Source organism: Zea mays, chromosome 2, assembly GCF_902167145.1.
Source record: "Zea mays cultivar B73 chromosome 2, Zm-B73-REFERENCE-NAM-5.0, whole genome shotgun sequence".
NCBI classification, from domain to species: domain Eukaryota; kingdom Viridiplantae; phylum Streptophyta; class Magnoliopsida; order Poales; family Poaceae; genus Zea; species Zea mays.
The window spans coordinates 172,731,951-172,803,545 of NC_050097.1; the positions used below are offsets into that span (position 1 = coordinate 172,731,951).

Genomic DNA, 71,595 nt, shown 5'->3' on the forward strand with positions numbered 1-71,595 from the left:
CATACTCTTTTCCCCTCTGTTTCCGATGCTCCTCTGCTTTCTGCTCCCTTGCAAGCCGCTCTTCCTCTTTTGTCTTCTCTTTTGCTGCCTGGATTAGATACAAGTACCATAAGTGCTCAATAAATTAAATCATTATTCACGGTTCTAGTGAAGTGATAATTCACCTTGTATTCTGCCAGGAAATCCCTAACCATGCCATAACCAATGTGTTGTTTCCCAGTCACATGGGACTGCGTTCTCTCAAGAGCATCATCAGCAACTAAGAATGATCCACATGTTTCACAAAGTTCCATCTTCTTCTCAAGCATAGCTACTTTGTTGTCTGCTTCGTTAGCTAAAGCTGTCTTCTCAGCGTTTAAAATGTCAACCTGCAAACCAAAAATTAAGCGAGATTTCACAAATTGATGAAGTAATGTTCACACATGATAAATAAACATGGATGTTGCATTTCAGTACCCTTCTCATAAGTGCCTCAGCTTCATCCACTTTACCAGCCTCACCAAGCTCCTCAATTTGCTCCAGCAGCTTCTTCACCTGTTCTTTTCGCACTGAAAGCAGCTCAGCTAATTTTCCAGGGATTGGCATTGGCACAGCAGAATCGTGAGCCAGCCTTTCTCGACCACGCCTTATCTTTCTATCTAAGTCCATTACCTGCAACAGAATAAACAAAGGTAAATGTACTACTTAGAAATTTTTACAAGAGCAAGTGGTGACTCACCAATTTCTCACATTGTTGTGCAAGCTCTGCCTCAAACCTTTGCATATAAGTATCGTGCCTAGGAGACTTCTCAAAGCTGCACATACCCAAAAAAACCATGTGAAATATATATAGATAGTTGAATATCTACCCTATATAGCTAAACATATAATCATATGGAGGTGAATTATTGGTTCAAAGCAATATATACGGATGAAACTGAAGTCGCAACACCAAGCCAGTAAAGTACAACCGCCAAATTTAACCCCCACCCCACCTCACTGGCTGAAGGTAAAAAAATATTAATTTCTTGTCCTGAGTAATTAAAGGATTCAATCTGCACCAATAGCTATTACCTTAGTGATTCTGTTGCGAGCTAACATTTATTCAAAATATTCAATGTTAATAACTTGGTTGGCTTGTTTCACAGGAGCATTAAATGTTGGTAACATGGTATAATTGTTTTAGAATTATTCGCTAGATGGAACTGTCAAACTTGCATGAGATCACAAAAAAAAGAACTTACAAACAGTCAGAACCCTTTAAAATATCCCAAACTGCCAAACAATAGCATGAAATTCTGCATGGCTAAATGAACAACACATATGACATGTTCATCTATATTCTTCTGGATTAAAGAAAACTCCTGCTAGTTCAAGCCAAAGGTCACTATCATTTCACGAGAATATAACATGGCTAGGGAAAATTGGGAATAAAGATGCTAATTAATTCCTATTTTCCAACTACTAAATTTTGATCTAGTGCAACTCTCACTTAATTCACCTAAGGATTTTAATGTACATAAAATGTAACATTTAGAATACCTAGGCACATTTCCGAACCCTTTGTTAATTATCCATCCTTGCTTCCTCACCAGATAGCATCAAACTTCTCTAAATATTGTGCTGAGCAACTTATTTGATGTCTTAATATAAAACTGAGAGAACATTGTTGTTGTAGGATGCGTAATTTATCTCATTTCACAGTTCTAATGTGCTGTCTAATTTCACACAAAAGATGTGCCAATCAAACTAAAACTTGTGGCCTAACAAGAACATAAGACGGCTTAATCCTCACAACGAAAAACTAGCTGGACACTACCATTCTAGCAATTCATATAACATGATCATCTACTTTGGTATCATGCCATATGGCTCCCAATAGCAAGGCCTCTCTATACCTAGTTGCAGTCTATCCAATACCCTATTTTGCTTCCTAAACGTAACACATTGCTAAGAGATAACATAAACAAAATCGTACTGTATTTTATACAAAAAGCGTGTTGATTTTTATTTCTTTATTACATGCCAATCAATTAAGGTTCACAGATATCACCTTTCCTTGAGCTTCGGATCGTGGATCCTCGAGCACGGCCCTGCAAACACCCCAACCGAACTTATCATGAGTAAAAAAAATCACTGCAAAACGCATTAAAAAAAGAAACGATGGAATGGCCGTACCGATATTGCTCTTGGTGTTGACGAAAAGGTCGTGAGGACAGAACCGAACCATGTAAGGGCCGCACACGTCCGGATCGTCCCACTTCAGCTCTTTGTGCCCCTTCTTCTCCTCCTCCGTTAGGTTGCGAGCTGCAAACGACAGTACTTGCGGCGCGATTAGGGGAAGGTTAGGGTATGGGGCGGCGCCGTTCGGGCGAGGGCTAATCTGGTGGGTACTTACCTGTGCCCATGAGCTCGTCAAGGAGGGCTCGCTGTGCGTCCATGGCGGAGAGGGCAAGGAGCCGTCGAGAAACCCTGAGCCGGACGGCCCCTTTCGATTTGGGGATTTGGGGTCGTCCCAGTAGAACAGTGAACAGACAAAGAGAGAACCCTCGGTGTAAACGGTATGGTCCGTAACTCCGTATGAATATTATTCGAGTATCATATCGTGTGAGAACAATTATCTGGTCGGAAAATTTTTTTATATATGTGTAGCACGACAACATAACCGGATTTCAGATTCGATCTAGATACAATAATTTGAATATCAAATATGTATATAGCATAATTAATATTCATCGGATTTCAGATATCCGAATATCTTCTAAATATATCTTTTCGATATTCAGATATCTTTTTTGATAGACGTGTGCATTTTTATAATTTTTTAAAAAATAATAATAATACATAAATAGCCTCAAAAATTTAGACATGAAGTATGTTCATATATATAATACTAAAAAATATTTAGTCCAAAAAAATCAAAAGATGTCATAGTTTCTTTTTTTCACTTTCATTTATTGTGTTACAAGTAAAATCACTCTAAGTATTTAAATTTCAACATAATTAATACTTCACTTTGTTATTTTCATATAAAGCTTCAGGCTATATTATTTTAGAATGGTAACTTAGAGGCCATCCAGAATTACTATGCACATACGATTAGTCATCGACGTCTTGTGTTTATTAGTCTTGGTAACCTATTTGTTGGTCTTGGTTGACACTAGACTATTTTATGAATTTAATTGTATTTTGATGATTTTCTACAGAAAGAAAATAATAATACACAAATAGCCTAGAAAATCATGAAATTTATGGAGGCACAACATGTATCTACATATAATCCTAAAAATGTTTGGACCATAAAATGTACAAGATGTGAGTGTTTATTTTATTTCACTTCCACTTATTGTGTGGATTACACATGAATTCACTCTGAGTATCCAGGTTTTAACATAATCAATATTTCACTTTATTATTTTCATATGGGAATTTAAGGTTTTATTCTTATAGAATGTTTATTAGTCTTGATAACTTATTTGTAATTTTCGATCGACACTAGAATATTTTATGAATTTAATTGTATTATGATGATTTTTAGAAAGAAAAAAATTAATAATACATAAATAGTCTTAAAAATCATGAAATTTCATAAAGGTGCAACATATGTCCATATATAATCCTAAAAATGGTTGGACCATAAAATGCATAATATGTCAGCATTTATATCATTTCACTTCCACTTGTTGTATGAGTTACACGAATCCACTCTAATTATCCAAGTTTTAACGTAATCAGTACTTCACTTCATCATTTTCACATGGGGACTTGAGGTATTATTCACCATAAATTAACTATTGGGGCTCTAAAATAAGTTATTATGACCTGTAGAATATGACACTTCCGCACAATAAAGTGCAGAACCTTTGCGCCATGAAACATCCATGTAAATTCACGAAACATCCAGAGCCTAGAAAATAGCATAAGTCACATCATGAAAATGACATAACTTTTTACTCTGAACTCTATTTTTTGGCGAACTTATATTTTTTTCAAAAAGTTTGTTTGAAGGGATTTCCAACCCGACCAAGAACAAGCTCCAAGATCAACAGGTGCAAATGTTGTGCCATTGTATTTATCTCATGTTAACACTTGGTTCAATTAATTTGAACACTTTAGACTTTGTCTACGATTTGTGTTGCATCCCCTTTTATAGTAGCATACCTATACTCAAGATAAAAAATAGTAAGTATCAGAAAAAGGACTCCTTCTCGAAAGAGATAGGTAGTCATCGCATTATCTACTTGATTATGATATTTATTTTCTATGTCATTTCTTCTAAATATTGCTTTATAAGGGGTTGCGATCATTTTAGTCTCATTTCTTTGATCATTTTAGTTTTTAGAAAGGATGGATGTATTATTACCATCATTTTCTCGTAAATTGGGAAGAATCTCATGTAGCTATTAGCTAGTTATCTTTACTATATTAAAGCATCAGTTTCAACGGGCGTCTCGCGTCATTATTTAAAAAAAACATCTATATTTTTTTAGAATCAACCCGCACTCCTATAATCTCTTATCTATTACTATAATAGGAGAGCTTATGTAAAAAATAAGGTGAAATTATGTATAAGTGAATGTTTAAACCTTGGTTGTTGGCTCCATATTAACACCCACCTAACCAATAGAAAACAAATATTTTATGCTTTATTAAAACAAAATTTATTCTATGTTATATACAAACTGTAGCAATGCACGGACATATGACTAGTTAGAAATTAAGGGGGTGTTTGGTTTGAGGAATCACTCCATCCAAAATGTGGTGGTGCATCATGGGTCCATTCCTCAAATTTGGTGGGATGACCCCATTCCTCATATTAGTACTAACTAACTAACTATAAGGAATGAGGTGATGATGGATCAACTCATTCCATTACACAAACCAAACAAAAAAAGTGAGGAGTGAGAAGATGATAGACTAGCTCATTCCTCAAACCAAACAGTCTATAATAGATCGGGCGCGCGCCAACTATGCTACCATTGTTGCACACGCGGCGCACGACTGTAGCAATGCAATAGCACGTAGGTAAGAGCATGAATTGGCCACGCAGATGCACATATGCATGCGAGGAGCAAGAATCCCATGCCCATCCACAGCATTGACAACAAAGCTAAGTGCAAGGATGCAGATGAAAACCATGCATGCATGGGCTGTTCTGCCTGTTCAATCCAACGACCCGTTGCAGAATCCCAAACTCTTCTCGTCGCAACTTTCCTTCAGTTCCCCTGCAGGCCAGCATGTCATGTGATTGTTGTGAGCCCATATGCATTCACCTCCTCAGATTCTCGTCGTCCTTTGGTCGGCGCGCGCACGCATGCCTTTTTCACCCCCAAAATCGATCGTCATGATCTACTAGCTAATATTGGCACCGAGAGCAGCATGATCGATTTCTAGCCCAACAAGTGCATTGTATTTGTTACAGTATTATATATAGCGGTTGCGCATTAATTTTTGCATTGCTTTGTCCAGCGTCGTGACCACTTTTGTGGACGGGATTCAACCAGCGGCACGAATTGAATAGACAGAGCACTGCCCAACCTTTACTGTGTCGTCATTAGCTAGTGTACTACTAGTAAATAAGCTTTTCTTTTCATTGCCTTTTTGTTTGCTATACTCTATACTCTGTCTGTGGTGGTGACCTAATCCATTCATTAATTATTTATATGTCATCAGGAGGAGGCTGCAGGGTGAGGCAGCCCTGGCCACAGGACGATGAGCCGAAATGGCATCGGTGGTGGGCCCAGGCGATATATGAGCAACCAAACCATCCTTTATTATTATTTTTTTGTTTGTCCTGGTCCTTTTTATTAGGACTGAGCCAGCTGATCGATCAATTCAATTATATAGGAACCACTAATTGCCTCTTTGTCTGTTTATTATTTACTTTTATTTATTTTTTGTCCAGGATACCGTAACCTTATCCCACCACTATATGAAAAGCTCAACTTCAGATCGAGAAAGGCATGTAACATATGGAAATTCTTCAATAATACGACCACCTATATAGATTACATTAAGTACAAATTATGCTAGCTGGGTCTTCCTGCAAAAAAAAAGTATAAAAGGAGTACATATATAGCTGCCGGGCCATAGTTATCATAAAAAAATTAAGTGCTGTATTTCTATTGGTTACTGTATGTATTTAAATAGGTTACGAAGCCCCATGCTAACTGAAGTTGACCGAGATGCAACAATTGAAGTAGGGCAAAAACGAGAAAAAAACGTGAGTTTAAGTTATATTGAGACAGAATTGAACACACGTGTGTTATCGAGGTTAATATCATAACATGTATATATATACTAGAAAAGGGGGCGCGCTTCGCGGCGCCCTACATCCATTAGTCAAATGCATTAACAAACTTTATTTAGTACGATTCAAAGTAGACAACAGTACGCGCCATAAAATAGACTAGTTCGGTATGTCAAAGCTCTTTTAAAAAAATTCAGAGTACAATGCAAAGGAATGCTAAATTTTACCATTGAAAATTCAAGTATGTAATGACACAAAAAGCTGCCAACTAAGACAAGCATAGTAATTTTGAAACTGAAGCCAATTTTTATTCTTGCAACATAAGTTGGAGAATTGTGTAATGATAATTATCACAGTAAAATATGTCATGATACTTTCAAGTCAAATAGAGCTTCCCTCTCGGCAAGGTGATAAGCCGATAACCATACAACATAATGTACCGTGAGAGGACAAGAGATATGACACACACCCTGACACGCTCAAACTGGGTCTTAGAACTATCACTTGCATGCTGGTAAATTCAGGTCACACCAAAAGCTTCAGACAATGTTCAGCATAGGGCAAGAAGGCTGGCATATGCCTCGCGACAGCGCTAACCCACGAGGGGCGGCAGTAGCAGCGTCGGGCCGAGGAGGGAGACAACAGGGTGGGAGAGAGGCACCAACTGTGACTGCGCGAGGAGGACGACCCCGGGATGGGGTGGCAACACGAGGATGAAGACGAGGCGCGGACAGGAAGACGATGGAGTGGCGCGCAGATCGAGAGGGCGGCGACTCCATGGGGGGCCGCAATCAGCGGCGAGACGGCGGGCATGGCGGCGAGACGCGGGCGTGAGGAAAAGGCAGGGCACGGTGGGAGGGAGGCGGCGAGGTCGAGAGGATGAGAGGGAAGTGGGCAGCGGGCAAGAGAGGAGACACTCAGAGCTTGATTGAAGAAAAATTCGGGTCTGGTGTACGTGTCACACGCGAACAGGTGTTTGAGCAAGGACCATGAGTTAAATCACGAAAAGACGGAGGGCCTTTATACAAAAATGCGACCGCGGAACACGGGGAGGCTTCCAAACCGCGTCAGGTTTTAATACTTTAGATTATTACTACGAAGTACATGCTAGCTGCGTCTCATATATATAGTGTTATACCCCTGAATATATCTTTCTTTAGGGATTTGATGAAATAATATGTTAATTAAACGAAATAAGCTAGTTGGGAAATTTGGGTTCTACATCTTAATCACCAAATTGGTTCGATGTGACCAAACATGGTCTTCTCACTACAATACCGATGTACATAAATAAATGTTACGAATCAAATAACGATGCCTCTAAAACAGTTCTTATATGGAAACTAAAAGTGACTCGGTCCTATAAGGTCATATTTGGAACCCTATAACTAATAGTTACGGTTTAATAAATTATTGGTTAAGTTGAACTAGCTAATAAACTAATTATTAACAGTTAGATAACGATTAGCTGTGTATCTAATTTCAGCAGTAATTATCAACTATAGATGTTCAAAACACGGCCTAATATATATCTATTTGTTTCTTCACTAATGGTGTGATTTTAATGAGGCGAAATTTGTTGGTTCTTCCGTGACAAAGAAACTATACGACATTTATTATTTGGTTGCCAGGTTTCTATACTAATTTGGGGAACAATTCAAGGTCCATTTGGTTTTATTTGATATTAATTTTGTTGTTTAGCTACCACAAAGTTCCTAGTGCCCTCCTCGCTTACATCAATGTCAGTTAGACACTCTTCTCCTGTTCATGACACTCCAGCAACATGAGTCAAACTTCAACATCCAGTTAGCTAACAAGTTCGAATGTAGGTCGCCAACGAAAAAACAAACAGACGAACTCAAACGAATTCACAAGTTACAATAAACAACGACCAATAAAACAAAGGTCTAACCCCTGAACCTCAGCAAAGTGCAGATAATATAAAAGGTCTGCTGCACCTGCACCGAAGTTCATAGTACACCTGGGAAGAAGAAGTAAAAGAAAGAGAAATGTTGGTGGTGTAGGCTACAACGCTTCTCACGGTAAAGGGTGCCCATGACCCGAGTCTCCTTCCTCCATGTATGGTTCAGCAGTGCCTCCGGGAGGGAGGAGCAACCCAATCTTGCTCATTGCTCAAAGATGCACGATGTTGGAACTTGCTCTCTGTTGCAAGGGGAGCCAACGGGGGTGAATAGTGACGTTAACAGGGTTCTCGCGCAAGATGGCAATAGCTCTGTTAATCTAGCCTCTCAAGGGCACTGTGCGGGGGTATTTATAGGTATCTGAGTGCCCAGCGTCTTGTGTTAAGGACGCATGTGCCCTCAGACACCTAGGTTATCCCCAGAATATTCCCATAAAGCGGGGTTACAGACTGTAATTACAAGGATGCCTTTACAAATTAGGCCTGTAACACGCAGCGGCCACGCAGGGCCCGTTACAATGGGCCGGATCACACGTGGGCCTCCATGCTGGACGAGGCCGCACGGTGGGATGACCTCGTCACAGGTCTTCGTCCGATGTCGTATGGGGCGAAGGGTGTCCCTGCCCGTTGTCTTGTCTCCGTTGGACCAACGACTACAGCGACGGCCTCGAGCGAAGGGTGGCGTCTTCGCCTTCGCCCCAACATTTGCCCTCCGAGGGACCAGTTCGACTAAGTCATCTGGTGCCGAAGACGTCGCTAGATGGCGGAGACGCTGCCCTCGCTCGAAGTGGTTCCGCGGGGGTTTTTGACATGACCATTGATTGACACCGTACTGTTGGACTGCGGGTTTCCCGAAGCGCCGCGCCCTGTGTATAAAAGGGGGCGGGGGGCGGCACGTTTTGAACTTTATCTTTCCGCGCTCCGTGAAAACCCTAGCCACCTTTTCCACCGTCTTGCTGCTCGTCTGCCCTCCTTGCTCTTGTTCGCCGGAGATCTGGCTCGAGTGAAGCAGACCGCCCGCTGCCGCCGACGGTACGTAGCGATGCCGACCTCTTCTTCTTCTGCTGCCGCTACGCCGCCGGCCGATGCGTCGTCTGAGGAAACGCTGAGTACTGTGGCGGTGGAGGAGTTGCGCGCCGACGATACGGTGGATTTTGGTGTGTCGCGGATGTAGGAAACGGGTGACGCCTAAGAGGGGGGGGTGAATTAGGACTTCTAAAACTTTTACTAAACTAGGCCACAATTAAATCCCTAGAGCAAAACCTATGCAAATAATCAAAACTAGAATGTGCAAACTAGGTTTTGTCTAAGTGTTGCTATCTCTACCGCAAAGGCTAAGTTTCAATCTACACTAAATAAGTATGGCAATAAGATTGAAACTTAAATGCTTAATATAAATGCGGAATGTAAAGAGCTAAGTAGAGAAGCAAACTCTCGTGGATGACGCCGGTATTTTTACCGAGGTATCCGGAACCACGCAAGGTCCCGACTAATCCTCGTTGGTGCCCCTACGCAAAGGGAAGCCCACGCGAGGGCCAAGCACCACGGTCGAGTAACTCCGTAGAGAGCCACGGGCCTTCTCCACGCGCAAGTGGTGCTCCGCTTCCGGCTCCTCTCGGACGCTCCCCGCCGTCTCCACTATCGAGCTTCCGGCCAAAACGCCGCGGGCCTCGTTCCCTCCGGTACACGGTGGCGGCCGTGACACAAACGCGGTTGTCACGGTCTCGCAAGACTCTCGCCCCACTCGGTACGATTACAACGGCTCGCGCAAGAGCCGAGGGGTTGTGTGGTTTTACAAAACTCACTCAACTAACTAGGGTTCACCTAGAGCAAGCGCTAAAGCGGTCTAACTAACCTAAGCACTTCGCAAAGCACCTACGCTAATCACCGAGTGATTCTATTAAGCACTTGGGTGTTTGAGCTCTTGGAAATATGCACTATGTGTCTTGGTATGTTGCTTGGGCTCCCACACTGGAGAATGGCCGGTTGGGGTGGTATTTATAGCCTCCACACCCCCAACTAGTCGTTGGACAGAAAGCAGCAGCTTTCTGTCGACGGGTGCACCGGACAGTCCGGTGCACCACCGGACACTGAACAGTAGATGTCCGGTGCACGCCACGTCAGCCGACCGTTGGCGCCTGTAGCAGTCGACCGTTGGATCCGACCGTTGCCTTTCTGCCCGTTGGCACACCGGACAGTCCGGTGCACACCGGACAGTCCGGTGCTACAGCCAGAGAGCGCCTTTCTGCGGCCTCTCTGCGCAGACTGTCCGGTGCCTCACCGGACAGTCCGGTGCACACCGGACACCGATGTCCGGTGCGCCACCTGGCGCTGGCTGACAGCCCTTTCTTGGATTTCTTCGCTGATTTCTTCGGGCTTCTTTGTTCTTGAGTTTTGGACTTCTATGCATCTTTTTATGTCTTCTTTTGAGGTGTTGCATCCTCATTGCCTTGGTCCAATTCTCTTCGCATCCTGTGAACTACAAACACAAACACTAGAAAACTTATTAGTTCACGGATTGTGTTGTTCATCAAACACCAAAACTTAATTAGCCAAAAGGCCCGGGGTCCAGTTTCCTTACAATCTCCCCCTTTTTGGTGATTGATGACAACACAACCAAAGCAAGCAAATAATACAAGTATTTGAATGAAAATGTGTAATCTACTTGCTAAGATGCATGATTGTCCCTTAATGTGATATTATGGACTTAAGCCTCCTCCTAACTCCATAATTCACTTACTTCCTATTTTTGGACCAAACAACCAAAACCACTTGAAAAACCATTTGTAGATATAAAATTTTAAATTGGTGGTGTTTGGTGTTTGATATAGTTTTCATTGCTTTGGTCCCTAAACTTCTCCCCCTTTGGCATCAACCACCGAAAAGGAAGACATTAAAAGCATGTAGGAAGTAAAAGCTTGCCCTCAACAAATGATATCACTTGAAGGATATTAAATTAAGCCATGAAAGATACCACTTGGAGATCATGAAAGATACCATGAGTAGGAGTTTCTCAAAAAATTACTCCCCCTAAATGAGTATTCTCCTTTGGAAAGAGTTTTTCCCCCTTTTAGAGATGAAGAAATACTCCCCCTGACAGAGATCCTCTACTTAGGAAAAAACATGTGAAAATTAGAGGTGCAAGACATGATTTGAAAAGACTAACTTCCCTTATGCATAGGTAACAGAATATGAGTTAACCACTTATGCATTTTTTTTTGGCAACAGGGAAGCATATGATATGAAATATAGTCTAATCAACTATTGGAGAAGACATGTAAATGATATTAAATGTAGTCTCAAAAGATACCAATTGAAGACCAATTGTAGGTCGATGGCGAACTTGAGAGACATGAGAGTTCTTGGAGATTTTGCAGTGGAAGATTTTTGTCTTTCTCCGGGGACTTCTTTTTCCTTACAATGAGACTATCACATGAAATAGACTTGAAAAGGTGTTAGTCTCAAGGTGTTAGATTATAGAGTAACCTCCCCCTAAAGGTGTGCATACAAGTTTTGAATACTTGTAGGAGACATGCACTTTGATTTGATATCAAGAGGGGCAAATTATCCATAATCCTAACTTTGGCACATATAAGTTAAATGATACACTTGTAGAAATCAAAAATTTTCAGTTGATGCATCATTTACTATGGAGTGATATAAAAGCTATGTGCCATGCTTAAATAAACATTTTAAGCCATGTAGGTTTGCTTAAGAGTATGAATTAAGAACAAGCAATCCTACCATAGGATTTACCTAGTATGCATGATTTTGAACAAAAGTACATAACAAATGTAATACTAGGCAAGAAAGGTAAACTAGATAAAAGATAAATAGGTACCAATTGTAAAAATAGTGAATACAATAAAACTAGTTACCTTAGTCATGGGTGGGAAATTTGGGTCCAAAGTTTTCACTAACCCACTTGGCACTAAACTTGATCCAATATGATGTATCCCATGATATACATCCCAACTTTGCCAAGTCTCCAAATTTCCCGAGGACCTTCGGTCCACTCACTTCCCTTTCGGGATCCAAACCTTCTTGGTGCTTTTCATGTTTGAAATTATCTCCTTTGGCACCCAGATGCGTTTGGCCCCCTTTCCTTTGTTGGCTTGCTTGTTAGCCTTTATTGCTATCACCTTTCCGTTCTTTTTCTTCTTGATCAAATATGGTGTAGCATCCTTTTTGTTCACCTTTTTGATGTAGGTGTTGGAGATTTTGCTTGATGGCTTTTGCTTGAGCTTTTGCCTTTGTTTATCCCCGGTCATCGCCTTGCATTGGAAAGACTTGTGGCCTTCCTTGTGGCACAGCCTACAAATCACAGTTTCTCCCTCTACAGGCTTGTTCACTCCCGCAGTGGTGTTATCCTGTGGAGGTCGAATTTGTTTAGCTTTGCCTTTCTTGTCATACAAAGCCTTGCCAAGACGAGCCACTTCTTGCTTTAATTGTTCATTTTCCTTTGCAACCTCATCCGAACATGTCTCTACAACAATATTCTCAACAACAACTTGGTTGCAGGGGTTAGAATCATCAATTAAATCAAAGCAGGAAGTAGAAGCATCTTTCTTAATTATTTCAGGTATTTCAACTAAAGATGCTGCTGAGGTGCTACCAATGTTTTCTAGCTTAGTAGTTAGCTCATTATTGTGTATGCTAAGAATTTCCATTTTCTCTAGCAAATTTTCAATAGCTTCTTGGGAGCTAGCTAACTTAGCCTTAAGTTTTTCATTCTTTTTAATAAGGCTATCATCGGTAGCAGTGGATGGAGCACTAGATTCCAATAGCTCAATTTTAGTTGATAGCTCACTATTTAAGTTTGCAAAAGTTTCAAATTTTTCTAGCAAACCTTTGTAATCATTTTGAGAGCTAACCAACTTATTTTTCAAAGTTTTAAGTTGAGCTTTTTGCTTAGTGCAAACATCCTGAAAAAAATTAACGGCTTCCGCAAGCTCTTCTAGAGAGGCTTTTCCCTCACCTTTATCACCACTACTACTTTCATCACTAGAGGATGGAATGCTTTTGTTACCTCTTGCCATAAGGCATTTATGTGATGACCGTGATGATCGTGACGAGGACCGGTGGCTGCGTGTCCTTGGAGGTTCATCTTCACTTGAAGAGTCATCCCAAGTTCTAACACTTGTGAGCGCCTTGCCTTTGCTCCTCTCCTTTTTGGGTTTGGCCATATTTGGACAGTTGTCCCTGAAGTGGCCCTTCTCCCCACATGCGAAGCATCCTCTCTTCCTTTGCTTTTTCCTGTCAATGTTAAAGAGAAGATCCTCGACCTGCAGGGGCACACCCATTAGATTAATCTTGCGGATCATCCTCATTACCTTTCCGACGCGTCGGATTGTTTCTTCGTCCTCGGAGGATGATGTGCATGGTTGATTATCTTCATCATCATCACTTTCTTCTTCTTCCTCTTCTTCACTTGAGGAACTTGGAGTGGGAGCCTTCTTTTTGCCCTTCCTTTCATCACATGCAAAAGCATATGGCTTTGAGGAGGTTGGCTCCTCTCCCCGACTCATTTTTCGCGACATCTCAAAGGCCGCGATTTTCCCAATCACAATGGTCGGGGTCATGTTGCTCAAGTCCTCCATGTTGTGAAGGATGGTGATGATGCTCCCATATCTTTGTTGTGGTAGCAGGGAGATAATCTTCCTCACAATGTCCGCATCACCTAGCTTATTAATGCCAATAGAGTTGAGCTCATTGATTATTAGATTCAAGCGAGAATACATGTCTCTAACAAGCTCATCATCTTTCATAGCAAAAGAATTATACTCATTTAAGACTAGGCAATGTTTTTGCTCACGGACATTGGATGTGCCGTCATGGAGCTCATGCAATTTTAGCCAAATCTCATTAGCAGTTTTCAAGGTAAATACTTGGTTGAAAATATCCATGCTAAGAGATTCATACAAGCAATTTTTGGCTCTAGCATTTAAATGGATTTCTTTTTCCTCACTCGTGGTGGGTTTCTCGGGATTCTTGAGGGGTTTCATCCCGTCACGAGTGACTCTCCAAACACCTAGATCAACGGCCTCTAGGTAACAAGCCATTCTAGCACTATAATATGGGAAGTTAGTGCCGTCGAAGTGTGGTGGCCTATGGGTATCCATCCCTTCCTCCAAAAAGCGTCGGCTCTTTTAGCGGTGAAGCTAAAGCGTTTCAAAGGAGCCAAACCGGGTTCTGATACCACTTGTAGGAAACGGGTGACGCCTAAGAGGGGGGGGGTGAATTAGGACTTCTAAAACTTTTACTAAACTAGGCCACAATTAAATCCCTAGAGCAAAACCTATGCAAATAATCAAAACTAGAATGTGCAAACTAGGTTTTGTCTAAGTGTTGCTATCTCTACCGCAAAGGCTAAGTTTCAATCTACACTAAATAAGTATGGCAATAAGATTGAAACTTAAATGCTTAATATAAATGCGGAATGTAAAGAGCTAAGTAGAGAAGCAAACTCTCGTGGATGACGCCGGTATTTTTACCGAGGTATCCGGAACCACGCAAGGTCCCGACTAATCCTCGTTGGTGCCCCTACGCAAAGGGAAGCCCACGCGAGGGCCAAGCACCACGGTCGAGTAACTCCGTAGAGAGCCACGGGCCTTCTCCACGCGCAAGTGGTGCTCCGCTTCCGGCTCCTCTCGGACGCTCCCCGCCGTCTCCACTATCGAGCTTCCGGCCAAAACGCCGCGGGCCTCGTTCCCTCCGGTACACGGTGGCGGCCTTGACACAAACGCGGTTGTCACGGTCTCGCAAGACTCTCGCCCCACTCGGTACGATTACAACGGCTCGCGCAAGAGCCGAGGGGTTGTGTGGTTTTACAAAACTCACTCAACTAACTAGGGTTCACCTAGAGCAAGCGCTAAAGCGGTCTAACTAACCTAAGCACTTCGCAAAGCACCTACGCTAATCACCGAGTGATTCTATTAAGCACTTGGGTGTTTGAGCTCTTGGAAATATGCACTATGTGTCTTGGTATGTTGCTTGGGCTCCCACACTGGAGAATGGCCGGTTGGGGTGGTATTTATAGCCTCCACACCCCCAACTAGCCGTTGGACAGAAAGCAGCAGCTTTCTGTCGACGGGTGCACCGGACAGTCCGGTGCACCACCGGACACTGAACAGTAGATGTCCGGTGCACGCCACGTCAGCCGACCGTTGGCGCCTGTAGCAGTCGACCGTTGGATCCGACCGTTGCCTTTCTGCCCGTTGGCACACCGGACAGTCCGGTGCACACCGGACAGTCCGGTGCTACAGCCAGAGAGCGCCTTTCTGCGGCCTCTCTGCGCAGACTGTCCGGTGCCTCACCGGACAGTCCGGTGCACACCGGACACCGATGTCCGGTGCGCCACCTGGCGCTGGCTGACAGCCCTTTCTTGGATTTCTTCGCTGATTTCTTCGGGCTTCTTTGTTCTTGAGTTTTGGACTTCTATGCATCTTTTTATGTCTTCTTTTGAGGTGTTGCATCCTCATTGCCTTGGTCCAATTCTCTTCGCATCCTGTGAACTACAAACACAAACACTAGAAAACTTATTAGTTCACGGATTGTGTTGTTCATCAAACACCAAAACTTAATTAGCCAAAAGGCCCGGGGTCCAGTTTCCTTACAGCGGATGTCGTCGGTCCGCGTGCAAGATATGCAGCGGCTGGGTTACTTTGGCGGCGGAGTCGCTCGTGTCCCGGGGACGGAGGAAGTCCTCGAGCCGGAAGGCGAGTTGGTTGTGTTCGAGGCATTCTTCGCCGCTGGTCTCCGCCTGCCTGCGCACCAATTTGTTGGAGAAGTCCTGCGTAGATTTAACGTTCAGATCCATCAGCTGACTCCGAATGCCGTGGTGGCTCTGTCGAAGTATGTCTGGGCGACGACTTCGTACGGCGGACAACCATCAGTCGAAGTCTTCGCGAAGTACTATTGCCTGCACTGGCAGAAGAGGATGATTGGAGATGAAGTTGCCCAGTTTGGGTCCTGTACATTTACGCCGAAGACCGGCAAGACCACGATGGAGGTAGTTGAGTTGGTTCCTTGCGCCCGCAACAAGTGGGGCAATTGGCATGAGTTTTGGTTCTACGTCGCGGAGGGTACAGTCGAAGACCATCCAGGGCTCCCCGTGTCCGAGATGTGCTCACATTTTTACTCAGCATACCCGCCTTTTGAAGTGGCGGAGGAGGATGCGGACGAAGGGGCCCTTCGGTGCACCGCCGGCCTGAGCAGCGGGCACGATTTGGTTGAGGAATTTGTGGCGTACGGGGTATGGCCTTTGGCGCATGGCTGGGCGTTGGGTGAAGTGTGCCCTCGCCAGATGCCTTCCCATGGTGGGAAGCTGGTGCGAAGTTCTGCCTTCGCGCTGGATCTGCATAGCCGCGATCCGGCCGCCTTTGTGCGTGAGGCGGAGGATGGGGCGGTGCGGATCGTTGGTCGGTACGTGCCGAGGACAGAGGGCCAACGTAGCTGGGATATTCGCGGGTCGAATGACCGCTTGAACAGGGTTTTTGAGTTGAATCGTCTGCCATGGCGGTTATCCCGGCCAAGACGATGTGGATCGTCGCGGGAAGAAACCGGTGGTAGAGTCTGGAGACGACCCCGCGCCGGCGGCCGCCCCGTCCTCTAAGAAGAGGAAACTAGGTACTGCTATGGGAGGACTTGGGGTTTTCGATGGTTTTGCTAGAGAATTGATGAGGACATGCGCGGCCCCGGGGGGAAGGATGTCTTCGCCCGAGCTCCGGGAGTCTTCGGCGCGGATGTTGAGGGTTACCGGGGGTTGGTGGCCTAAGAATGTTCCTATCCCCCGCGCGGCCGGTGAAGTCTTTTTTACATCTCGCATGGTTTGTGAATGGAAAGTGTTTCCTTACGGGCGGAATATTGCTGCTGTTGTGTCGGCAGTGATGGACAAGGATCGCCAGGGAGCTGCACAGAAGCGCCAGGTGGTCGTCCGGCTTCATGAAGCCAGGCCGAAGAGGCAGCGGGGGGCTGCGAAGGCTACTGCCCCCGGCGGAGGCCAGCCGCCACTAGCGGCAAAGTCGGCCGTCCCTGCATCCAGCAGGGCACCGGAGTCTGCGGCTGTCGCCGGTGGTTCCAAGTCTGCGAAGGCTGCATGAGCGTCCAGCAGGGTGCTGGAGGCCGCGAAGGCGGCCCGAGAGTTGCCGCCGCCGGGCAAACGCGTCGCCGACTTCGCCACCGACATTAGTGTGGACGACTATCTTGTTGGTAAGCCGTTGGCTCGATTTTTTTGTAATTTGTTGATACGTCGCAGGGTCGGACGAAGGCCAACTTGTTGTTGTTCCGCCTGCCGCGGCGACCACGGTGGCTGCCGTAGTGCCAAAGGCGAAGGGCGGTGCTCTTAGTGCCGGCGGCGAGATGCCGGCACTCACTGCTGTCAGGGACGAGGCGGGTGCTGTGTCCCACCGGCTGAAGGAGATGAAGGAGGCACTAAGTCAGGTACGTTGAGCTAGACTTCGGTTTTTTTTACCGGCTTCGTTGGGGCTGCGGCCTTATGTGTGTTTTGCAGGCGGCTGACTTCGCAGACTGCGCGGCGTCGGGGGCCCTCACCGCGGTTGTGTCTGCCGAAGTCGAGAGACTTCGGACGCAACATGCTGACGCCGTCCGGGAAAAGTCGGCCGCCGACAGTAAATGCCGCAAGCTGGCGGATAAGGTGGCTGTGCTGGAGGGTGAAAAGACTGTCCTCCGGCGCCAACTGGCGGAGGAGAGGAAGGAGGCCAATGAGGCCCTCGCCAAGGCGCAGTCTGCGCAGGCGGAGGCCAATTTGGCGCGGGCGGAAGGCAGTCTTGCCAAGCAGCGCGCCGAGCAGTTGGAGGAGCGACTCAACGCTCTGCGGGCTCGTGTGGAGAGGGCCGAGGCCTCGACGCGCGCGGAGGCTGAGCGGACACGCAAACAACTTATGGATTCATACCATGAGCTGGGCGCGCGGACCACTGATTTCGAAGTGCCGGACCGAGAGCCCGGACTTCGCTGCCTTGAGTGGGTACAGGAGGAGTTGCAGGCGCTCCCCACCATCGTGGAGGGGTTTATGTCTTATGCCTCCCTGGTCACCTGCGAGGGGGCGATGAACGCGCTCTCTCGCGAAGGGTGCCGACACTATGAGGTCTTCGACCAAGCTGATGAGGATTTCGAGCGTGATATCTACAAGGTTGAGGACCCTATAGTGAAGGAATCCGCCGGAGCCCTCTACGACCGGATGTGGGGGCCCCACGGTCGAGAGGTGGTCAGGGAGCGGGCCGAGACGACGAGGGGTCAGGTAATGTTTGGCTTTTGTTTGGTGTTTGTTGAATGTGGGCTATGTATGGGTTTGCTGAATTTGTGTGCTGTGTCTCAGGCGGCGCGTGGCGAGAGGGTGGATGACTTCGGGGCTTTGAACAGCGCGCTGCCTGACCCGGAGTCGAACCCGGCGGTGGCTGTGTCCGAGGCCGCCCTGGAGCCGCCCCCGGAAACCGCCGAAGGCGCTCCTGATGCCCCCGCAGCCGCTGCGGCCGGCGGAGGCCCGCCCCCGGAGGCCGCCGAAGGCGTTCCTGATGCCCCCGCAGCCGCTGCGGCCGACGGAGGCCCACCACCAACTGCTGCGCCGAGGGCTGAGGATCCTGTGATGGTGACGGCGGAGGCTCCCGCGACGGCTGGGTCTTCGCAGGTGGCCTAGTGGGTGTGGGTAGTTAGGAAATTTTGGATATTGTTGCTGAACCTTGGTTGCTGCGCAGGTTCAAGATTTTGGGCCTGCGCACGCAACCGCTACTGCTAATTTTTTGGCGGCTTCGACCGTGTATGATGGGAATAAATCGGATGAGTCTGCATCTAAGTTTTCCGAGTTTGGTGACTCTGGGAGCTCTGTTGAGTGGACCGAAGAGTCGTCGGATGAGGACTTGGACTACTTTGCGGCCTTGGATGTGGCAGCGGCGGAGGCTACGCCGCATGCAGCGGATGCTGAAGTTGTGCCTGGTCCGAGTGCTGGGCGCAGGCGGCTGTTTGAACCAAAAAAGAGCTGGCGGACGGTCCGGCCCTGAGGCCGGACGGTCCGCGGTCCGGACAGTCCGCGCCTGTGGGCCGGACGGTCCGCACGTGCGCAGAACAGATTAGGGTTCCGAGTTTTGTGCTACGGTTGTTAGCTATATTCGCGGAATTAGCTCGGAATCAGTTGTGTAAAGGGTCCAGCCCCCTCCTCTATAAATAGAGAGGTCTACGGCCGATTTGTAATCATCAATCGAATCAATACAACTTCTATTCGCATTTATTTCCAGTACAATTAGGAGTAGTTCTAGTCTAGTTCTAGTTTAGCCTCTCGATCCCCAAATTCTCCGCTTCTCCTCGACTCTACGTCGATTAGAGGAGTCTAGGTCGGCCGTCCCGAGCCTAGACAACCCCTAGGATCTCTCCTCCCCGACGGGGTCCCTCCCGGGAGCGAGATCCAGGCGCCGCTGGCGATCTTCCGCCGCCCCTGCACACGCGCGGACCGTCCGGCCCTAGGGCGCGGACCGTCCGGACGTCAGGCAGGAAAACCTAGCCCCTGCGCCAGGTCGCGGACCGTCCGGCCCCAGGCCGCGGACCGTCCGCGCCTGACCAGAGAGCACCGCCGCCGGTTCTTCTTGAGTATTTGGCGCTCCGAAAAGGCGTCAACATACTTTTTGGCGACTCCGTTGGGGACATACATATCTAAGCTCATCAAATCGGCCCTCAATGGCCGGTTCAAGGGATAGCTCTGATATTTCTCCAAGCAACATCATAGAGCCGACTTGGGAAACCTTGCCGGCTGACGAGCAGCTCCAGTTCGAGGAGCACAAGGAGCGGATGATCCAGGAGGCGAAAGCAAAGTTCTTGGCCAACTTCAAAGTGGACAGGAACAACAAGGTCGTCCGACATCGGGCGACGGATCCGGTTTCGCTCCAACCCACGCCAGATATCCCTAATGTAAGTAATACCAACGATCTGCAATCTCTTAGAAATTATGTAGAAGATCAACGTGAACAAATGCAGAACATCATAGGGGGTATGCAAAGCGACCTTAAGAGACTAGTACGTGCATTTGATAAATCTAGTATCACAAATTTTCCTTCGCACGAGGTTGAGTTAGGAGGTAACACGCGTAACACATCGGCTACAGGTTGTCACGACCAGTCACAACCCCTTTATGGGATGCCGATGAACACATACCCTGAGCAACCGCAAATCGGCAGCAAATCAGCCGATCTGCACATGCCCAGACCGTCCGCACGTGAGCGCGGACCGTCCGGACCAACAACAGTCGGGCCGATTTTTAATGAGTTACCTAGATATGCGCCCGAACCACCACACACGACACAGAATCTAAACTACCCAGTCGGACCGTCCGCGTACAACAACGGACGGTCCGCACATAATCACGGACGGTCCGGGCCAATGTCCGGACAGTCCGCACATGACCTTTTTGAGGAGGATTGTTACCGGAATCCTCACCCGTCCCAGCAGCACTTCCCATCGCACTATACAATGCATCAACCCATTAATTCAAGATCCAGAGCCCAGGAAAGCTTTCCGGCCCCACCGAGGAGGCCGGAAAGAAACGATCAAACCTATGACCCATATAGGGCAAATGAAAATGCACCACGTAACTCAAACCAATGGGGGGAAAGACAACATGCTAATATCCAGTCAACCCCACCTATGTTTGACCAGAGAGCCGATGGTCTCGCACCGGCTGCCATTGATATAGTAAGGGAAGAAATAGCCGGGACGTTCCGAGATAAGCTCGGAGTAAGCATGGTCCCTGGGGGGCAATCATATCGGAAACCTTATGACAACCGATTTGATCACCACCCATACCCACAGGGAACCAGGATACCCGAATTCGCAAAATTTTTGGGTGATCAAGGGAAAAACACACGCGAACATATAGGCCAGTTCTTAGCACAATTGGGAGAATTGGCCGACACAGAGGAATTTCGCGTACGTTTATTTTCATTATCGCTAACAGGAACCGCGTTTGCATGGTATGCCACTTTACCTCCTAATTCCATTTCATCATGGGGGGATCTAGAACAAAAATTTCATGATCATTTTTTCTCCGGTGACTATGAGTTGGATTTGGTAGATTTAGTGTCGTTGCGACAGACAAAAGATGAATTGGTTAATGATTACATCCGGAGATTCCGAGATACAAGAAACCGATGCTTTCAAATTCATTTAGCAGAGAAACAGCTAGTAGGATTAGCCTTTAATGGTTTGCGATATTATTTAAAAGAAAGATTAGAAGGCATCCAATTTTTTACACTAGCACAGTTACACTAGAGAGCTTTGGCTTGCGAAAGCCGGAGCAAAGAAACTGCTAAAACAATGCGTCACAACGTACACATAGTAGAATGTGACCAAAGTAGCTCAGATGACGAATCAGCAGAAGTGTACGCTGCTGAAATGGTTTGGCCAAAGCAGGCCAAAACTTCGGCTTGTGCTTCCTTACAGCCGGTTCAAAAGAAACGGCAAGAGGAGGTAAAGTTTACATTTAATGTTGGTAAATGTGATAAAATATTTGATGAGTTACTTAAAAATGGCAATATTAAAATAAATCACACTGTTCCATCCACCGACGAGCTAAAACGTCGTGCGTACTGCAAGTGGCATAACTCATTTTCTCATGCCACTAATGATTGTAATGTATTTCGGCGACTGATTCAATCGGCCATTAACGAAGGACGATTGAAATTTCAGGAAATGCAGGTGGATACAGAGCCCTTTCCGATGAACATGATTGACTTCGAGGGCAAGAAAGTCCTGGTTCGGCCAAATACAGCCGATAAAGGCAAAGGCAAGGAAACAATCATCGGCAATGCTAAAAAGGCCGATGGGGATTGTAAAGTTTCTTGCAGGAAAGTGGTGGCCGAGAAGACTCCCGATGGAGGGGAGACCCTGAAGGTGACCATCACAGCCTCTAGCACTGGGGGGCAAGCGCAGACAGGGAGACAGTTGCGGGAACCCGTGCTGTGCATCACGGACAGTCCGTCGTCTCGACGCGGACGGTCCGACGCTTCTCCGGACGGTCCAGAGGACTCTGGCGGACGGTCCGGCCATGCTCAGGACTCGCAGCGACCACGTACCTTCAAACCACGACGACCAGAGATAGGTACGTGGAAAACAAATACATTTAAAGCAGCTGGTCGGCTGATCAAGCCGGCCCGACTTTCGATCGATTGTTGTCTAAATATGTGAAAAAGAAGGCCGGCCCTAGTGACCGGCCACCGAAGCGACCCCGCTCACCCATTCATGAGCAACGTCAGGTCAGGCCGATTGGACCACCTCACCAATCAGAAGAAATGAAAGGTCCTATTATACAATTGAGACCTAACATGCCAACATGGACCCCTCCACCTCCTTATACATCTATGCCATATCCATACACATACTTACCTCCACCATATGTCCCAAATCAAATGTGGGGCATGCCACCGTATCCATTTGGAATGCCACAGTACCCCGCCTGGGGGGCACCCCAAACATCCGTTTTTGATAGGTTGGTGCCGCCAGTGCAAGACCGATTGAGCGCTGCTGAATCCGGTCACCAGGCACAGGCCCAACAAGATTGCCGGACTACTCGGCCTCCTAGGCCGACCAATCCGGCAGGGGGGCATATGCCTGTAGCAACTCAAAGAACAACAAAAAAGGACATCATCAAAATAGGCACTGCAGATGTTGTCATACGGGGAGACAATAAAGGGCCGATGATTTTCGGCGAATCGGCCAACACAACAAAAAAGGATACGGCTACCATCAAAACAGTCGATCCAAAATACTCCATGCCTCGATGGTGCCTAGCGGGATTGACACGATCCCAAAAGAGAAAATTACAGCGCCTAAGAGCAAAGGAGAGCCAGGAGAAGGAGGCGGAAAAGACATTTAATGACACACATCCACTATACCCGCCACCGCAAAAGAAATGGAGACCGAAGGCTGTTGAGAAAAAACAAACGGCCATAGAAATAGAAAGTCAATCTGCACCAGGCGCGGACCGTCCGACCCCTGCGCGGACCGTCCGCCGTTCACCAGGAAGTCTCTGGACAACCTGCACCAAGCGCGGACCGTCCGGCCCCCGCACGCGTACCGTCCGCCGTTCACCAGGAAGCCTCCAATGACACGACAACATCAATGGAAGAGGACGACCTGCTGGGAGAAGACCTGGTCGACTACGAGGCTTCTCCAGAACGCCCAGGTATGGATGTAAATATTATTACATTTTCTGCCGATTGTACTATCATCGACGACGATGAACCTGTTGTTGCCCAGTTTGATTTTGGTCCTAAAGAAGCCGCCTTTACTAAACCAAAGGAATCGGTAAATCATTTAAAGCCACTCTTCGTGCGCGGTCACATTGATGGGATACCAATTGCTAAGATGTTGGTAGACGGAGGGGCGGCTGTAAATCTAATGCCTTATTCATTATACAGAAAATTAGGTAAACAAGATGACGAACTTGTCAAGACCAACATGACCCTCAGCGGTGTTGGAACTGATAGTTCGATCAAAGCCAGGGGAGTCACGTCCGTTGAATTAACCATCGGGACTAAGACCCTTGCTGCTGCATTCTTCGTCGCTGATGTAGAAGAAAATTACAGTTTAATTCTAGGCAGAGATTGGATTCACGCCAATCAATGTATACCTTCTACATTACATCAAATGCTAATACAATGGGTAGGCGATGACATAGAACAAGTACATGCTGATGTATCGGCCTGCATCGCTGTGGCCGATGCCCCTGTACTCTGGACTTATGAGACTGCTACAAGTCTCACAGGAGTAGATTTTTCTGATTATCAATTCATAAGTATAGATAAGAAAGGTTTCATTCCTGTAATGCTAGAGCCGATGGAGAATCGGCTAAATCCTAAATAAAGTTTAAATGATGAATACACACAAAACTCATGAGTCTCTGGCCACGGACAGTTCGGCTTCCAAGGCCGGATGGTCTGGTCTTTCACAAAAGGGTTCGGACTTTAAGACCGAACATACATCACAGCAAAAGGACAGTATTACAGATGATCCGGTCCCCGAGACCGGAGAGTCCACCGTCACACAAAGATCTTCTAATTCCTCTGTGGGAAACATAATAGAGGAATTCAGAGATCTTGATAAACTAGGACAGGGGTTTACATCGGCCGATCCTTTGGAGGAGATTGACATAGGAGATGGTAAAACTCCAAGGCCGACTTTTGTAAACAAGACCCTGGAGACCGATCCTAGAGATGAGATGATCGGTCTATTGAAGGAATATTCAGATTGCTTTGCTTGGAATTATACTGAAATGCCTGGATTAAACCGAGAGATCGTAGAGCATCGGCTGCCTATTAAATCTGGTTTCAGACCTTTCAAGCAAAGAGCTAGAACATTTCGTCCAGATCTTCTCCCACGCATCAAGGACGAAATCCACCGGCTGCTAGAAGCTGATTTTATCAGACCTTGCAGATACGCAGAGTGGGTCTCCAATATTGTGCCGGTGGAGAAGAAGGAGTCAGGTAAACTTAGAGTATGCATTGATTTTCGCAATTTAAATAGAGCAACTCCTAAAGACGAATATCCCATGCCCATAGCCGACACATTAATCAATAATGCATCAGGAAATAGAATTATTAGCTTCCTTGATGGTAATGCCGGATATAATCAGATTTTTATGGCCGAAGAAGATGCGTCTAAAACGGCCTTTATATGTCCAGGCTTCATTGGTTTATTTGAGTGGGTTGTCATGACATTTGGTCTGAAAAATGCTGGTGCTACTTATCAGAGGGCTATGAATTTGATCTTCCATGAATTGTTAGGAAACACTGTGGAAGTTTACATTGATGATATTGTAGTCAAATCGGTTGAGTTTAGTTCTCATATAGTTGATTTGCGCAAAGCCTTCGATAAAATGCGTCAGTATGGTTTGAAAATGAACCCACGTAAATGTGCTTTTGGAGTGTCGGCTGGTAAGTTTTTAGGATTTGTCATACATGAACATGGTATAGAGATAGACCCTGACCGAATCAAGTCTATTCGGAATGTGGGACCTCCGACCTGTAAAGTCGAGGTACAGAGGTTTCTCGGCAAGGTAAATTATTTACGAAGGTTTATTTCTAACCTAGCCGGGAAGATTGATGCGTTCACCCCTATTCTTCGGCTTAAGAATGATGCCGAATTCGCTTGGGGGGCAGAACAACAAGAAGCATTTGATCTCATCAAAAAATACTTATCTTCGGCTCCCGTATTAAAAGCACCACGAGCAGGAGTACCATTCCAATTATACATTGCAGCTGAGGATAAGGTCATTAGGGCTGTTCTGACACAAGAAACTGAGGGGAAGGAGCATGTGGTGACATATCTAAGCCGAAGGTTGGTGGATGCTGAAACAAGGTACACTTTTATTGAAAAGTTATGCTTATGCTTGTTTTTTGCATGCACCAAATGTAGATGTTATTTACTGTCTAGTCATTGCACTATTTCTGGTCAAGCCGATGTGATCAAATACATGTTGCATAACCCAATTATGAGTGGTAGAATTGGTAAGTGGGCTTATGCACTCATAGAATATGACTTGGCCTATGAACCATTGAAATCTATGAAAGGCCAAGTCATAGCGGATTTCATTGTAGAACATCGGGTTAATGATATTCATGAACTAGACCTGTCATACCTCACTATTACTCCTTGGACTTTATATTTTGATGGATCGGTTTGCAATGAAGGGCAAGGAATTGGCATTGTGCTTGTTTCACCAAGTAATGTCTCCTTTGACTTCTCTAGCCGATTGAAAACTTATTGCACTAATAATCAAGCCGAATATGAGGCCCTCTTATTCGGTTTGGAACTCTTAAATTGTATGGGAGTAAAACATGTGAAGGCATTTGGTGATTCTCAGCTGGTCGTCCAACAGGTGTTAGAAGAATATCAGTGTTTTGATGGTACTTTAAATAGTTACCTTGAAAAATGTTGGAGCATAGTCCATTCTTTTGACGAATTCAGTATTCGGCATATCTCTAGAGTTGAGAATCATAGAGCCAACAATTTGGCACAAGATGCATCAGGTTATCGGATAAAGCGAGGGAGATTTCACAGCACTGAAAATCTGATAACCAGTGCAGGGCCAAATCAACAGGCCGCGGACCGTCCGCGTGAAGGCGCCGGACCGTCCGAGGTTGTCAGGAAGGTTCTCCTAGTCGATTCAGCTGATAATGAAGCCGATGCAAGTGATTGGAGAACGCCCATAACAAATTATTTACGAAATCCCAATGTCAGGACAGATAAGAATATTCGGCGTACAGCTTTCAAGTATGTTTTGATGAGTGATGAACTCTACCGCCGAACAGTCAACGACGTCCTGCTTAAGTGCTTGGGCCCAGATGATGCTATATTAGCCATGGCCGAAGTGCATGAAGGAATTTGTGGTACCCATCAATCGGCTCCAAAGATGAAATGGCTGTTGCGAAGGTCTGGTTTTTATTGGCCTAACATGATAGCTGATTGTTTCAAGTACTACAAGGGTTGCCAAGTGTGTCAAAAATTCGGTGACCTACAGTTGGTCCCTGCAGCCGAATTACATCCTATCATCAAGCCTTGGCCTTTCAGAGGATGGGGATTAGACTTTATTGGAGAAATTCATCCTTCATCATCAAAGGGGCATCGGTTCGTGTTAGTTGCCACTGACTACTTTACCAAATGGACTGAAGCCGTTGCTCTGAAAAACATGACACACAAGGAGGTAATTGAGTTCATAACTGAGCATATATTCATAGATTTGACATTCCCCAGACCTTGACTACAGATCAAGGGACTTCTTTTATGTCAAAGGAGGTACGTGAATTTGCTGAATTATACAGAATTAAGCTGCTTAATTCATCTCCATATTATGCTCAGGCCAATGGACAGGCCGAGTCTAGTAATAGGACATTGATTAGTTTGATAAAAAAGAAGATATCTGATAATCCTAAACATTGGCATAAGATTTTGTCTGAAGCTTTATGGGCTCATAGAATATCTAAACATAGTGCTACTAAAGTATCTCCTTTTGAGCTTGTCTATGGGCAGGAAGCAGTATTGCCTGTGGAAATAAGTTTGAATGCTGTCAGGTTCGCCAGACAAAATGATCTAACTGTCACTGATTATTATAATTCAATGATGGATAATATTGATGAAGTGACCGACAAGAGGGTGATAGCTTTGGGAGCAATAGAAAAGGACAAGATTATGGTAGCCAGGGCCTACAATAAGAAGGTAAAAGCAAAGTCATTTCAAGTAGGGGATCTGGTGTGGAAGACCATCTTGCCTCTAAGGAATAAAGACCAGAAGTTTGGGAAATGGTCGCCAAGCTGGGAGGGTCCTTATAAAGTAAAACAGGTAATGTCTGGTAACGCCTATTTACTACAAACATTACAAGGCAAGGATTTACCAAAGGCTTTGAATGGGCGTTTCCTCAAACAGTACCATCCTAGTATGTGGCAAGATGCCTAAGAGAACCGATGTGATCACATCGAGTTAGTTGCTTTTGGTTCGCCCAGCTCCACCAAAAGGTAGGGGGCATATATTTGAACCAAAAAAGAGCTGGCGGACGGTCCGGCCCTGAGGCCGGACGGTCCGTGGTCCGGACAGTCCGCGCCTGTGGGCCGGACGGTCCGCGCGTGCGCAGAACAGATTAGGGTTCCGAGTTTTGTGCTACGGTTGTTAGCTATATTCGCGGAATTAGCTCGGAATCAGTTGTGTAAAGGGTCCAGCCCCCCTCCTCTATAAATAGAGAGGTCTACGGCCGATTTGTAATCATCAATCGAATCAATACAACTTCTATTCGCATTTATTTCCAGTACAATTAGGAGTAGTTCTAGTCTAGTTCTAGTTTAGCCTCTCGATCCCCAAATTTTCCGCCTCTCCTCGACTCTACGTCGATTAGAGGAGTCTAGGTCGGCCGGCCCGAGCCTAGACAACCCCTAGGATCTCTCCTCCCCGACGGGGTCCCTCCCGGGAGCGAGATCCAGGCGCCGCCGGCGATCTTCCGCCGCCCCTGCACACGCGCGGACCGTCCGGCCCCAGGGCGCGGACCGTCCGGACGTCAGGCAGGAAAACCTAGCCCCTGCGCCAGGTCGCGGACCGTCCGGCCCCAGGCCGCGGACTGTCCGCGCCTGACCAGAGAGCACCGCCGCCGGTTCTTCTTGAGTATTTGGCGCTCCGAAAAGGCGTCAACAGCGGTGAAGGGCGGTTGCGAAGCGTAGAGTGAGTGAGGCGGACGGCGGTCGGCTTCGTGTGAGCAGGGCTGGCAGGCAAGAACTGTTGTCCTTGCCGGCCACTGTGAGTTTAGGTGAGGGGGAGCTGCGAAGTCTTTTTGCGGGTGAGGAGCTGAGGATAATGTTGTTTAACTATAGGGAGATGGGAATTATTCCGAAGGTTGAGCCGATGTAAGGTGTGATGCCCTCGCTTGTGCATATGTAATGGCTTGTATGATGAGGTTGTGTGCCTTCGCACATTCGGCTATGCTCACGAAGGCGTTACGTATGTTGTCTGGTGTAGTTGTTGTGTTAGTCGGTTACGCGTGTAGCCGGTCTTTGCACGGACAGATTGGTGTACGCTTGTTAAGCTTCGCCCGACTGCACCCTTAGGCGACTGTTGTGCAGATAGTTTTCACGGAAGACTTTGATTTGTCGCATTTGTTGTGCTAGTCCGGCTGCACCCTTAGGCGACTTTTGCATGGATAGTCTTTGCGTAAGACTTCGATTGTTCGCAATTGTTGTGCTAGTCCGGCTGCACCCTTAGGCGACTTTTGCACGGATAGTCTTCGCGTAAGACTTTGATTTTTTGCACTTGTTGTGCTGGTCCGACTGCACCCTTAGGCGACTTCTGCACGGATAGTCTTCGCGTAAGACTTCGATTTTGCGCACTTGTTGTGCTGGTCCGGCTGCACCCTTAGGCAACTTCTGCACAGATAGTCTTTGCGTAAGACTTCGATTTTACGCACTTGTTGTGCTGGTCCGGCTGCACCCTTAGGCGACTTTTGCACGGATAGTCTTCGCGTAAGACTTCGATTTTGCGCACTTGTTGTGCTGGTCCGGCTGCACCCTTAGGCGACTTTTGCGCGGAGTTGTCGCACGCGAGGGTGGCTATCGCTGAGCCTCGCGGTGACTTTGTATTGGTCGAATGTCGAAGACCGCCGACGCGGTCTTTTTTCGACGCAGGTTTTTGTGGGGGATTTTTCGCTTGTATATTACATGACTCCGCCTCGTTAAAAACCTCACCCTCCGGGAGGAAAAGAGTGCGGGCCAGAATAAAATTGTTTTCGCGAATTACAAGGGCGAACCGGCCCTGATGAGTCAAACAAAAAATTTGCGGAGACTGTCGATGTTCCAGGAGTGCTCCAGATCTTCGCCGTTTGGCGTTGTGAGCCTGTAAGCACTGGGGGAAGCCTTCGTCTTGACAATGAAAGGGCCCTCCCACTTGGGCTCCAGCTTGCCCCTGGACTCTGTCCGAGCTGTTCGGACGAGTACGAGGTCCCCTTCGCAGAATTCTCTCGGGATGACTGCGTGGTCGCGCCATGCTTTTGTCTGGGCTTGGTATTTGTTTAGGGCCTGTAGAGCGAAGACTCGGTCTCCATCGATGAGATCCTTCGAAGTGGGCTCGTCCACGTCGGGGACGGCTGACGGAACTGTTCGCGGGGAGCCATGTTTTATTTCTTGTGGGGTCATGGCCTCCGATCCATATAGAAGGCGGAAAGGGGTGAACCCGGTCGCCCTGCACTCAGTCGTGTTTAGCGCCCAGACCGCCTCAGGTAGCAAATCGGCCCACTTGCCCTTTTTTCGTCGAGGAGCATCTTTTTGACAGCTGTGAAAATTTTTCCATTGGCTCGTTCCACAACTCTGTTGGATTGCGGGTGATATACTGAGGCGAAGGCAAGCTTGGTGCCAATGGAGAAGCAGAAATCCTTGAAGTCTTGGTTGTCAAACTGCTTGCCGTTGTCGACTGTTAGTTCGGATGGTACTTCGAAGCGGCAAACAATGTTTTGCCAAAAGAATTTTTGTGCAGTCTTTGATGTTATTGTGGAAACGGCCCTCGCTTCGATCCATTTGGTAAAGTATTCGACAGCGACGAAGGCGAACTTAAGGTTCCCCTGAGCCGTGGGCAGGGGCCCGACGATGTCCAGGCCCCAGCGCTGGAGAGGCCATGTGTGTGCGATCAGTTTTGTGAATTGCGAAGGGCTGCCTGATCGAGGAGAAAACTTCTGGCAGGCTTCGCAGGACCTTGCAACCCGATTTGCAGCGCAGATCATTGCGGGCCAATAGAAGCCTTGGCGGATCACTTTTGCGGCTAGGGCCCTTGGCCCTGCGTGAGAGCCGCAAGTACCACTGTGGACTTCGCGCAAGATTTGGACGCCTTCGGTCTCGGTGACACATTTAAGCATTGGCTAACTGACCCCTTTCTTGTAGAGTTGGCCCTCAATCAGCATGAAGTCCCGGCTTCGATGTTTGAGGCGCTTGGCCTTGTTGATGTCAGTTGGGTGGTAGTACCCTTGTAGGAACAGGGTTATTGGTGCCCGCCAGTCTTCGGTCATAATAAGGTTGACTATGCGGTGGCCCTCGCTGTCATTGGTTATTTGGAGCCCTTCGGGGCTCCGGACGGCTGGCGTGCCGATGACATGGTAGAACACGTCGGAGGGCAGAGACTCGCCTCTGGCGGCAGCCTTGGCCAGTGCGTCGGCCTCTTCATTCTTGGCCCGGTCCACATGCTGCAAGGTGAATCCCTTGAATTGTCTCTCGAGACTTCGGATGGCCGCGAGGTATTGCATAAGTGCGGGGTCCTTTGCTGCATAGTCTTTCTCGACTTGGCCGACAACTACCTTGGAGTCTGTTCTGATGATGCAGGTGGTGACCCCAAGGGCCCTCAGCTTGCGGAGGCCGAGGATGACTGCTTCGTATTCTGCTATATTATTTGTGCATCTGTCAGATTCCAGAGTGAAGCTGAGGCGCGCTGCATATCTGTGCTTGACCCCGACGGGTGAGGTGATGACTGCAGCGGCGCCTGCCCCCGCATGGCACCATGCACCGTCGCAGTGGATCGTCCAAACCTTCTCTGCGGACGGGTCCGGCTGTGTTATTGGCCCAGTCCAGTCGACGACGAAGTCTGCCAGGACTTGTGACTTGATGGCTGTCCTGGGCTCGAAATTGATGTGGTAGCCGGAGAGTTCGGCCGCCCACTTGGCAATCCTCACGGATGCTTCTGGGTTTCTGAACAATTCGCCGAGTCCCCTATCGGAGGTGACTCGGACCTTGAATGCTTCAAAATAATGGCGCAATTTGCACGAAGACATAACAACTGTGTAGGCAATCTTCTCCAGTTCTGTCATGTTACATTTGGACGGTGTCAGCACTTCTGAGACGTAATAAACTGGGCACTGCCTGATCACGCCTTCAACTGTCTGCTCCTGCACCAGTGCCGCGCTGACCGCATGCGGCGAAGCCGCAACATAGAGCAACAGGGGTAGCGAAGAGCCGGGGCTTGTAAGGACTGCCAACTCCGACAGGTACTGTTTTAAAGAGGCGAAGGCCGCTGCCTGCTCTGGTCCCCAAGCGAAGTCTTTTGCGCCACGGAGAGTTTTGAGGAAAGGAAGACTTCGCTCAGCGGATCTGGAGATGAATCTGTTGAGGGCGGCCAATCTGCCCGTCAGGCGCTGGACGTCTCTGGCGGACTGCGGAGGCGTCATGTTTATGATGGCCTGAATTTTGGTTGGGTTGGCCTCGATGCCGCGGTGTGATACTAGGTAGCCCAATATTTTGCCTTGGCGAACACCAAAGACGCACTTTTCCGGGTTTAGGCGGAGTCGTGCGTCTTGCATGTTCGCGAATGTCTCGGCGAGGTCAGCGAGATGGTCCTCCTTGCTCTTGCTGGCGACAATGATGTCGTCCACATATGTGAATATATTTCTGCCAACTTGCCCTTGGAGCACTGTTTTGGTAAGCCTGGAGAAGGTGGACCCGGCGTTCTTGAGTCCCTCCGGCATTCTGATGAAGCAATATGTGCCGAAGGGTGTTATAAAGCTGGTGCTGGCCTTGTCTTCCTCCTTCATGTATATCTGGTGGTAACCGGAGAAGCAGTCGAGGAGTGACATGACTTCGCATCCGGCCGCGCTATCGACTATGTTGTCGATCCGCGGCAACGGGAAGTTGTCCTTTGGGCAGGCCTTGTTGAGACTGGTGAAGTCGATGCACATTCGCCACTTGCCGCTCTTTTTCTGCACCATCACAACGTTGGAGAGCCACGTGGGGTAAGCCACCGGCTCGATGAATTTGGCTTCCAGGAGGCGGTGCACCTCTGCCTTGGCGGCCTCTATCTTCTCGTCGGACATTTTGCGAAGCCGCTGTTTTTCGATCTCACCGAAGGGTCGATTCCTAAGCTGTGCTCAATTATGGATCGGCTGACCCCGACCAGGTCAAGGGCTGACCAGGCGAAGACATCTTTGTTCTTGGACAGGCAGCAGAGGAGTTTCTCCTCTTCATGCGAAGTGAGGTCTTCGCTGATAGTGACTGTCTGCTTGGGTGTGGCCTAGTCGAGGGGAACAGTCTTGGTGCCGTCGTTGCTCTGCAGTTGTGCCTTGTCGTGCTCTTTGTCGGTTGGGCTGATGGACGCTGGGACCTCGCGCTGGGCCGTGAGGCAGTGCACGTTTCTTTGTCCGGGGACGAAGTCCCGCTCTATGTTGCGCGCAGTCTGTTGATTGCCGTAGACCGCAATGGCGCCTAACGGACCTGGTATCTTCATGCATAGGTACAGTCCGTGAATGGCTGCCTCAAACTTATTGATGGAGCCCCGGCCCATGATGGCGTTGTACGGATATACCATATCCACAATATCAAAGGTCACTTGCTCACTTCGGGCATTGGGTGCTACACCGAAGGAGAGAGGCAGCTCTATTTTGCCGACAGGAAAAGTGCCCTTGCCGCCGAAGCCATACAACGGGTTGTCCGAAGGCTTGAGCAGGCTGTGGCTTATGCCCATGCGGTCGAAGGCGTGGAGGAAAATGATGTCCGCCTGACTGCCATTGTCGACTAGGACTTTGTGCAGGTCCCAGCCTGCCACGCTGCAGTTGATAACCATGGCGTCGATGTGGGGGGCGCTGCGCAGGTCGACGTCTCGTGCGTCGAAGGTTAGCGGTACGTGGGAGCACTTTGTCTGCACGACTAGGCCAGTGATGGCGACGTGGTTGATGCTGTGGTAGTGGTCCCGCTTCTGCCGCTTTGTGTCGAAGTCGGTGCTGGACCCCCCAGTGATCATGTGAATGACTCCGCGATACGACTGATCGGCGAAGTCTTCCTGCTTTGGGGCGTGGGGGATGTTTTGATGTTGCTGGTGTGGTGGTGGGGGTGGGGGAGGTACGATTTGTACTTCCTGATGGTGTTGGTAAGCGTGGTGCGGTGGATGCGGGGCGGGGGCATGGATATATGGTGGAGGGGGTTGCTGGTAAGTGTGCGCGACAACTCTGGGGTTGTCGGCTGGCTGCGCCCGTGCCATCCTGTCTTTGGTGGCTTTCATCTCTCGGCAGTCTCTGGTTTGGTGGGCGCAGTCTTCGCCATGGAAGAGACAGTAGAATCGGCGCGGCGGCTGCGCACGCCCCCGACCCCTGCCGCGAGTTCTATTTTCGCGGCCCTGGGGGGGATATTCCTGGCGGCGAGGGGCGTCAGCAGCGGGGTGATGGTTGGCGATGTTGTGCACTTGCTGTTGATTGCGGCCGTCTCGACCGGAGTCTTGCTGCGGAGTCCTCGTCCACGTGCGGCTAGACTGTGGAGCATCTTTGGGCTTCCTTTGAGACTCAACCTTGCGCTGGTGGAGCTCTTCGGATTTGGCGTATTTTTCAAATAGCTGATATAATTCCTGGAGGTTCTTGGGGGGATCTCTGATGCAGTGGCTATAGAGGACGCCGGCGCGAAGGCCACTGATGGCGTAGTGGATGGCGATCTGGTCATCGACTGAGGGCAGCTGTGACTTGAGTGTTAGAAATTTGCGGTAATACTCCCGCAGAGTCTCCTTTTCCAGCTGCTTGCAGAGCGAGAGTTCGGCCAAGGCGTCGGTGTTTGGGCGGTACCCTTGGAAGTTGAGCAGGAACTTGTCCCGGAGGCTTCTCCAGGAATCAATGGACAGCGGAGGCAACCTGGTGAACCAGGTGAGAGCTGGGCCTTCGAGGGCGATGATGAAAGACTTGGCCATCGTGGCGTCGTCCCCTCTGGAAGATGCAACGGCGACCTGATAACTCATTATGTATTGTGCTGGGTCAGTGCTGCCGTTGTACTTGGGATAGGTCCCTGCCCGGAAGTTGGCGGGCCAAGGCATCACTTGCAGATGTGGCGCCAGGGGACTTTGCTCGTCGAGGTAGTTGACCCCTTGGAATGGCGCGGCGTGTGGGAAGCGCGGGTCTTCCAGTGGTGCGCGCTGTTGCAGGGGTGGCCCGTGCTGCAGGCCAAGGTGGCCTTCACGCATGTCTTCCAGTTGTGCGCGCTGTTGTAGGGGTGGCCCATGCTGCAGGCCGAGGTGGCCTTCGCGCTGCATCAGCGCGATCTCCCGCTCGAGGTCCTGGGCCTTCTGCTCTTCGTCGCGTATCATTTGCCGCACCTTGGCTAGTGCGGACACGCGCTGACGCTTGGCCTCCAGTATCTCCTTTTGCCTCTGGAGATTGCGGTTCTTGAGGCGCAGGGCGCGTAGCTGTAGCTGTTCTTCCGCTGAGACGCCGAGGACTTCACCGTCCTCGGTGAGGTCCGCGCCCTCCGGTGGGGCGAAGCCTGTGGGAGGCTGTGATTGTCCTTCAGGGCCACAGGTGTGGAGAGTGTCGTCTTCGCAGGTGCGGAGAACGTCGTCTTCAGTAGCCTCTTGGTGGGTGGAGTGGGTGAGGGCGAGGGCCTTGCCCTTTTTTGCGGCAAGTAGTGCTGCCTTCGCAGCCTCGTCAGCCTTCGAGTTAGCTTTCTTGGGTGCCATCGCGGGTGGTTTTTTCGTAGCACGAACGGTGGGCGCCAAATGTTGGAACTTGCTCTCTGTTGCAAGGGGAGCCAACGGGGGTGAATAGTGACGTTAATAGGGTTCTCGCGCAAGATGGCAATAGCTCTGTTAATCTAGCCTCTCAAGGGCACTGTGCGGGGGTATTTATAGGTATCTGAGTGCCCAGCGTCTTGTGTTAAGGACGCATGTGCCCTCAGACACCTAGGTTATCCCCAGAATATTCCCATAAAGCGGGGTTACAGACTGTAATTACAGGGATGCCTTTACAAATTAGGCCCGTAACACGCAGCGGCCACGCAAAGCCCGTTACAATGGGCCGGATCACACGTGGGTCTCCATGCTGGACGAGGCCGCACAGTGGGATGACCTCGTCACAGGTCTTCGTCCGATGTCGTATGGGGCGAAGGGTGTCCCTGCCCGTTGTCTTGTCTCCGTTGGACCAACGACTACGACGACGGCCTCGAGCGAAGGGTGGCGTCTTCGCCTTCGCCCCAACACTCGACAATGCAAACACCGCATGCTGAACCCTAAAGTGTTGGGTAGATTGGTCTACTTGTCGGCGTATCGCCGCTTGTGTCTCTTCTGGCCATGGTTACCGTTACCATTACCGCCACGAGGCCTTCTATTCTTTTTGGTGCTACATAAAAAGCAACAGAGACAATTTCAGTTACTCAAGGTTATTATGATTGGAACCAACATTCCACATTCAGATTATGAGAAACTAACCAGAAGGTCTTTACTACAAGCCTGCATATGACGAAGACAGGCAGAGCTAGCAAGGCAGAAGCCTGTACATAAAGAACTATGTTTGTTAGATGACCGCTACTAAAAGTTGTGGTCCACTGCCGAATTAGTGTGGGGTGCTTACCAGGAACCAAACTAACTCCTTTGTTGCAAATGACTTGGGTACCCCATGCTGATGGAGGTAGTCCATGATGGTCGCCTGAGCCTACAAGGGAGAAGAACATGTTGGAATCTTGTCACATCAGTTTTTTTAAAAACAAATGATAAATATCACATGGACTGGTAGAACTAACTAAACATACATAACAACCAACTAAAAGTATATCAAAATAAAAGTTAGATTCATTAGCTTAATGAAGCAGCTAAAAATAGAAGAGACCATACTATCAATAGAAGGGTTATCATTTCTAGACCCTTTGGTAAGCCATTATGCAGAAACATTTATACTGCTCCCACACTATAAATAGAAGGGTTATCATTTCTAGACCCTTTTGGTACGCCATTATGCAGAAACATTTATACTGCTCCCTTCAGGGAAAAAAGGGCAAAAACAATGGCATTTTTCATGGCAACCATAAGCAGCTTCGCATGCTACATCTAGAGGGTAAGTGGTAAGACTTGGGAGCAGATATGCACACGTCACACGAGTTGGATACCAGATCAAAGTGTGACTTTAGGCTACAGCTACTACCTACAGCCCATGGCACAATAGGACGTATTGGCATGCAACAGGGACTGCAGTGGAATTAGTAAGAACCACAAACCTGTCGATGGTATGTGGTTGCAGACGCAATAAATGACCCATACGCATGAACTGCTCTCTTAGTGTATGGCTTCAGAGTAGTTCTAACTTTCTCAACATGTGGCTTAGTGATCTCAGCAATTTGATCAATGTAAGGCTTAGAAAACTTCTTGGCTTCCTGGATCAACATAATCAAATAAATGAATATCAGCAACTGCATATGGATTGCTATAATCAACACATTGCAGCCCTCCAAGTAGTGAATGAAGAAGCTGTATATATTTTTGGAACAGAAAATTCAGCAATTACCTGGTAGTAGGGATGAGCAAACTCTTTAACTTTGACAACGTGAGGTGTCACAGCATCCCTTGATGACTCATAAAACTTCACTGATCTTGTCGATACCTTTTGTACATAAGGTTCTGCATTTTTCTTGAGAACAACCAATTTCTCCTTAACAGGAATCCATTTCTTCAATCATAGAAAGGACTATTGTCAGCCCAAGATAATACAAAAGAAATTACATGAACAGATGGGCATTACCATCTTAGCAGTCTTAATATGTGGTTCAACCCATTTCTTTGCATGTGCTGATTTTTCTGATGCCTGAAATATTAGATGGTAATATTTATTTGTAGGATACATTTTTGAAATTGGAAATTAAAGCAAGTAGTATGAAGAGGCACAAGCACCTTATGCAAAACATTCTGCACAACAGGTTTTCCATGATAATTCCAGTGACCTGAGACAACCTCCTACAAATGATGATGAATATAACGATGAGAGAGCATGAGCATGGAAATTTCAGCGGTAAATATTTGTGGTCAGTGATGGGAAAGCATGAGAATGGAAATTGAAGTGATAAATGTTTGTGGTTCCGCTCTTACCATGTAACGAGCATAGTGTGTCACTAACCAAGGTGGTAACCATGCTCCATGAACCTGCGAAAGGAAATGAGAACATGTGGCGCCCTTATGGGCGCCCTATCTTCCTTATCGATAGCATAATAATTTGTCAGATCAACACCAATAAAGATACGAACATACTCCAATAATTTGTCACAATTAATGTTGAGCTCCTTGGCGAGCTGCCGCTGGCCCTTGGCGCGGATCCGGATGTAAAAATGACATCACCAGAATCAATTTAAATCATGGAAGAGAAGCGGCAATTTGAGATCCTGAAAGTTACATAAACCACACATACCCAAAAAAAAACAGCCGTAGTAAAATACTGCTAGAATTCAACACAAACACAGTATGTTACGGCGATCAAAGACACATTATGTAATACATCATATATAAACACAGTTTAGGAACACAAACACGTTGTAGGAACACAAACATATTGTAGGTTACAATACGATAATATAATACATATGGCGCGGACGCAGGTTCCACAACTGTCTCTAAAAGACAGCGTACATGCAGTTGTTAAACGGTGATTAGTACAACAACACAGAACTCTAACAGTTTGCAGCTCCATAGACTATACATGTACGGTGCAACAAGCATATGATCATTGTACACAAAAGCACACCAAGCTGCTTAGGCTTAAACATGAAGGGAGCGAAGCACGTTCACGTCAACAAGCATAGAAATCGAGCGTGGCCTGCGCATAGCATCGATGGCGAACCATGATCTAGTAGTAACCTGAAACACAGTTGTGAGAAACATTCAGAACACTTAATTTTTTTTGGAGTAAGCCATCAATACAAAAAAATCGTAGCAATAGAACACCGACAAGGCAAGATGAATTGAGAATAGAAGTGTAAAATGTGCAGATCTAGACTAAGTATGTAGCATAAGATCAAACCAGCATACCTTGTTAGGTCTGCTCTGGGCCAATCTATATCGAGCGTGTGTACATGAACATATATCATATATCCTTCCGAAAGCAGCTGTACATAGCAACTTGGATACAAAAGCAGTAGACAACGATCATCCAAAAGAGCGAACAGCTACAACTGTGAGCCCAAAAGACCTGTGCCCCTCTGTGACTAAGCATCTTTGGTAGGGCTGAAAAGGGGACAGAGTTACAATTAGATAGTCTAAGACATATCAGTCTAGGACAGGAATGGAAACAAAAATATTTTCTTGCCTAGGCGTTCATGGACAACCTAGAGGTACAAGTGAAAAGGTACCTAGGGGCAGCAGCGCTATCCGCGGCATCCTTGGAGGCAGTGGTTCCTCCATCTACGTCGGTGAACAACCTCTTTGTAACTGTCTTTGCAGGCGAAGACCTTGTCCTAGAATGAAAAGCTTGGTTAGCAACAATTTCAAAAGCTAATGTTCAATTTTGTCTTCTATCCAAAGTACTAATCTGACATATGAGGCTTTGTTTTAGAAACAACAACAACAGAACTGACGGCGACATTGATACATGTGCAGATTTTGGCTCTGTGATTTTGTCCTGAGTCAAACTTTATCCTTTGGCAAGTATGCATAAATTCTAAGAACATATCTCACTAAAATCTGCACATGTTTCAATTTTCAAATAATTCTGTGATATATTCTTTTCCATATTCACGCCTCCCTTTGTATTCGAAGTAAAGAATGATTAAGTTTTCTTTTGTTTGTTTCAATCTTCTGTGTTATTCATCTGTTTTGGTACCATTATCTGTGTATACTGTTCCTGGTATGTTTTTCTGTGATGGTTGTTGTTGGTGTTTAACATTCTCAAGAACAAACAAACCTATTTCACAGGGTCAAGACGGTTTCATCTGCAAAAAAGGAGGGCATATGGTGAAGGATTGCCCTGATAAGCACAAGAGGAATGATCATCAATCCACATTCTGTATAAGATGTGGAGAAACAGGTCATGATATGTTTGGATGTGCCAATGATTACCCACCAGATGATATCGAGGTAGCGCTTCTTTGCCTTGTTTAAGCTAATTTGTTAGCTTGCTGCCATAATGGGATTTTTGTTTGTTAGCTTGTTTTCCAGTCTCTGTTTCCCTCTAGTGTTGTGTGAAGAAAAATGCATACACAGAAATTAAACATGAGCTATTTTTTATGCATTTTTTTGTGGGCTAGGTGACTAAGATTTAACTGTAGGATATATGTTTTGATTGATGTTTCTTTATATAATACCAGGTATATTTGATGTTGTGCTTCCCCTTCCATAACAGGATCCTTGAAACTTGCATATGTGTTTTTTTTGAATCCACAACATGTATTAATTACAGGATAAGATAAGTGCCCTCTATGTAGGACTTTAATTATTTGTGCAGTGCAATAGTGCCCTAGCTGCAAGGTTAGAGGCACAAAGCCATCTATGTTGTTCCGACTTCTTTGACAATTCTCTGGAACAAGTTAGCTGTTATAACTGTGCCCAATCTGGCCATTCTTGCCTGGTAAGTTTTAATGCTTATCGGCCATCTAATTTCTACTGCTGTCATATGTTGCTTCTCACGGCAGACGATTTACATTGGAACTTCTATTACAGGGATGTGCTAAGCAACGCAGGGTAGCTAGTGCTGTCACAACCCCAACCTTATGCTTCAAATGTGGTGAGGAAGGTCACTTCGCACGCGGCTGCACGAAGAATGCCAAGGTTGTTGTTATAAGCACCCCACAAATTACCTGGCAGTAACAGTAGTCACCCGGTGCTAGGAAACACAGGTTCTCGTCGTCAATATTCGCCGCCGGCAACACCCATGTCCGGTTCAAAAGAAGCTAGCCGACAGCCAGCAACAACCATGTGTGATTTGTGTGTGCTAACAATATATTTTAGTTCCCACTCTCACAGCTTCCTCCATGTCATCTCTTTTCCTATGTTCAATCCAGTAAAATAAAACATCTTTGGTTGCAAGTTTTTTGTTATTTGAATTTGTTCAAGTTGAAATGAATAAGCCCATATGCTCGAACCATGCTAAGTGTTCCTGACATAATCTCTTATTGATGTCGGCTAAGCACTCCATAATGTCGACTTGCTGTCCTTCGCATACTAAAAAAAGGGGAAATATGGCAGAACTCAGATCTGTTTACCTATCTATGAACATGTATGTTTGAACCTTGGTAAACTGTGTGGCAGACTCAGATGTATGTGAAATGTATGTGAACCTTGGTGTGCCTGGGAACCCCGAAAACTGTGTAGATCCGATAAACTATCAAAACTATGAAAACTGTGTCGACAGTGAACACTATGTAGATCTGATGGAGACTAAACCTAACTGAAGCTAACAGATACCTATACCCCATGAGAGCATGATCTTGAGGACTGCGTCGGTGATGCAATAAAAATGTTTCCTATTTGCATTTTTCTTTAAAATTGAGTATATGCACACTAATCACTATCAGTTACATTTTTTTTGTTTGTACGAACCATGAAGGCATGTAATAAAGCTGTGTTGGAGTGCGACGAAGCGGAACTTACCTCTTCCTAGACGTGGTTGTCAGTTCCTTTGTTATAGCGGGAGTAGCACATGGAACCACAATGCCGCTGCCAATACCAATAGTCTGCATATAAGGGTCAGTCACAGCGCGTACTGTTTGCTACATAAATCTGAAAGTGTATGGGATGCACACCTTATCTTGCACACTGGTTGCAGAACTTTGGGGTGTGAGCGGGGTCGAAGGCATGACCAAGTTAGAGGCTTTGCTAGGAGTGTCTTCAATGCTTCTGGGTGCGCCTTGCAATAGCACAGGTTGTGACTGTTTTGGCCCCGATGAAGATGTTTGGATGGAGTCCTTTGCAGTACCTATCTCTGCCACGACTGCGTTGACCTGGAAACAAATATTTCCAGTATTGATTGTGTGGTCAGAGAAACTCACATTCCATATATACGTCTTCTCGAGCAGATCTGTGATTGGATCAGGAATAAAGCCGGTCGGATTGTTGGCAATGAGCATATCGCACAGCTTCTTGATGATGCGTTGCTCCATCCGACCAAAGAGGATGAAGTTAGTGTCACCCGTCTCATCCCCTGCAGTGAGAAGCAGTTTGTACCTAAAACACATGGCGATACTGAGTCAGCACAGTGAAAATGGGTAGGCCGTGTGTATAGGAAATGGAGACGGTCACTCAGGGTGATGCATAGAAAAGTAGTCGCTGCATATTAGATGTGAGTGGGAGTCAAAACAACGAGAGCTGTTGGGAGGCAAAGGTAGAATGGAGGCAATTGAAGTGAAGAGACGCCGCCTAACCTTTGGTTGGGCGTGCCAATGGTAGCACAAACTTGATCGCTGCATTTGTAGGAATCCCCATGAGCCACAGCTGCGCGGGTGCATTTTTTGCATGCACTGTACCACCACCTATCTCCAATCTTTTTTACAGTGACTGTCACCAAGAATTCTCTATCCTGCACGAACATGTAACTATACGGTCATGCTATATTCCCAGTTCCAACCAACTATGGCATGACTGCAGGAAAACAATAACAGAAGACCATGGCAGTTGGTAAGGCAACATTGACTAAGTGAATGAAACATGGAACATACCTTATTCTCAAATGGGTGCAGATCTCTGATATAAGCGATTTTCTGTTCCTCAGAAACATGAGGCATAGGCTGATTGGAAGATAGAACCTCGTTCCACTTAATGGGACTATGCGCTTTTCTCGCACTGGTTTTTACATACAATGAGTCAAGCTCAGGTTAGAACAGAGCAAAGCCAAACATCAGTCTGATACGTGCACCAGGCATAGCAGAATATTACCTAGCCATGAGGGCACTTGCTTCAGGAACATCAGGATTAATGTACCACTTACAGGGTGAGCCTCCAGACAAGCACAGTCCATCTAAAACAAAGGGCATTAGGTCCCAACTATAAAAAAGCACTAAATGCAAAAGTTCAAAGTTAGTATACCCGCGTATTTCTTGACAAGCGTGCCAACAAACATCAGGATCTGTGGAGAGGACTGACCATCGTTGTAGATCTGTTCTCCAGGGAATAAGCTAGCTTGCCCACCCCAGAGAACAACATTTACCGAACTGTTGTTGCTGTTTTTAGTTTAAGTATGTTAGGAAGAGTCATATAATGCAGCATATGTAGATGAAGGCAGAGGAAACAAATCCCTACGCGGCTAAAAAATAGTAACAATTATGTATAACGAACCTGACATTGCACAGGGAAATAGTCCTCTTAGAGCTGGTTGTATGTTGCCCTCTGGATCGGTGCGGCGCCACAGCCGAGATGGAAGTGACAATTCCAATGGCATCTGTATTGGATCCAATTGATGAATACAACAAAATTATAGTCTCTTAAATTTTGTAGTATACAAGTAAGAAAGCCTACCTGTGTAGTACTCCCTGTGGTCGACACACAAATGGAGCTGGTCTATCGGTGTGAGTGAGTAGGTAAGCACAAGAAATGCTGGTGGAACCTCAACAACCTCCTCCAATTTTGTCCAGTTCATAAAGGTAATCATGTTCTCATTGAAAACAGGCTTGTACAAATTGTTCGAGGCTCTGACCCGGAAGTATGTGATGTTGTAGACGACTCCTTCTTTTATTAGAGGCTTGAACTTTTGTATGACTGGTGGGAATATTGCAGCATGGATACCGTTTCCCTGCACAAAGCAGCGATGGAGGAAACAACAACATAACAACAATTAATCTCATACCAGTACCAGCTTCCCTTTACCAAATAGATAACCGTGCAGATGTTGTACCTCTTTGTCAAGCAGCACCATATCACAATGGAGCAACTTTGCTTCATCCTGAGGATCATAGAAATCCCATAAACGAGAAACACGAGCGCATATGGTCACAGAAGTGTTCCCACGCTGGAGCTCCGGGATCAACACGTCTCCCATCTACAAGGTAAAACAGGAAGAAAAAACATAAGAGCAAGGACATCGGAACCCATGCATGAAACAGCATGTGCAAAGCATGACAAAAAAACACGGCTCTCGTACCAACCTATACATAGCACACATCAGAAGCTGCAAACGTAGCAACAAAAGTATAAGGAACAAACGCGTAGGTATTTGATGACATTATTTATTTACAAATGCCACACGGGGCTCTACAACAACCAAGTAGAAAAAGGGCTAAGTGGCAGCCGCATCAGCGGCAACAAGGACTTCCTTGTAAACAACATTCCGAGTCTGTGAGCCGCACGAGCCATCTTCATTTTCAATCAGGATTATAAGTCCATTTCTAGACATTGAACGGGAGACAGCCACATAAAGCTGGCCATGTGTAAAGACAGGTCTTTTGAGGTAAATGCCAACTCTTGATAACGTTTGCCCTTGACTTTTATTTATCGTCATTGCATAACACAGGCATACTGGAAATTGGCGTCGCTGAAGTGTGAAGGGCCACTTCACATATGTAGTGTTGAGGGCAATCCTTGGTATTAAGACTTCTTCCCCAACATTTGATCCTGTAAGCGCTACGCAGTGCAAGATGCGTTGACCGAGTTGAGTGACAAGAAGTCGTGTGCCATTACAGAGACCTTTACTTTGATTCAGGTTGCGCAACAACATCACAATGGCACCCTTTTTAACTCGAGTTTGTTGGTAGGGAAATTGCTCGCATCAATTGAGTTTAAGAATTCGGTAGGATAGAGGATGTCGAAGTCTGGTATGTGTTCCGATGATTTTGCTATAACTTCACAACTCAGGTATTAGATGGTGTCTCCAGGGACAAGCGAGAGAACGTAGCTGTTAACGTCATCGACTGTGGCATTATTTGGGCAAACAATGGCGCGCGAGGAAAGGTACGTGGGATCTCGATAATTCAATAGAAAATCTGGGTATACTTTTGATACAAGCGCAGCTACCTTATCACCCTCAACCCGGAGCAACAAATCTTTAGGGATTGTAATCCACGTAGCCTCACGCTCGCTCGCTCTTCTTTCAGCAGGCAAGGTACCATCACCAACAGATAGCACCCATTTGGCAAACATGTCGAGCTCGTTTCGCGCATCTACTTGCAAAGAGGGATCAAAAAGGCGCATGTTGGTGCGCAGCCTAAGGAGGACAACGTGGCGCCAGAGATTAGAGTTTGTAATAGAGGCGTTAACTATGGAAGAGCGAGATCCTTTTCTAACAACAGGTAGTGTTTGTCGGAAATCGCCACCAAGAACTACAGGCTTGCCACCAAATGGGAGGAGCGCATTTGAAGGAGTATGTTCTGAAAGAATATCACACATTGTCTTATCTAAAGCCTCAAAGCACCAACGATGGGTCATTGGCGCCTCGTCCCATATAATGAGGGAGGACACCTGTATAAGTTCAGCAAGCATGGTACCCCTATTGACATTGCACGTGCTAGCATCGTTTACATCAAATGGTATTTTAAATCTTGAATGTGCAGTGCACCCTTTGGGCAAAAGTAGGGATGCGACACCAGAGGAGGCCACTGCAAGCAATATTTTTTGTTCGGAACGTAACCTTGCGATTATGGCGTTCCATAGGAAGGTTTTGCCTATGCCACCATGGCCACAGACAAAGAAAAACCCCGGTGAGCTACTGTAAACACGACCAACTATGGTATCGTAAACGCTTCGTTGGTCCGCATTCAACTGTGTAACCAAGGAATCAGCGTGCATCGACAACATTAATGGCTCAGGGTCAATTTCATCATTAATTAATTTGTTCTCATCCACAAAAGCGCATTGGACATCTATCTTTGGCAGACCATAGTCATTTATGTTCCCGTCGCTATTAGCAAAGGCATCTGAGAGTTTGCGTATCAGGAGGGACATGAGTTGTTCCTGCGGTATGTTGTAGTTAGGATTTCCCAATGTATCTCTAAGTTGTTGACCAATGTCATCTGTAAAAGATAGCCAATATGTATCAAATAATGCACGCACGTTACCAACAGGGCAAAACATAACTACGGTCACAAAAAGTTGTCTAAGTTGGTACGACGACGCAGAAATGATCGCCTCGTCAAACAACAGCTTCCACTCATTATCGCTCTCAAGCAACCCACGCGCCTCGCACACATCACGAAATGTGTCATACACTTGATCGTTGTGCGTCCTTATATCAACATAGCTTGTTGAACCCTTAACTATCATCAACAACATGCGTAAGTAGTATAGTTCGCCAGCAGTAGGATGTACATAGTACATGCGGCCAATTTTTGTGCAGCGAGACCTCGATTTCCAACATCGGGCTGAGGCATCCCATGTCCATTTCTTTGGGAAGTCGCAATACGTTAAGCATCTAGCTTGTTCATGCCTCAAATTAGTCTCAAACCATTCAGTCAGCATTGTGTTTTTGGCCGCAGAGCTAGCAAGCAACGCATGTAGGTCCGCGCCAGGTTCATAGCGTACGTGGTTTAACCCAGGAAGATGTACAACAAGCCGCTCAACAGAAGGCAGTCTAAAGTGAATGTCATATTCAAATGCGCGCCACAATGCTTCACATGTAGACAAATACCTAGCATCGATGTATTCCTAGATTTCATTCGGCGGTGCTACCTGCGCACCAGGCGACGCGTTAGACGTGTTTGCGGTGATTTCAAAGTACACCTTTGCTCTATCGATTCCCTTCGTAACATACTTGAATAGATATTTAATCATGTTTGACTTGTTGCACCATTCAACGTTAATGTGCGCATTATACTTTTTCAGGAGGTGCATATTATATGGAACAACGTTTCTATTATCAAGTCTCACACCATTCTTGAGAACATGTCTTCCATCAAGCCTGCGCCTATAGATAGTAAAGCCAAAGCCGTCTAAGATGGTCTCATCTTGGAAGAGCTTTGGGAAATTTTTGCTGCACTTGTCATTTTTCATACATGGGCATCTTCTGTTGTCAGCACCACAGGGACCATGCATCATGAATTCGTCAACCAAAGCAAACCCTAAAGGGTCAGTGGCGATATCAGGAATCTCAGCACAAATGAATCTGTCAACAATAGAAGCACTAAACTCTTTGTTCCCATCGGCTAGCCACATAAGGCAGTGTATATGCGGCAAGCCACGCTTTTGGAATTCAATAGTGTATAGGACCGCAAGTATCGAACCAAATGTCTTTCCCTCTCTAATATCTGCTATGAATTCGTTTACTTTCATATGGAACACACGCACGACCAAGTCAGAACGGTCGCATGGTTGTTGACCAGGTTCAAAGCGTAAGGCATCTGCTATTTCCCTCCACTTGGTATTACAAGTAAAAGTCACAAAATATCTGGTGGTCCGTATACCCTACATATAGCCATCGCGTCCTGGTAATTCAAGACATGGTACCTTCTACCACCAGTGAAGCTGGCAGGAACAACTACCCGACCGCCAATCGAATCAGCATTAACGAAGCCCTTATCAATGGCGTCAGTTATGCCCTGCACAGTTTCTGACCGTAGATCGCTTTGATGGCTTGCTATGAACTATAGCCTGTTGCCCTCGATAGTTGAATACGCATCGACATCTATTTGATCAGTTAATCTACCGTAACACGTATATGGGTTCGGCTCGTCCAACCTGTAGTGCAGGTGTCTCCTTACAAACTCAAGCATCGTAACATATTTTCGCTTTGATGAACCAACATCGTCAGCACCAAAGTACCTAATACCAAGATGGAAGCCATGTTCACCGTAAGGAAACAACAGCGGGTATTGCAAAGGCATGTATGCTGGATGCAAGCATGAAACATGTTTTAGGCCACACTCTCTATCATGCACAAGAACATCGTATGTGTATTCCCCAGCCGTGTAGTCGCCAACTATAATGGCAGCGATCTCGCCATTTGAGGGTAGGTTGTATTGTACATCATGGCGTGTGTTGCAGCCTAGCAATCTGAGTGTTATCTTTTGATCACCCTCACGCTCAAGGCGCTCTCTCGCGTATCGGAACGCTTTGACAAGCGAGTTGTTTTCATTCAGCATATCGAGCAGCGTCGACGCTATTTCAGGGTCTGGCTGGCCACCAGCGCCATCATCGGTCTCAAACATCCCTAGCCTATTCTGGGTCTCATGTTCCGTGTCATATGTGTACAACTGGGCAAATTTTGGTTGTGTCCCACGCTGTGGAAGTAGGGTGCCAATCTTATGGTGCACCACCCCATTAATTTTGAAAACGTAGGGTGCAGTGCCGTTATTTATCGTTCTATCGATAGCTGCACCGAAAGAGGTGAATGCAAACAATGAATTGTAGGACCGGATAAGCCTCAAGAAACGCCTCGAGCGAGTACCTCCATCAAATCTCAAAAGATTAGCAAGCAAAGGCGGCGGACGCTGAAACGGGTTTAGGTCCACTTTCCCTCCTTTGCAGCAAAGGTTGTACACAATTTTCCTCTGGGTGGAGCAGGAATCGTTTTTAACACGCTCTTGGAACCAGAAAACAGCATGGCAGTATGGGCATACATGTTCAGGTCCACCATAGTATGACCTCTCAGGGTAGGCATCTACACAGGAAGAAGAGAAAGGGTAGCACCAAAGCAAAGTAGGAAGAATGTTACTAGGAATGTTGGGCATAATACACACCTTTTAGAGCATCTACGTATGACCTGTCCAAAGGAAGCGTGGTTGACAATGGCTCGTCAGGTACCATGTGATGTACTCTACTGCGCCGGCGTCGCCTATTGGATGCGGCAAACGCTGAAGGGAATGACATTATAGATCTACTACCTGTGCCGACATAAGCATCACTAACACCATATTGTTTTTTGTTGAAGTAATGGCTGAAAAACATGGGTGTACGCACATGTTTCCTATAGCGCAGGTATTGGCTGGTTAGAGGTCCCCGAAAGGTTAGATGGGTCTACTTCGTCTTTGTGGCGGAACTGCCCGAATTATTCCAACTTAAGTGCCCAAGTCCCGCCTTAGAGGCTAGACCACACTTAAATGGGAATAACCCGTCAATCCCTCGGATCTAGTCCGACACGGCCACTGACAGGATCAAGTACCACAATCTCACTCGAAGGTGAGTCACAGAGCAAATACAATAAAGCATAAAACCATACATGTCACAATGTTAAATTATTACATCATCATCATCATCATCGGAGTTTTTGCAAAAGTAACCATCATTGTTCGAAGTGCAGCGGAATAAAACTAACGGTAAGTAAACAGAGAGATGGGGAAGCCTGTCCCATCACTCCTCATGCTCCTCCTCAGCTGAGGCAGGGTCCCACTCAACAGTCCAACCCGGTGGCAAGGTGGACGGCCAAGTTATCCCAGCAACCATCTCCTCCAGAGAACCTGTAAAAATTATGCCACAATCAAGGCTGAGTATACTAATACTCAGCTAGACTTACCCGGTGTGAGGAGTCTACTCCTCTACCTCTAGACATGCAGCTGTTTGGCTGTGGGGTTTGGTTGCCAAAAGCACTAGCTGAGTTTCTAAATCAAGATTTTAACTTAATCAAAGTTAAGTGTGACTCTCTTAAGGCTAAAAGTGGACTATCTACTCATTCATGGTAGCAAGCATCATTAACAGTCAACATCTTATCTCAACTCATCATACTTCCACTTATTACTCAATGCAGTACAATGGATCAAGCAGTCTCATTAGCTGCGAGAAGCAGACGATTCGAATCGAGTTTTTATCCTTGCAAGGTAAACCTAAACACACGACATGTAGGGGCACTCCGTCCCCACACACATCAACCGTCCCCATCGATTCCCTGGCAACAGAAAGGGGCTCACCGCCTTGGCGTACAATGCCTCACTGACCCCGACTGGCCGTCGTGCAGTGACCGCACTTGTACCCACCATAATCGGAATGGGAGACCTCGTCTCAGGTCGCGTGAGGAGGGCAATCTGCGGGCAGGTTCACTCAGGTACTAGGCTTACTGATTTACCATATTTCTCGGTATGTGTTTAGTACGTTCAAACGCTTGACACAGGTATCCGCACGTTAATCCTTATTCCATTTTCCATCTTGTAAACAACCAATCCCCATGGATTGTTGTCCACCAACTAGTATCATGACAGTGTGAAAGTGGGTACAATCAATTTCCTGATCCCGCGCGAGTGCTAGAAAAATCACTCGTCTTCTACCGAGATCCTAATTAAATAAAGCAACTACTCGACCTGTCATACTAGTATTCATCTCAAAAGGATTCCTGAGATCATGCAACTAGGGTTTCAAACAATTCCTACACCTAAGTGCACAATCAATCCTACAATCATTAAGTGAAGTAAAATAGCATAAATAACAGGTTATGCATAAAACCGGGGCTTGCCTTCCAAAGCAGTGGCAGGCAGATCCTTTGGTGCAGGCTTGGGTGCTGGATCTGGGGCTACCTCCTGAGCAGCTCCTTGCTCCGGCACGAGGATGTACTCTCCGTCAGCAAGATTACAGTCTATCGAAATGCAATGAACATGTATGTCATGATTATGCAAGATTTAAAAACATTAAGCTAAAAGAAACTAAGTTAAGAAGTAACTTAGGGTTTTCTTAGTCACGCGGGGCTTCTAGTGGTATATATATATAGATACATAGACTTATGACCCTTTAAACTTAGGTTTTCTTTTAGGATAATATAGTGGTTTGGTATTGCCTTGATATATTGTAGTGGACAGATTACAAAGTTTTTGGGACAACATTTATTCACATCTTTCATTTTTCTTTCCTTAATTTCCATTTAGGGCTTTTAGTGTAGGGTTGAACTACAACAGGGTTTTAATAATTTCCAAAAATTCTGTAAAAATTACAGTGGGTTGTCACTGGCTATTCTAGCTTGTTTTAAGAATTTGAGGCTTAAAGTATAAAAGTTAGGCTTTAAACAAAAATAACAAAAGTTAGGCAAAATGGGCTACTTCACACTACATCTCTTAGTTAGGGTAGGTTCTGTCCTAAAGGTTATTTTTGTTGGCATCCTCTGGTAATAATAGGCCTCTGTGCTAAAAATCACAGAAAACTAAGGGGTGGTTATTTAGTTATGATTTTCTTAAGTTTAATGTCAACAAGGCACTTTCTACTACATTATTACCTGAAAAATGTCAAACAGCAGATTTCATATTTTTCTTAAGTTCTCTCTAATAAAACAATAGTTATCCCAAGGGTGGGGGTGTTTTTACCTTGGGGTTATTTTTGTAGAGTTTTTCTAAGTTTCACTTGTTTTATTAAAACAACAGGGATCTTACTTATTTTACACTAAAACAGGGTATGATATATTTTTCCAGTGAACTATATTGAATAAGTAACCTAACAAAAATAGAGGTACTCTCTGGTTCATTAATTAAATTACATTTTCTATTTTCCTTATCCTTAAGCATATTATAGAATAAGGGGTAAAACTAACTTAAATGGAGTGGACAGAGAGGTTTAACATTTTAAACAGGTTAGTAGGTAAATATAAACTTCTCCAAATTTTCCTAACCCTAGTCAAATAGCCTAACTATTTTTCTTACCATTATTTAGCTTTTGGCCAAAACTAACATTAAATCAGAACTTCTAAGTTTTCCACAGCACCAAGGGGTTTTATATTTTTCTTAAATAGGTTACATTAATTGGAGTCTGACAAAATTGGTTTGACCAAATTTGAATGATTTAAACAGAAGTTATGCATTTTTAAAGTTGCTGTCCAATTTAAAAACAGATTTAATTATGGTTTTCTGGAAAAACAGTTTACACCGAGGTCCCTGGGTTTAAACTAAATCCACCCTCACAAATCTACCCCCACGCCACTATTCCCCTGTGCCTCTGACATTTCACAAAACCCCCTGACCTTTCTTCCCTCTCACCCGCAGTCCTTCCCCTCACTGAAACAGTAACCGCGGGAAAGAAAAGGGCGGCGCGGCTTACCGGCGGCGAGGGAGGTCCGGCGAAGGGTGGGGTCGGCTCGGGGAGACTCTGGCGGTCACGTCGAGGTACGGCTCGACGTCGGAGATGGCCGGAATCGCCCGGTCCACGTGTGCAGGCGGGTGTCCTCGTCGGCGGCGAGTATACCGGCCAAACCACGGCGAACTGGTTCAATCCGAGGGCACGGTGAGCATCACGGGGTCACGCAGCGACTGTGTGCACAAGGAATCGAAGGGTGGTGGAGTGGTTTACCCGGTCCACGTACTCCGGCGGGGTCGAGAGCTCCGGCGAGCGTGGACTGGCTTCTCCGGCGAAGGAAACTCCGATTCCTTGCTCGGGGAGCCTCACGGAGGTGTGCACAAGCTTCTCCGAGGGCAGGACGGGGTTGGGGATGGCTCTGCTGGTCGGTCTATGGTGGCAGAGGGGTTGGGCGGCCGCGGACTCGCTGCGCACGGGCAAACGGCGACGAGCTAACTCCGGTGAGGTGTGGAGGGTGCGCGGAAGGGTGTAGTCGAAGCCTGGGAGGGCTTTATAAGCTCGGGCGCGGGCCACGGCGCGGGTTTGGCTCGGGCGCGGCGCGGGGCATGCGGGGACGCGCGCGAGCGTGCTCTGGCGCGGGCAGAAGGCGTCGAACACGTGGAGGTGAGTTTCTTCCAGTGTTCAAACGTCTCCAGAGATCGCAAACGTGCGAATCTCGCCATGAATCCGGCGCAGACCTCCTCCTGGCACCTAGGGCTATCTCACATGTGTGAGTTCCAAGGGATGATACGCCCTAGATCGGGAGATAGACGGGCGCCAAATCTGGCTTGTCTCACTGCCCGCTCAGCGACAAAACTGATGTCAAGTGCTGTCAAACGTCTGAGTCTCGGTCTCAATTTTTTCCAGGGGGTGCCTTAAGTGGTATAGCACATTTTTGGTATAGAACCCAAGTGGTTTTGGCGCCATCTTCAAAGTGAACACGGCTGGTCTTTGAATTAGGGCTAAAATGTGACTTAGAGGGAAATAGAGAGCTCTAGCTCTCTCTCCATTTGGAGATTTGAATTGGGGTTTCTCCAGGGGCCTTTTTGCAATATTTCCCTCCCTTAATTGATGGTTATATTGTTGCTTAGGGGTTGGGTAAAAGTTACACATGCTTTGCCCACTTGTTCACTCCCTTTTCCCCCTTACTTAGGGTTTTGGAAGGTAGGGCTTTGGAGAGGTCTAGGGTTCTTCCCCCCCTATTATCCAAGGTAGTAAGTGTGCAAGGATTAGAGTAATGCTTCTTAGGTCATTGGCAACTTGATTAGCACATGAGCTCCAAAGTTCCTATGTGGTGCCCTAAGTCTTCACCATTGTGAACACAGCTTCTAGTGCCAAAGTGGCTCTAGCCAGGGTAACACCTGGGGTGTTACAACCCTCCCCCCTTAAAGGAATCTCGTCCCGAGATTTAGGTAGAGTCCCTTGGAGGGGTGCTTGAAGGTGTGCTGGTGTTGCTTTTCCTTTACACTTAAGTTTCTCTTGTTAACTGCTCTTCGAATGTCATCCTCTTTGCAACTTCAGAAGGAAGCCATTCTTAAGTTAATTCCACAACTTAGACTATCCTTGTTATCTAAGTTTTTCTTATAATTGAATTCAAAGGGCAGGTGGGGGTGGGGTTTTGGGGTTACATACCGACTCCTTTGGGCAGAAAATCGGGGAAGCGAGAGCGTAGAAATTCCTCCGTCTCCCATGTAGCTTCTTCTGCTGAATGGTGACTCCACTGAACCTTGTACATTCTGACTGACCTTGCCCGAGTTGATCTCTCCTTTTGATCTAATACCTTGACGGGGTACTCTTGGTAGGACAAGTCTGGCTCTATCTCAATGTCTGGTTCCGGTAGCACTTCAGTGGGTAGACGAACACATTTCCGCAGCTGAGATACATGGAACACATTATGAACCGCTGACATGTGAGGTGGCAATTCCACTTGATAGGCCACGGGTCCACAACTTGCCTTGATCTCATAGGGTCCAATGTAGCGAGGAGCTAACTTGCCCTTGATCCCGAATCTCTGGACACCCTTGGTGGGTGATACCTTAAGATAGACATGATCTCCTACCTCAAACTGTAGAGGCTTCCTCCTCCTATCATGATAGCTCCTTTGCCTGGCCTGAGCAGCTTCTAAGTTCTTGGTAATAACCCTGACTTTTACCTCTGCCTTGAGTACCAAGTCTGGCCCAAAAATTTCCCTTTCTCCTGCTTGAGACCAATTAAGTGGGGTCCTACACCTTCTCCCATATAATGCCTCAAAAGGTGCCATCTTCAGACTGGACTGATAGCTGTTATTGTAAGAAAACTCCGCCAAAGACAGACACTTGTCCCAATCCTTTCCATAATGTAGTGCACATGCTCGCAACATGTCTTCCAAAATCTGATTCACCCTTTCTGTCTGGCCATCCGTTTGAGGGTGATATGCTGAGCTTCGGATTACTTGGGTCCCAAGTGATTCTTGCAGTTTCTCCCAAAAGTGTGCCACAAATAGTGCTCCTCTATCAGATATGATGGTCTTCGGAATACCATGCAATCTTACTATTTGATCAACATAAATTTCCGCATACTTCTCTGTCTTGTGGGTGGTATGCACTGGCAAGAAATGAGCAGTCTTGGTCAATCTGTCCACGATAACCCAAATAGAATCGTGGTGCCTGGAGGTATTGGGTAATCCCACTATGAAGTCCATGCAAATGTCCTCCCATTTCCAAGATGGTATGGGAAGGGGTTGCAAATGGCCTGCTGCCTTCAAGTGACTAGCCTTAATTCTCTGGCAGGTGTCACATTTGGATATGTACTTGGCAATTTCCCTTTTCATTCTAGTCCACCAATATAGAGATCTGAGATCATGATACATCTTGTTGCTACCAGGGTGCATGGAAAATTTGGAAAGGTGAGCTTCATCCAGTATCTTCTTTCTGAGCTCAGGGTCCTTAGGAACAACCAATCGATCTCCAAACCATAGAATTCCCTTGCTGTCCTGTCGGAAACACTTGTATTTTTCTGCCTTTTGCTTGATCATATCTTTGATAACCTGAACACCCTTATCCTCAACCTGTGCCCTGACTATTTGTTCTTGCAATGTGGGCTCCACCGAGATATAGCTTAGGTTACCCGAAGAAACAACTTCTAGGTTCAGCTTACACAACTCATCACACAGGGTGGTCACTCCCACATCCATGCTCATACAATTACACTGGGCCTTTCTGCTCAAGGCATCTGCCACAACATTGGCCTTACCTGGGTGGTAATGCACTTCTAAATCATAGTCCTTGATCAACTCTAACCATCTCCTTTGCCTCATGTTCAGATCTGCCTGAGTGAAGATGTATTTGAGACTCTTGTGATCAGTGTAGATGTTACAGTGAGCTCCCATCAGGTAGTGTCTCCATATCTTAAGAGCATGAACTACAGCTGCCAATTCTAGATCATGTGTAGGGTAGTTCTGCTCATGGGGCCTGAGTGCCCGGGAAGCATAAGCAATGACTCTGTTTTCTTGCATCAAGACACACCCCAATCCGGTACCAGAAGCATCACAATAAACTTCAAATGGCTTGGTGTTGTCAGGTTGGGCCAGCACTGGGGCTGTTGTCAAATGCTGCCTCAAGGTATGAAAGGCATCTTCACACTTTTGGCTCCACTCAAATTTGACTCCCTTCTTTAACAGTTCAGTCATTGGCTTGGCAATTCTGGAGAAATCCGGAATAAATCGTCGGTAATACCCTGCCAATCCCAGAAAACTCCGAATTTGCTTCACTGTAGTCGGGGGTTTCCAATCCATTACCTCTTGCACCTTCTCAGGATCAACTGATATCCCATCCTGAGAAATTGTATGACCCAAAAATTTGATCTCCTTCAGCCAAAATTCGCATTTAGACAACTTAGCATACAATTGATGGTCACGCAGTCTCTGAAGTACAGTATGCAAGTGTTTGGTGTGCTCGGCTTCATTCTTGGAATAAACCAGAATATCATCAATGAAAACGACCACGAACTTGTCTAACTCCGGCATGAATACTGAGTTCATCAAGTACATAAAATAAGCCGGGGCATTGGTCAACCCAAAAGACATCACCAAAAACTCATACAACCCATATCTGGTAGAGAAAGCCGTCTTGGTAATGTCACTGGAACGGATCTTTATTTGATGGTATCCTGAGCGAAGGTCTATCTTGGAGAATACCTTGGCTCCTACCAACTGATCAAACAGAACATCAATGCGGGGCAGTGGGTATTTGTTCTTGATAGTCACCGCATTGAGAGGGCGGTAGTCAACACACATCCTCAAACTCTCATCCTTTTTCTTCACAAATAATGCTGGACATCCCCATGGTGAAGTGCTTGGACGAATAAACCCCTTGTCCAACAACTCTTGCAATTGCTTCTTCAATTCTGCCAATTCCGCGGGAGGCATCCTATACGGTCTCTTGGAGATAGGAGCAGTCCCGGGTTGCAATTCGATGGCGAACTCAATATCTCGGTCAGGTGGCATCCCTGGCAATTCGTCTGGGAAAACATCTGGGTAGTCGCAGACCACTGGGATCTTTTCCACCGGGGATTCTATCATAACAAAGGCACAAGATCGGGTACAACCCTGGTCGGGTAAATACAAAACAGTCTCGCCATAAGCAGGGGAATGAATTTCAATGGCTCTGGCTGCAATGTCCAATACTGCCTGATGCCTGGTCAACCAATCAGCTCCCAAAATAATATCCACGCTATCCAGTCCTAAGATGAGAAGGGTGGTTCTAATCACCAGGCTACCAAATTTTATAGGCACTTGCATGTTGATTTGATAAGTGGCAACTCTGCCTCCTGGCGTTGAAATTGTAATGCCCCCATCGGTATGGTGAAAGGGCAACTGGCATTTGGCACTAAACTTGGCACTGATAAAACTATGTGAAGCACCGGAATCAAAAAGAACAATAGCAGGAAAATTTAATACGGTAAAGATACCAGTCATGACGGGTGCTCCCTCTGGAATGTCAGCCATGGTGGTGAAGTTCAGCCTGCCTTGCCTTACTTGCACCTTCTGTCTCTTGCCTTGGTTCTGATTGACATTCTGCCCCTGCCTCTGCTGATTCCTGGGGCAATTCTTGGCATAGTGCCCAGTGTTGCCACATGTGAAGCATCTGTTGTCATTGGCCTGGCGGTACTGCTGCTGCTGCTGATTGCTCCTCTGAGCGGGAAATTGGGTGCGGTTGGGTGCCTGCTGCTGCTGCTGGGGTCGGATCACCCATCGCCCTTGCTGTTGCTGGGGTCCCCTGCCCTGGGTGTCGGACACAATCCTGAAGCGCTGTGGCTGAGCTGAGGGTCCTGCCACGGGGGTCTTCCTCTTCTTCTCTGCCTGTCTAGCTGTAATGCAGTCCTCCTGGGAGATAGCCATGTTGACCAGCTCATTGTAGCTGTTGGCCCTGACGGTGTTGAGACGATCCCGGAGCTTAGTGCTGAGCCCCCTTCTGAATCTGTCCCTCTTCTTCTCATCTGTATCTGCATGATATCCCGCGTACTGGCACAAGTCATTAAAGGCCTGGGCATACTGCAACACTGTCCTGTTGCCCTGAGTGAGTGCTAAGAACTCATTGAGTTTCCTGTCCATGATCCCGGCGGGTATATGGTGTCCTCTAAAAGCTGCCTTGAACTCCCTCCACTCCACCTCTCGGTCCTCTAGCTGCATAGCAAGAAAATGATCCCACCAAGTCCTTGCGGGTCCGCGAAGCTGCTGGGTGGCGAACCTGACTTTGGTGACCTCTGAGCAAGCCCCATGGAGTAGTGGGAATTTGGATTCCACCACTCGCAGCCATACATCTGCGTCAAGTGGGTCCTCCGCCCTTGTGAACAGTGGAGGCTGGGTGCTGAGGAATTCCTGATATGTAGCCGCCGCGGGGTGACGCTGATGGTCCCCACCACCATAGTGCTGAGGTGGTGGCTGACGCTGAGCTAGCTGCCTCAAAATCTCATTCTGCTGAGCCATGAGCTCCTGCAGAGTGGGAGGCGGTGGCGGCGGTGGAGGAACGCGCTCGTTCTGGCCACGACGCTGCCTCCCGGCCATCTGAAAAACCACATACATACTTAACACCACATTCCCAAGTTCAAGAATTTTATCGCGAAGAAAAAGTTAAAACAACATGATAGACTCCGACTTCAACAAAAGGATTTCAAAAGGCACAAATTCTTCCTTCCAAATTTAAACTGATGACAGCATCCATCAACCAAGCTCCCAAGAGAGTTTAACACGATTACATCAAATTGTTCCAAAATGACTCAACTCTATCTAGCCTAGTACCCCAAGGGTGCAAAAGCTAAGCTAGCTGCGAGGAGTCCGACTGTCCAACTTCTAAGCCTACCCTGGACACCTAGTGAGCGAACGAAGCAACACTTGACTCGGGGGAAGGTGGTCTTCCCGAGCCAGCAGTGTCTACACTGGAGGCAGGCTCATCTCCTCCCTCAATGTCGACGTCCTCGTTGGCCTCCTGGTCCTGGATCTCCTGGTGGTGCATGTCCAGGTGCTCATTAGCCTCGGCAAGCTGCTGCTGAGTGTTAATGAGTTGATCCTCTAGGACCTCAATGGTGTTCTCCCTGGTGCCCACCAGCTCCTCCAATTCCTGAATATCAGTGGATAGCTGCTCCACCTGCAAGTCCTTCTCCACCATTTCCTAAGATAAATCAACCACGAGCTCCTCTCTGTTATCCAGCGTGATCTTTGTTGCCTCCAGCAGTGCCATCAGATGGGACATTGCCTCACCGCGCATCACTTGCAGACGGTACAGAGCATTCATGCACCGTACTGTCAAGTGCGCAGTCTGACCTGGGTAGATGGCCCAGATGTCCTTGGCATGCTCCACCCGATCCTTCCACATTGGGTCGTCCTCCTTCTCAGCGGGGAACAAGCCAATGGGGTGGGTAGCCAGCTCCAAGGGATGGAATCCGCAGAAGGTAGTCAATCCATGCAGAGCGATCGCCTCGAGCGTGTCCTCTGCCCGGTATCCGAAAGACTCGGAGTCCAAAGAGCGCCATCCCGGCTGCAGGGGATGAGGCTCCAAAGTCATCCTCACCCTACAGCGAGGCACTCGGTGCTTCTCGAACTGCTGCACCGCGTACTGAGGGGGTGTCGTGTATCCAGCCCCCTGAAGTACCTCCCACAAAATGCGGGGAAAGCCCTCTCGTGCAAGTCCGTCAGTGTGGGTCAGTGCATTTCCGTCATCGGAGGATCCGTGGGAAGTCATCTGTGTACGGTTAAGCGTAAGTAAAAGAAGAAGAATTATAAAAAGAACAAGCAAAAGTAAAACTCAGCCTTTCTCTAGTTAAGTAAAAAGGCACTAGGGACCTAGTTGGTTGTTATCTTGTTTTTAAGTCCTTTACTCAGTTATCCATTGCTTAATTATGAATGCATGCATGCTCGTCCTGAACGACCTCACAACAAGATAAAAGGAATAGGGAGGAATTCCCATCCTGTAATGTGGCCTGTAGGGCCTAGTTACTTAGCCACCTAGCTACCCTTCTATTATCCTAAGTCTTCACGTCCTAGGTCTATCCTGCTCGCCCTACTATCTATCCAACATTGTTTCTATCAAATTTTACTTGGAAAATTGATGGTATTTACATTTTACTGATTCCTCTGTGGTGGTACAAGCTCCGATACCAGCTGTGGCGGAACTGCCCGAATTATTCCAACTTAAGTGCCCAAGTCCCGCCTTAGAGGCTAGACCACACTTAAATGGGAATAACCCGTCAATCCCTCGGATCTAGTCTGACACGACCACTGACAGGATCAAGTACCACAATCTCACTCGAAGGTGAGTCATAGAGCAAATACAATAAAGCATAAAACCATACATGTCACAATGTTAAATTATTACATCATCATCATCATCATCGGAGTTTTTGCAAAAGTAACCATCATTGTTCGAAGTGCAGCGGAATAAAACTAACGGTAAGTAAACAGAGAGATGGGGAAGCCTGTCCCATCACTCCTCATGCTCCTCCTCAGCTGAGGCAGGGTCCCACTCAACAGTCCAACCCGGTGGCAAGGTGGACGGCCAAGTTATCCCAGCAACCATCTCCTCCAGAGAACCTGTACAAATTATGCCACAAGCAAGGCTGAGTATACTAATACTCAGCTAGACTTACCCGGTGTGAGGAGTCTACTCCTCTACCTCTAGACATGCAGCTGTTTGGCTGTGGGGTTTGGTTGCCAAAAGCACTAGCTGAGTTTCTAAATCAAGATTTTAACTTAATCAAAGTTAAGTGTGACTCTCTTAAGGCTAAAAGTGGACTATCTACTCATTCATGGTAGCAAGCATCATTAACAGTCAACATCTTATCTCAACTCATCATACTTCCACTTATTACTCAATGCAGTACAATGGATCAAGCAGTCTCATTAGCTGCGAGAAGCAGACGATTCGAATCGAGTTTTTATCCTTGCAAGGTAAACCTAAACACACGACATGTAGGGGCACTCCGTCCCCACACACATCAACCGTCCCCATCGATTCCCTGGCAACAGAAAGGGGCTCACCGCCTTGGCGTACAATGCCTCACTGACCCCGACTGGCCGTCGTGCAGTGACCGCACTTGTACCCACCATAACCGGAATGGGAGACCTCGTCTCAGGTCGCGTGAGGAGGGCAATCTGCGGGCAGGTTCACTTAGGTACCAGGCTTACCGATTTACCATATTTCTCGGTATGTGTTTAGTACGTTCAAACGCTTGACACAGGTATCCGCACGTTAATCCTTATTCCATTTTCCATCTTGTAAACAACCAATCCCCATGGATTGTTGTCCACCAACTAGTATCATGACAGTGTGAAAGTGGGTACAATCAATTTCCTGATCTCACGCGAGTGCTAGAAAAATCACTCGTCTTCTACCGAGATCCTAATTAAATAAAGCAACTACTCGACCTGTCATACTAGTATTCATCTCAAAAGGATTCCTGAGATCATGCAACTAGGGTTTCAAACAATTCCTACACCTAAGTGCACAATCAATCCTACAATCATTAAGTGAAGTAAAATAGCATAAATAACAGGTTATGCATAAAACCGGGGGCTTGCCTTCCAAAGCAGTGGCAGGCAGATCCTCTGGTGCAGGCTCGGGTGCTGGATCTGGGGCTACCTCCTGAGCAGCTCCTTGCTCCGGCACGAGGATGTACTCTCCGTCAGCAAGATTACAGTCTATCGAAATGCAATGAACATGTATGTCATGATTATGCAAGATTTAAAAACATTAAGCTAAAAGAAACTAAGTTAAGAAGTAACTTAGGGTTTTCTTAGTCACGCGGGGCTTCTAGTGGTATATATATATAGATACATAGACTTATGACCCTTTAAACTTAGGTTTTCTTTTAGGATAACATAGTGGTTTGGTATTGCCTTGATATATTTTAGTGGACAGATTACAAAGTTTTTGGGACAACATTTATTCACATCTTTCATTTTTCTTTCCTTAATTTCCATTTAGGGCTTTTAGTGTAGGGTTGAACTACAACAGGGTTTTAATAATTTCCAAAAATTCTGTAAAAATTACAGTGGGTTGTCACTGGCTATTCTAGCTTGTTTTAAGAATTTGAGGCTTAAAGTATAAAAGTTAGGCTTTAAACAAAAATAACAAAAGTTAGGCAAAATGGGCCACTTCACACTACATCTCTTAGTTAGGGTAGGTTCTGTCCTAAAGGTTATTTTTGTTGGCATCCTCTGGTAATAATAGGCCTCTGTGCTAAAAATCACAGAAAACTAAGGGGTGGTTATTTAGTTATGATTTTCTTAAGTTTAATGTCAACAATGCACTTTCTACTACATTATTACCTGAAAAATGTCAAACAGCAGATTTCATATTTTTCTTAAGTTCTCTCTAATAAAACAATAGTTATCCCAAGGGTGGGGGTGTTTTTACCTTGGGGTTATTTTTGTAGAGTTTTTCTAAGTTTCACTTGTTTTATTAAAACAACAGGGATCTTACTTATTTTACACTAAAACAGGGTATGATATATTTTTCCAGTGAACTATATTGAATAAGTAACCTAACAAAAATAGAGGTACTCTCTGGTTCATTAATTAAATTACATTTTCTATTTTCCTTATCCTTAAGCATATTATAGAATAAGGGGTAAAACTAACTTAAATGGAGTGGACAGAGAGGTTTAACATTTTAAACAGGTTAGTAGGTAAATATAAACTTCTCCAAATTTTCCTAACCCTAGTCAAATAGCCTAACTATTTTTCTTACCATTATTTAGCTTTTGGCCAAAACTAACATTAAATCAGAACTTCTAAGTTTTCCACAGCACCAAGGGGTTTTATATTTTTCTTAAATAGGTTACATTAATTGGAGTCTGACAAAATTGGTTTGACCAAATTTGGATGATTTAAACAGAAGTTATGCATTTTTAAAGTTGCTGTCCAATTTAAAAATAGATTTAATTATGGTTTTCTGGAAAAACAGTTTACACCGAGGTCCCTGGGTTTAAACTAAATCCACCCTCACAAATCTACCCCCACGCCACTATTCCCCTGTGCCTCTGACATTTCACAAAACCCCCTGACCTTTCTTCCCTCTCACCCGCAGTCCTTCCCCTCACTGAAACAGTAACCGCGGAAAAGAAAAGGGCGGCGCGGCTTACCGGCGGCGAGGGAGGTCCGGCGAAGGGTGGGGTCGGCTCGGGGAGACTCTGGCGGTCATGTCGAGGTACGGCTCGACGTCGGAGATGGCCGGAATCGCCCGGTCCACGCGTGCAGGCGGGTGTCCTCGTCGGCGGCGAGTATACCGGCCAAACCACGGCGAACTGGTTCAATCCGAGGGCACGGTGAGCATCACGGGGTCACGCAGCGACTGTGTGCACAAGGAATCGAAGGGTGGTGGAGTGGTTTACCCGGTCCACGTACTCCGGCGGGGTCGAGAGCTCCGGCGAGCGTGGACTGGCTTCTCCGGCGAAGGAAACTCTGATTCCTTGCTCGGGGAGCCTCACGGAGGTGTGCACAAGCTTCTCCGAGGGCAGGACGGGGTTGGGGATGGCTCTGCTGGTCGGTCTATGGTGGCAGAGGGGTTGGGCGGCCGCGGACTCGCTGCGCATGGGCAAACGGCGACGAGCTAACTCCGGTGAGGTGTGGAGGGTGCGCGGAAGGGTGTAGTCGAAGCCTGGGAGGGCTTTATAAGCTCGGGCGCGGGCCACGGAGCGGGTTTGGCTCGGGCGCGGCGCGGGGCATGCGGGGACGCGCGCGAGCGTGCTCTGGCGCGGGCAGAAGGCGTCGAACACGTGGAGGTGAGTTTCTTCCAGTGTTCAAACGTCTCCAAAGATCGCAAACGTGCGAATCTCGCCATGAATCCGGCGTAGACCTCCTCCTGGCACCTAGGGCTATCTCACATGTGTGAGTTCCAAGGGATGATACGCCCTAGATCGGGAGATAGACGGGCGCCAAATCTGGCTTGTCTCACTGCTCGCTCAGCGACAAAACTGATGTCAAGTGCTGTCAAACGTCTGAGTCTCGATCTCAATTTTTTCCAGGGGGTGCCTTAAGTGGTATAGCACATTTTTGGTATAGAACCCAAGTGGTTTTGGCGCCATCTTCAAAGTGAACACGGCTGGTCTTTGAATTAGGGCTAAAATGTGACTTAGAGGGAAATAGAGAGCTCTAGCTCTCTCTCCATTTGGAGATTTGAATTGGGGTTTCTCCAGGGGCCTTTTTGCAATATTTCCCTCCCTTAATTGATGGTTATAATGTTGCTTAGGGTTTGGGTAAAAGTTACACATGCTTTGCCCACTTGTTCACTCTCTTTTCCCCCTTACTTAGGGTTTTGGAAGGTAGGGCTTTGGAGAGGTCTAGGGTTCTTCCCCCCCTATTATCCAAGGTAGTAAGTGTGCAAGGATTAGAGTAATGCTTCTTAGGTCATTGGCAACTTGATTAGCACATGAGCTCCAAAGTTCCTATGTGGTGCCCTAAGTCTTCACCATTGTGAACACAGCTTCTAGTGCCAAAGTGGCTCTAGCCAGGGTAACACCTGGGGTGTTACAGTCTTCACCATGAAAAATGCGATGGACATCAGTTGTCTCAAAGACTGGGCAATCTAAAGAGGCTGCGTATTTTTTGGCCCGCAAGAGAAGTATCGCAAATTAGGATGGGTACCGGCCATCGCATGCATAAACAAAGCAGCGAACTTGTGAGGACTAACACTGTGCAATTGCATTGTTCCTTGGGCGCTTCGCTTCGTGGCATCTCGCAACACGCACACATGGAGAATCAGGCATAGCTCTATATATCGCATAGTATGGAAGAACGTCACATAACACTGGTGAATAAATCGGCTCGTAACAAACAACACATTATAAAACAGATCAGGCGTATAGGCACACAAACTCACCGACGATCGAAAACGCAAAATGGCGAGCGGTCTCCGCCAAGCTGCGACAAAATTCCCCCAAGCAGCAAGTACCCAGATCACTGGAAAAAAACAGCACATAAAAATTAGCCAACCAGTAAGGAAATATCTCTGTACATAGGTAGAGGCTAGTGCCTCTTTTAGAGACTGGTATGTCAAATATCAATTCCAAAGAATCTAGATCCTAGTAAAAATTGCTAAGCTCTAAACAGGCTGGGCAGCAGGCAGGAAACCTAGATCAGAGGGTACCACCCAGCATCTAACTACGCATAAGCATCAAAAAATTGGAAACGCTGAAACGTCCAAGTAGGAAGCCACAGAAATGTGATCAACGACTGGATAACTGAGCTCACCTAATGTAAAATAATTTTGTGAAAGTAAGACATAAATCTACTATAGAAACTGGTCTATCATTAAGCCTCAGAAAAGTGTGGCTAAATGTCACAATCTAAACACCTAATGGACTGAAGCATTACTCTGATAATACGAATGTCATGTTACATCATCTCTGAATAAAAAGTTTCAAAATTTTAAAGTCCAAACAACTAGCGTGTCTAGAGCAAAGCAGTTCCTATCCAGCTGGTACCTAATTTTATGTTTCTAGGGTTCAAGTGCAAGCAGCAGCGCGATGAACGTAGGTACATATAGGGGGCAGTCCTATTAATTATCTATCATATCCTTACACAAGCTGGAACAACAGAATAGCTTATGAATGTCTAATTTCTTTGCTGAGTTCCCCTCTAAGTACTTTGCTTCTTTGCCTGACAGTGTTGCTATCATGACCAAGGCGTACTCAAATGTTGAGAAGAGAGTCGATTTTGCTCTAGGAGATCGCTAGCTACATGCTCCTTGAGCGTGGAACTTTTTCCTATTGGCTGGGCATAAGAAAATATAGCGTAGCTAAAAGGAGAATGACGTGCACACCCACCGTCCTCCTGCTGCCGGCACCCAGAAGCAGAGCAAACGTGGACTTACGGAGTCACAGACAATGTCTACGAGGCGGCCGGCAGCAGGAGCAGACCACACGCTCCCATGACGACGGTGGGTGCCCAAACTAAAGTGGCGAACAACGATAAAGACGGGCTGGAGAAGCTATCGGTTCCAGGACCTAATAAGGCAAACATGAATTGAGGAGAGAGGGAAGAAAATATTAAAAAGGGAGGAAAGTACTCACCGTCGTGCAGCACAAAGCGCGGAGCCATGCCTGTCACTGGTGAGGCATGGGAGCGAGAGAGATGGGTACTGGTACGACGACGACGGCTACGCGGCCACCCGCTGTTTCCTTACAGGCTGCACGTGGACCCACACGGCGTCACAGACCACATAAGCAGCGTCATCCGACGCCGAGGCGATGACGACCGCGCCTGGGAGCTAGGCCATTGCCCGCGTCAATCAACCGAAGGCAAGCTGGCGTACACCGTGGATGTGGCCTATGTGGGGCCCGCCCGGCACCCGGAGGCGGTCGCATCTGCGGAACGGACCCCGCGGCTTGTCTGGGTACGCGCGAGCGCAACGGACGGCGACCGCGTTCCTGTCGCGACGGATCTGCGGAGGAACGACCGGCCCGACAGCTGCGCTCCATCGAACGAACCCCAGCGCAGCAACTGGATCTGCGGAGCGCAGGAACGTCCGCCCCGACAGCCGCTATCCATCGAACCCCAGCGCCGGTCCAGCAGCGTCGAGCCCTCGAGGGCAGGGCAGCGCATAGGCCAACCGTCGGACGCCGCCTCGCACCCGACGGTCCAGTTCGTCGAGGCTTGGATGGCGGCGACGAGTGGGCGTGGCGTGTACCGTCGCGAGCGCCGTGGGAGGCCACCGCGTGCACGGGGAATCGAGATCGGACAGGAAGAGCCGGGGAAATCCTCTCCCATGAATCGGATCTGCGGCGCTCGGAGCCGGTAGCGGCGTCACGGGTGGCGTGGATGGGAGGTCTGGTCTCCAAACCGCGGGACTGCGGCATCTTCACGGACACGACGCTCTTCTGTTGAATTGAAGAAAGAAAACCGCGTCCGACACACCTGCCACGCGTTGGCACGCCGTGGGCGAACCTGCGCCGAACGTGGATAAGCGCTCAAAAGGCGTCAGGTTTTAATACTTTAGATAAAGGGACCGGCCGTGACATTTAAGATATTGGTTAATTGGATGTGATTTAAAATTTTGACTTTTAAAATTGAATTCCTTAATTTCTTTCTAGTCAAAATTTATTCAAAAGTAATATATCTAGATATGTGCAACTACAGTTTTGAGATATGTTGCTATATCTCTAAAATAAAAGAGTTGTGTAGCCTAGGTTTGGATCTTATTACTAGCCTAGCAAGCAAAACTAGAGACTAATCAAACAACCTAGCCTGGGTAAGCAACAAATAAAGCGAGACCGATTATGTTCTGACACTCTGCTTCATACTTCTATCTATGGTACAAGATACAATCATTACGATAAACTAACATAGCAAACAAATTCTTTGACTTCATATATCGATGTTGATAATTTATTTCTCTAGAATGAAAACTTCTTTTATGAATGGATATAGTCAAATATAGATATAGATAGATAGATATACCACACTGAAACTCAAACAATAAGTGAGTGTTTTGAATGTACTAGAGCTAATAGTTAGTGGCTAAAATTAGTTGAGACATCCAAACAAATTAGCTAATAATTCAGCTATTAACTATTTTTGGTAAATTAGTTAATAGTTAGATAGCTATTTGTTAGCTAGCTAATTCCACTAACAATTTTTAGCTAATAACTATTAGGTGTCGTTTGGTTCACATATTCATAACGTAATAGGTAACTAATAACGTTAAATCATATTTGTTTTAGTCTAACCGTAATCAGATATCACACTAAAAAGTGATATCAGCCTATTCAAACTTGTTACCGCCAGTAATCGAGCGTAAACCATTACCATTATCATTTCCGTTACATTTCTTGAACCAAACAACACCTTAGTTTTACTGCATTCAAACACCCCCTAAGTCCAACGGGAAGTAAAACTAGCAAGACGTCCACATGAATAGCTAAACACTGAAACACTCCCTGCCCCTGTGCCCCACGCAGAATAGTCACCCAATGGCCATGAGCATACAACAACAACAACAAAAATCCCTTTTTTAAATTGCATTTCCGCTTAAACCCTCATATCTGTCCTACATAAGCCCCTATAAATACCCTCCATGACAGTCCTAAAACAACAACGCAAGCAAGCTATCAAAGCTTCTCAATTAACCACTCTTGCTTACCTGCAAGCAGCTCAGTCAGATGGGCAAGGAGGTGGACGTGTCCACTCTGGAGGCCGGCGGCGTCCGCGACTATGCGGACCCTCCGCCGGCACCGTTGATTGACGTCGACGAGCTCGGCAAGTGGTCCCTGTACCGCGCCGTGATCGCGGAGTTCGTGGCGACGCTGCTGTTCCTGTACATCACCGTGGCCACCGTGATCGGGTACAAGCACCAGACGGACGCGTCGGCGTCGGGCCCCGGCGCGGCGTGCGGCGGCGTGGGCGTCCTCGGCATCGCGTGGGCGTTCGGCGGCATGATCTTCATCCTCGTCTACTGCACCGCCGGCATCTCCGGCGGCCACATCAACCCGGCCGTCACCTTCGGCCTCTTCCTGGCGCGGAAGGTGTCCCTGGTGCGCGCGCTGCTGTACATGGCCGCGCAGAGCCTCGGCGCCATCTGCGGCGTCGCGCTCGTCAAGGGGTTCCAGAGCGGACTCTACGCGCGCTACGGCGGCGGCGCCAACGAGGTCAGTGCCGGGTACTCCACCGGCACGGAGCTCGCCGCCGAGATCGTCGGCACCTTCGTGCTCGTGTACACCGTCTTCTCCGCCACCGACCCCAAGCGCAACGCCCGCGACTCCCACGTCCCGGTAATTGCTGCATCTGCCATGCACACTCCTTGGAGCTGTGACGATCCCGCTCATAGTTGTGCTTCCGTGGTGCTGTTGTGCATTCCCTCTTTTCTGTACCGACGAACGTAACGAGATGCATGGTCACCAGGTGTTGGCGCCGCTTCCGATTGGATTCGCTGTGTTCATGGTGCACCTGGCGACGATCCCGATCACCGGCACGGGAATCAACCCGGCGAGGAGCCTCGGCGCCGCCGTCGTGTACAACAACAGCAAGGCCTGGAGCGACCAGGTAATTACATCACTGTCCCTAGTCCCTACATACATTGTCCAAGATTGCAGCACTAATTCATACAATTTTGTTGGTTGATGTTACTGCAGTGGATCTTCTGGGTAGGCCCGTTCATCGGCGCGGCGATCGCAGCGCTATACCACCAGATCGTCCTCCGCGCCAGCGCCAGGGGGTACGGCTCCTTCCGGAGCAACGCTTAGGCTCACCTCGCCTTGGTCAACATCCACACGGCCAGCCAGACCACGACTGAGCGCTCCCTGCCGGAGTTTAAGTTGAACGGAAAGGGTGAGCACCGGCGTGGTTAATGCAGTATTAGTAGCTTTCAGTCAGGTGAAGAGTTGTAGCACTGCCAGCAACGGCAGCTAGCGCAAGTGTTTGTGTTGCGCGCGCGCTGTGGAAAAGTGTGCCGTCGTCACCGTCCGTGTATCTTGTTGTGTTGCAGTTAATTTAATAATTTAATAAAAAACTAGGTATATGCCCGTGCGTTACTACGAAACCAATTTAATAAAAAAATTGATATGCAAAAACAATCAATTAGTAAGTGAGAAACCAATTAGTAGACCTTTGCAGCCAAAATCGATCAAAATATCAAAAAACACTGCAAATGGTATGTTTAACCGGTAGCAATTAGCCCTTCATCTAAAGCATGCGCATGTATCGAATTGGCCTTTATCAAATGCTTTAGATCTACCTCCCTAACAATAGGATTCTCCTATATTTCATTCTTTTCAGCCATACTTCGTCCATGCAAGTAATAATTATGTAAAGATTTGTTTCATACTAATTACCAATCTCTAAGTTGGTTTTCAAAGGAAGAGAGCCCACACAGGACAATCCACATCCTCGTCGAATATGTTGTAAGCTTCCATGACCTAGTTGTAGGTGAAGCCCATTGCGAGAAGCAACTGCATGCTGCGAGTCAGCATAGTGTCCAGGAACACAAAGTGTTACATATGGTTCTATGCCTAGGTGGTAACGAATAAATAACAACTTGTGAGAACTTCAATTTGAGCATTAATAAGCAGTTAATGGAACAGAAATGGATGGATTCTGAAAAGTGTTACACCAGAATTTTTGTTGCAATAACAGGCAACCCGTGCATGACAAACTGTTCACAAAAAGAACAGATAGGTAGTAAGGGCGTGAAAATGGTGAGATACATAAATGAATTCTTGATTTTCAATAGTTCTGACCTCTATCAAGGTGACACCAAATTGTTCAAAGGAAGCAACATTTACAAAAGCGCCATAGCATACATTTGACAAGAAAAGTTGTACATGTGAATACTTAAAATAGGAAAATGACTACTGTATTTCACTTATATATACAATGAAGCAGATATATGTCAGGAACTTCATATAAATCATATTCATCAATCAATGTAAGCCAAATCTAAATAAATGCTTCTATCAATAGGAGGACAGGATGCTGCACACTGAAAGGATAAGAATTCTTTTATATTACAGTGATAAAAATGAATCATACCTATTGTCCAGAATTTGTGAAGAAAAACATCACGAAAAGACCATCAATTTTACTTCAGGATGAACAACACCATTCGCACACTGGGAAATAGACTAAAACCTGAAGCAGTTTAAGGCCTTTGGCATGAATGTGTGCTACACTCAGGATTTGTTCAATTTTCTTTTTACCCCTTCATGCATTCTAAGTCAATGTCGATACTTCTTTCATTTTAGGGAGACAACTTAAGCAGTAGCAGACAACAAAAATTGATAGTGGGTTGGTTTCACACGGACCCTGTTGAAAGCTAGAAAAATGTAAGGGAAAGCAAAAAATGTGAATGGGTACATCATATTCTCAGTGAATAGGATCAAACAGAAAGACCTTGATATCAATTTTTAGTTGCTGGAGTCAGGGGTGCTTTCATTTTTTGGTGCTCAGACACCATCTCTTAATCAGAACATAATCACCAAATGGATACACAAAAGATTTTGAGAAGTTCGAGCACAAAAAATTAGTTCCAACAAGCAGCCCAATATATAAATATGCTCAAATAGCAAAGTTAGGAGCATACATACTTCTTCCAATTGGTCAAGTATCTCAAGAACTCTCTGATGGTAAGTTCTCTCAATCTCAACCTTAAAGCCAGAAATATGAATGATTAGTAAACATGAAATATAGGAACCTAGAGGAAAAGAAAATGTTTAGGTGCCATTGATTATTATTGTTGCTGCTCCTGTAATAGTACCAAAAGGATCATCTTCATTGGTGAATATGAGAATTCATCTATTGGTCTTCAAAGATCCAAAAAGTTTCAAATGAGGGAAGTGGCTGCAAAAACATACCCTTCTTCGATAAGTTGTTCCTTTAATTGCAGGTACTCAGGGACCCTCAGCTCCTCAACCGCTAGCTTGATGACATTGACCCTCACATATTCCCACACCAGGCCGAGGGCAGATGGAAAGTGCAACACATGGGGGTATAACAATTACTTCCTGTAACATAATAGAACCGGTTGCGCCGCGACAGATCCTCAATTCTCTTCCCCTATTGACACAACATGTCTCCAAGGGCATGCCGAGATCCGGCATGCCATGGTGTGGCGGCATCAGTGTGGCAGCTGGCTGGTCATAGCTGTTATGTGCGGCACTTGTACCATTCCTTTGTTTATCTTCTAAGATATGTACATGCCTTTAGACTGAATTGAGAGTCCATAATAAAGTAGGGCTTACACATGTGTTGTTGTGATCAGGTGCCAAAATTGATGGTTCCATTTGATTATCAGCGTTATCTTTTCTATCTGCAACTAAATTGAGGGAAGAGAAATGATAAGCATAATAGTATTAACAAACATTACCGAGCATGAGTCATTCAGGTATGCAACACAAATAACTTATTAAATATGTGACACTAAGAACAGACATTAGCATGCCATGAATTTTGAAACCTAGTAAAAGAAAAGAAAGGAAGCTTACACACACAAAAGAGTAACTAAGAGATTCGTAAAAAATGAATCAAAGAAACAACAATGTTTACTGTGCTACTGTGCTCTATAATTATTACCTTATAGTAGAATAAAGTACAATCTAACGCATGATTCGGTATGGGATTATAAGTATCCAGCATTAAACACGTTATAGTAGAAACTGGAGAGAACTCATCTGTAATGTAGCTAGGCATTATTGAAGCATAGAGACTCAACAAATTAGCTTTGTAGTTACTCACAAACTTCAGAATTTATATATGTACCCACTCTTACCGGTAGTACAGATACTAACAAGAAAAAAGAAAATACCAACAATTACAGCTTAGGAAACTCTTGTGCATGGCATACTGATCCATATTAAAATTTACAGATAAAAATAAAAGAATGCGTACCAATTTTGTTGCAGACTTATTGACCTTAACTATAGGAATACTGAAACAAGCAGCTCTTGGTTCCAAACATACGTACTCAAGTTACCATCTTTCTAAAAGAGATCAAATAATGGCACAAAACTAACCACACCAATATCTTCACCGCTGTTAGATAAACATGAAATAGGAAAGAATCCATATTCAACATAGTACATCACTAATTGAGAGCACCTAGAGGGGGGGGGGTGAATAGGTGATCCTGTAAAACTTGAACTTAATGCCACACAAACTTGGTTAAACGTTAGCACAGTATTGCCAAGTGGCTAGAGAGGAGTCTCAACAAAACACAATAACCACAAGAGATCAATCACAGAGATGGCACAGTGGTTTATCCCGTGGTTCGGCCAAGACCAACGCTTGCCTACTCCACGTTGTGGCGTCCCAACGGACGAGGGTTGCACTCAACCCCTCTCAAGTGGTCCAAAGACCCACTTGAATACCACG

General features: G+C 46.6%; 2 protein-coding genes, 1 long non-coding RNA gene and 1 pseudogene across 9 annotated transcripts in view; 1 reads left to right on the forward strand and 3 right to left on the reverse strand.

Annotated features, from left to right (window-relative positions):
• LOC100193186 (LUC7 N_terminus domain-containing protein) overlaps positions 1-2,628 on the reverse strand; it is a 4,123-nt gene extending 1,495 nt beyond the window's left edge. For 5 of the 6 annotated variants that reach the window (XR_004855844.1, XR_004855843.1, XR_004855845.1 and 2 more), the window contains exons 1-7: positions 2,378-2,628; positions 2,158-2,286; positions 2,033-2,072; positions 719-794; positions 457-651; positions 165-368; positions 1-88 (exon numbers count right to left, since the gene is read on the reverse strand). The exon at positions 1-88 is cut by the window's left edge and continues 334 nt beyond it. Coding sequence is in view for 1 of the 6 variants with exons in the window: in NM_001138341.1 (NP_001131813.1) it covers positions 1-88; positions 165-368; positions 457-651; positions 719-794; positions 2,033-2,072; positions 2,158-2,286; positions 2,378-2,420 (775 nt within the window). In the remaining 5 variants the exon portion in view is untranslated. The remainder of the gene's footprint in view (positions 89-164; positions 369-456; positions 652-718; positions 795-2,032; positions 2,073-2,157; positions 2,287-2,377) is intronic. The other variant, NM_001138341.1, reaches the window with a different exon arrangement.
• A 32,983-nt stretch (positions 2,629-35,611) lies between these two features.
• LOC103649082 (Apolipoprotein A1/A4/E domain superfamily pseudogene) lies at positions 35,612-37,537 on the reverse strand (annotated as a pseudogene). Its single transcript, NR_161348.1, has 7 exons — positions 37,482-37,537; positions 37,287-37,349; positions 36,904-37,200; positions 36,617-36,772; positions 35,977-36,057; positions 35,835-35,896; positions 35,612-35,745 (listed from the first exon to the last, which is right to left on the reverse strand). The product of NR_161348.1 is annotated as an Apolipoprotein A1/A4/E domain superfamily pseudogene (transcript).
• Positions 37,538-42,113: 4,576 nt separating this feature from the next.
• LOC118476384 (uncharacterized) lies at positions 42,114-42,529 on the reverse strand. The gene is made up of 3 exons (XR_004856374.1): positions 42,402-42,529; positions 42,252-42,333; positions 42,114-42,158 (listed from the first exon to the last, which is right to left on the reverse strand). It is a non-coding gene; the product is annotated as an uncharacterized lncRNA (long non-coding RNA).
• A 24,313-nt stretch (positions 42,530-66,842) lies between these two features.
• Positions 66,843-68,234, forward strand: LOC103647293 (aquaporin PIP2-6-like). The gene is made up of 3 exons (XM_008671841.2): positions 66,843-67,502; positions 67,633-67,773; positions 67,863-68,234. The coding sequence occupies exons 1-3, from the start codon at positions 66,894-66,896 to the stop codon at positions 67,971-67,973; spliced, it is 861 nt and encodes a 286-aa protein (XP_008670063.1). The 5' UTR covers positions 66,843-66,893; the 3' UTR covers positions 67,974-68,234.
• Positions 68,235-71,595: the final 3,361 nt, after the last annotated feature.

Excerpts from the sequence above, each read along its gene's own strand:
- LOC103647293 (XM_008671841.2), top strand. The coding sequence starts at position 66,894 with ATGGGCAAGGAGGTGGACGTGTCCACTCTGGAGGCCGGCGGCGTCCGC. Across the intron at positions 67,503-67,632 it reads CCCGCGACTCCCACGTCCCG|GTGTTGGCGCCGCTTCCGAT; the intron begins GTAATTGCTGCA and ends CATGGTCACCAG. Across the intron at positions 67,774-67,862 it reads GCAAGGCCTGGAGCGACCAG|TGGATCTTCTGGGTAGGCCC; the intron begins GTAATTACATCA and ends ATGTTACTGCAG.